Source organism: Theobroma cacao, chromosome 1 (assembly GCF_053813885.1).
Source record: "Theobroma cacao isolate CCN51 chromosome 1, ASM5381388v1, whole genome shotgun sequence".
Taxonomy (NCBI): Eukaryota; Viridiplantae; Streptophyta; class Magnoliopsida; order Malvales; family Malvaceae; genus Theobroma; species Theobroma cacao.
The window spans coordinates 2,956,778-3,026,032 of NC_142639.1; the positions used below are offsets into that span (position 1 = coordinate 2,956,778).

The following is a 69,255-nucleotide window of genomic DNA, read 5'->3' on the forward strand; positions in this document are numbered from 1 at the left end:
TTCACTGACCTACGAATAACTTTGGGTGCCTTTATCAAAAAGTGATTTTGATTTGTCCAATCTATAAATTAATTAATCCAACTTTAATATCACCAATCACTTAATGAATGAACTAACTTTTACGTTATCAACCATTTAATGCTATTTGCATAATGTTTGTACTTGATTCGAGCTAAAGTAAATATGTTAATTTTTCTGTGAGATATTTTTATTGGTTAAACCAGCAGGCAAGAAAGTCTTAAATTCCAATCGTTTCAAAATTTAGCTTCACGATATAACGTTCATGAAATGTGAAATTGACAGTAATATATAGGTATAATATTTAAAAAAAACTCATGAGTAATTCAAAAAAATTTAAATAAGTTATTATTTTGTTGTATTTAATTAATTTTTTATATTTTTATTTTGAATTAAATAAATTTTTATAACTAATAATTAATTAATTGTTATTAATGTAACTTGTTATTCTATGTCAAGTGATATATTGATTTTTCATAATTAATGATAGCGTGATATGATGACATGATCTTAAGGAAGAAGAAGAAGGTTAGTAAGGGCTCTGCCTCCCTAAAATTTCAAAAAATATATATATATATATATATATATTTGTTTTATTTTAAAATTTTATCATTACTTTTAAAAAATTTATAATTTCTTTCCCTCAAATATTAAATTTTTTATTTTTATCTCATCAAATTTATATTTTGACTCTGTCACTCATATTTTTTATTTTTCACATCAATATCGTATAAACATAAAATGATAGGCGAAATTTGACTAATATCCTTTGCTTTGGTTCTATTCTTGCTGATGCACTGAGTAAGGGAAAAATTCATTCACATGATTTAATGAATTCTCATTGATACTTTAAAAAAAAAAGTAATTAATTAATTTTTAGTTATAGAGGTATATTTAATTAAAAATATAAAATATAAAAATTTAATTAAAGGTAATAAAATATAAAAAAATGTATTTTAATTTTTTAAATATTATGTTTAATATATATATATAATTATTTACACAATTGATACCGGATAATTAGGGAAAAAGAGTGAGAGAAGAAAGGAAAACCTAAAAGAAAAACAAAAATTCTCGGTACCACAGAAAAGTACGGAAATATATATATAAATCTTTCACGTTCTCAAAAAGAAAAGCGAAGTGGGAGGGGAAGAAAAAGTAGAAGCAAAGAAAAGAATAAGAACTGGAGGAAGCGTGGTAGCACTCTCTATGAAAGAGATTGGGTCTAACACTGACAAAAAAATTGCTAAAGCCAACCCAACCATAGGATAGATATAATAGATTGATAGATAGATTCGTAGATTTAAGAGATATCATCATGCTTGACATCACCGGCATTATAAACCCAATTTTTTAAAATCAGAAAAAAATTATTAAATTAGATAATATAAAAATAAGTAGTTTTTTAAAAATAAAATTTAATATATATAATAAAGAGAAAGCTGAGAAGGAAGTGTGTCAGAAAGAAACAGACATCGTCTTTGAGAGCGGGACCGACGCAGGTTAGGGTAAAAATGGGGATAGCCACGTCAGAAGGCACCTAGACAAAGTTTTCCAACAATAGAACCGAAATGTTTAAAAAAGAAAAAAGAAAAGAAAATGTTGTTGTCTAATGCCCCTCTCTCATCATTCATGGTATCCATCTATCTACCTATCCCTTCCATTCCATTCCATTCCATCCCATCCCATCCCAATTCCCATCTAATCCTTGCTCTTGTTTGTGAGTGGGTGAATGAATGGCATTCCAGAAGCAAAACCTTCCAATAATGGAAGTGGGACGAGGCTTTGGTTTGAAGAGGCTGCTTTCCCCAAGTGGAAACAGTACCATCCAAAGTGGGCCTTGTCTAATTTTTTTTTCTTCCTATTTTCTTCTCTCCATAGAATTATGTAGGTTAGAGGCCCACCTTTCACACACACTCTCTCTCTCTCTCTCTGCATGTCGAGGTGTCTACCAATAGGCCCACTAGCCTTGTTATCGCTAACCCTTTTGCCTCACTTCTAAACCTAACTCTTGTTTCGCCTTTTCTTTTGGGGGTACTTTGTTTTGTGCTTATGTGCCATTGGATTTTTGGGTGTTTTCTTGTTTCTTCTCCTTTCCCATTCTAGTTGGTGCAAATTCAAGCCACAACTTTTGTTTTCTGCAAAATTGGACGGTGGATTATATAAGTGGTATGCGTTGGGCTTATGGACATGTGTAATCAATTGTAATGAAAATGATCAGTTGACCATCAATGTGCGTCGATATATAAGCCAGGTATTTTATTCTTCTTTTTCATCTTAATTTCTTCACAAAGAGGAAGAAATACTGAAAACGATACTCACCCAACAACACACAAAGGCAATGAAATTGAGCTGGAGTTTCACATGTCAATTAAGGTTTTTCTAAAAATGATAGCTTTGGTAACAACCACCAACTCAAATAAATAGGTTTTTGTGTTTGTGTGCGTGTGTGTCTTTTTTTATTTTAATAGTACTAAAAACACTAAGATAATAGATATGGGGATCAGCTTGGAAGCCTAATACTTTTCTTGTGTATATTTATATGCGAAGGACTTCGTTAAATGCTATAAGAGGAAAGGCTAAAACTCAACTTGTAAATGAATTTGGATTGTTCATGTGGGAAATGGAATAGATAGTTTCTAAACTTGACTTTTAAGCCACTCTTTACAGTTTATCTGGACAATTGATCTCTCCATTCATAATTAGGTAAAGGCAATGTTAGTAGACAACAAAAAGGGAGAAAAAAAAAATACAATTGTTTTAAACGTCTTTGGGCATCAACCTAGATTTAGTTGTGTTGTCAAGCACTTTGTCTTCAAATGGACGACCTAAAGTCCCCAATGAAAATTACATTTGAGCAGGGATTAGAATAGAGATTACCACAATCACGTGATGTGGTAGTTGTAAATGATCATTCTCTTAAAAAGTAATAATCATAATTAGATTGATGATCATTAATGATCTCGTCAAGTCTCTAAATTAAGTTTCTTCCATTAACGGAATATTTCATAACTAAGTTAACTTAATTAGGTCTAATGTTCTGTAATAAAGTCAGTTTAACTATGTAAAGGAGAGAGCACTTGCTACACCAAACCCTGTAACAGTACAAAGGACCGGTTTAATTATGCAAGTGGTTCTATTTAGGTTTTTAACTTAAAGCTACTTGAATAAAGAATTGAATCAAATTAACCCTTTACAAATAGAATAGTTAATAAGGACTAATTGTGATTAAGAGGTATACCGAACGATAATTATTTTTAATTTTATTTAATAAGATTTCATTTTTTGTTGTATTTTGTCTGTAGTTGATTTATTATTTTGATTAAAGTTATATTTAAAAAATAATAAAAACAACAATCATAGTACAGAATAAATGAAATCCACTTACATTTCTAAATATAGAAAATATAAGCATGTGGGCAAAAGGGGCCAAAATAAAGTTAATGATGAACAGGCTTCCACGTCGCACAACATTTCACCTTTGAAAAAAGTTAACACATGAAAAACAGCAAAAATTAGAACACCTTGCACCCAAACTGCAGCAACAGATGTTTCCCCTGTGATTCACATCAGCAAAATAAAAATCAATATTTAATTAAGCAAAGTTTATGTGATAGGCTCTTCATGTCTACTTGCTATAAATGGGAAACAATCGAATCCCAATATCATATGACTAATAATATATTTTATTTTATTATTTTGTTGGAATTATAAGTGTTTAAAAGACTGTGCGGGTTCCCGAGGAATCCAATGAGATTTCAGAGAGATATATATAAATATATTTAGAGATGATTATTAGAAAAAATGGGTTTTCGTAGGATTTTATTAACTTTTCATTCAGGACAAGTTGTTTCAAGATCTGCCCAAGATCCCCATCAATCCATCAGTCAATTTCCAGAACAGAGGGGCTCTGGGTTCGATCATTGAGCCGGTCGATTACTTAGCTTAACATATATTAATTTTTTTAAATATTAATAATATGATATCAGATATCAAAAAATCTAAAAAGATAACATATCGTAAGAAATATGGCGGTTATTATTTAAAAAAATAAAATGTGTTGATTTGATTAGTTGATTGATGAGAATGAAAAATCCTGCTCAAAGTGCTTTATTTTATTTTATTGATAGTGGGGGCAAGCAACCTTTCGTTTTCATCATAACAAGATTGAACAACTTTCCTTTTTGCGATTGAAGTGATATGTTGTTTGAGACATGGCAACTGAAAGCTAATAGTGTTCTCCATTCATCACAAGTCTAAAGGATTTCATTTCAATCTTTTCAATTAGGTATCGAATCATTCCATTGTTCAACCATGGTGATCCTTTTAAACCCCTTCTCAGATTTTTTTATACATAAAACTTATTTCTTGCATCAGAATCAATGGACTCTATACGAAACACTTCCTTGGTCTGGATATAAGAAAAGTTATCCAAATATTACAAGACATGGAATGGAATCTACACAACTTTGATTGCATGCCTTCCAGATTGTGCAGATTCCCAGGATCATATTTCCCTGTGGCATAGCTGGAACATGTATTTGTTGAGATATTTATGTATTCATATAACAGCGATGAAACATCGGACGGTGTCCGTAGTATCTTCTCCCAACCTTTCTGGGCAAATCTACACTGTTGACTCTGAGCGAGCCCCCCCCACGAAGATAAGGTTTCTGAGTATATCACTTAATCAAGAGAAGAATACACAACGTGACGCATGTGAGTATATCTAATTATTATACTTTTTTTGTCTGTATTAAAATTGTTGGTCCAACTATATCTATAATTTTACTCTTAAAAACAAAGGATGTGAGTTAATGTATACAAGTACGAGTCAGAGATTAACATATACAGAGAAGAGGGAATTTAATTTTTGGTTTTTTTTTTGTCTAGTATTAAAGATTTTAATAAGGTAACCTAATTCACTGTTGGATTAAACGTACAGGTCGACTGGTGGGGTAGAAAGATATGATGTTTTGAGCCCCACATTGTCCCATGAACATATGTTGTTTCACACCAATAATTAAATATACTACTACTATTATGCTGCTATAATTTTTTGGCAATTGGAAGGAGGATTCCTGGTCTGCTGGCAAAAAGATTTTTTTTTTCTTTTTGTTTGAAAAGATGATGGGGTGGTGCACAGTACTAGATCATTTTAGGATTATTTGTTTGATTTTTAGTGATAATATTTTGTTAATATCAAGTAAAATAATTAACGACTGAATTGATATTATTAATTTTAAAAAATACATAAATTTAATATTTATAAATTATTATATAAACATTAAATTCATTATTTTAACAAAATATAAAAATTAATCGTATAATTTGATCTTTACCTTCAACAGAAAGAATATTGTTTTGTATCAGAGACAAGAGTGTGGTTTTGTCTTGTCGGTTGTAAAAGTTTGAGTAAAGGGTGGAGAGAAAGAAGAGAACTTGTGACACATGTTGGACAGGGAACTAGGAGTATAAGCGTCCCCCCTCCTGCCCCCCTCTTCTCCCTCTTTCTTTTTGTTCTTTCTCGCTCCCTCTCTTTCTCTAATTTAATTATTAACAAAGCCTTGGCAAATAATAAATTAAAACAAGTATCAAAGAGTTAAATCTAAGTAGTATTCACCAAACTTTTATTTACAAAAAATATGAACTTTAAGAACAAGAATAAGAAATAATAAAAGATTAATTACTTGTCATTGTAGGAAAATTTTCTGTTATAAAATTGATGTTAGGAGTTTATACAAACTCTGTGGAGGAGAGAAACTGAAACTTGGGGAATGGATACTCATTAAATAAATCACAAGCATGATACTGATGGTGAAAAGTTAGTTGATAAATACATAAAGAGATAAAGCTCTTTATTGGCATAGTTTTTATCCCTTGTGGTAGAGAATTAATGTCTTCCAGTGAATAACTTTTGTCCAACCTGATTATTTTTGGCTGAGAACTTGAGCTAAAAAGTCGTAAAGCCTGCACCAACTTGGAGAGGAATATAGTCTATAGTATTTCAACGCAACAAAAAACACAAGAGTACGTTTTACAACTACGATATTCGTACATCCCAGCAGTCTAACTTGTAGGTTTTAATTTGCTAGCATTGCAGGAACAAAAGTTCAATTTAACACGTTGTTTGAACCTTAACAAACTGTATGACACTTCAAATCCTTTGCATTCTGTCCAAAAAATATGTGGTCCTACAACTCCTAAATTCACCCCTAGGTGGCCCCCAAAACCCCCTAAATTCATCACTACGATGGTCCCAAAAACCCCTTAAATTCATCACCATATGGTCCCAAAATCCTAGAAAAATGACGATCCAGTTCTCCGATTTTCTAACCTTACTACTATAACTCTCGATATTTTCCGGGAAAAATAAAATAAAAAAAAATAACGTTTGAAATCAATTAATGGGTTCAGATTGTCCTAGAAAAAAAGAAGGTAATTATTTGGTTGCATTAAGTCACTAACCCTCTCTCCTCTCAATTTGGTAAAACTAGAAAAATAAATCAGAGGTTGCTTGTTATATTATTTATGGGATTATTGTCTTATACCTCATTAGTGAAGTTTTTAAACTCCAAACTAGGTTAAAGAAGTGTCATGTATCTCATTAAAATGTATTTAAAATTAATTAATAAATTAATACGATAAAAAAAAAGATATCTGACAATGACAATATTCTTCCAGCTTGTGGAATAAAAAACTCTACCGATAATATATAGAAAAATAGTCCATTATTTAGATGTCATATGTTGCAAACAACAACTTACTATTGTGTTGTCAACACGGCAAAAAAGTGATGAGAGGCAAGGAAAATAGGGGGGACCAGATGGGCAAGGCAAAGGCATCAAACCCTACCCAAATGCCTTTTGTGGTGGAAAACGCAGCAGAAATGGAGGTAGCAACAAGTTCATGCACATGGACATGCATAGCATATTTCAGTTAAAGGCCTAGATGCTGCTCTTTTTTGTGTTTTTGTATATTATAACTTACACTTGCTATCTTTCATGATTGGACCTCCCCTTACTCCTACTTGATCCATACGAGGAAATCTCTTGTATTCTTAAAGCAAAGATCAGCCACAAAGATGAGCAGAATATATATATATATATATATGGGGTCCGTTCTTCGTCCTGGCTTAGCAGCAATTATTTTTCCCGTCTGTACTTGTCATTTGCAACCACCGTTTGATACCCAAACCGTTCCTTTTATGGGAAACAATGTCAAAGTTTCAAATATCTTTACTTAGATTGAGAAGCTGAATGAATTTAGATAGTAATTAGTTCCACTTTCCAAATTGCATAATTAGGGATTGAGATTAAATTCTATAGCTATACTTCAATTTTATTGCATTTTTAACATTGCACTTTCTGTTTCGTTGATTTTTAGATAAAATAAATAAAATTAAATATTTCATGAAATATTCCGTTAATGCAAGTAGAAAAATTTCATTAATTTTTTTATTTTTATTTAAAAAATAAAAAAAAAGTAATAAATTTGATTGTGATATCAAATAATTACGAATTCTAGTCAACATCTTGAAAAAAAAAAAGAAATAAATTTTCTTTTAATCAAAGACATGTGAGATCACCCGTCTGACATTATATATGATACTACTATTTAAAGGTACACACACATTATTGTTTAACGTGGGTTCAATCGGTTCACATTGATCTCTTGTTCAAATGATAAAAGTATATAATCAGAAAGGTGGTGGGTGCTCAAATTATTGGGCTCGTTTTGGAAACTTTCCTAAAATGGCAATTCGTGATAGTACCTAAATAATAATATTAAAAAAAAAAACCTTAGTAGGGCAAGTGTCTGGATCACGGTCCGTCACTTTGTCGAGAAGAAGAAAAAGAGAGTGTATGTGAGCCATACACTGCATCCAGACGAACACCATTCAACACGACGGATGTGGACCTTTCAGTTGATATCCCCTCTCCACGGAAACGAAAAGGTCGAAAATTTGGCTATACAAACCTCATTTTCTTAAGTTTTGGCCTTTACATTACATTTACAGATTTTTTTTCCCTCTTTTTACAAGTTATTCATGAATGAATATTGGTTAATCTTTTTAAAAAATCTCTAATTTATTTTTAAAAATTTAAATATATTTTTATTTTTTATTACATTTAATCAAATCTTTAACGTGACATGCTGACATGTTATAGTGAGACATTTTCATTATCTACTTCAACGTTACGTCAATAACACTCGACATAAAAATAATAAATGATATTTTAATTAATAGCAAATAATCAACTGTTAATGATAAAAATTTATCTGCTTTAAAAAAATATATAAAAATATTATTAAATAATAAAAAAATTTAAAATTTTTAAAAATAATTTTAAAAAATTCAATTGAATGACGTCGAAAAAGCATTTGTTTACAAATTGCAAACTCCTAACATTACTGAAAAATTAAGATAACAAATAATAAATGATTCGATATACACAACGAAATTGAATACTATGTTCATGAAAAATACATTTATTTAACACCTAGTGTGTGTATATATAGAGCTTTTACTAATAAACACATATATATTAATTATTATTAAATTTTGTTATCACATTTATTTGCTGGTAAGGGTAATTAAGTAGTACTACTAATTAGATTTGACAATTTAGGCATTTGTGTCTTAATCATATTGTGTAAACATAAGCTATTAATAATTATATGAATAAATATGAATATGACATGATTAATTAATCGTGTCAAAATTTTAAACATATATATAGATATATTTAATAAATGTGTAACATGACATGACACGACATGTTTATTTAATATATCGGATATATGACACGAAACAATTAATACGATTAAAATTTATATTATTTATTATTAATGTATACGATTGATACGATTAATACATAATTTATATGATTAACATAATTTTTTTTTTAAAACATAATATAGTTGACACCAAAGATCAGATCTATGGTTTAGTAGTAAGGAGCACACTGAAATCGGATTTAAGAATTGTTTCCCATATGAAGAACACAAATATGATTGTCAGCAAAAGTTGGACAAATATGAAAGTCGGAGTCAACTAAAATTTCCCTTGGGAGAGACACGAAAATCACAAAAAAACATTGAAAGACTTCTAACTTTAAGCTCAACCACCTACATTAAATTCATTAGTTAGACTACAAAGCCAGGATCCAACCAAGCACAAAAAATATGCCATGTCTTGACGGCATCATGGATTTGGTAATGCTAGGTATGAATTCTGTTGCTTTCAGCATTTCTAATTGGATAGAAGTAAGGATGAGTCCTTGTCTATAATTAACACAATTAAAATGATTAAATTAAAATATGTATAAGTAAAATTTTGTTATTTAAATTTATAATAAAAAATTATAAATATCTTAATATATATCAAATATAATAAAATTCAATAGCAATAAATTTTAATTATCATAAAACTATTAGTATTTATATAAATTAATAAATGATCTTAATTGTGCATTAAATATATCTATAGGACACGCTAATAAGATTAAATAAATGACTAATAAACAGGTTACAAGTCATACGAATATATGATAACATGATTAATTGATTGTAAGTGGGTTCGATACGATCAATACATAAAATACAATTAATCTAAATTCAAACTCATTTAAATCCGTATCGTATTTATATTATAATTCTATATTACGTACAAAATTACCAGATCTACTACTATCAATCTATTAATAAATAGTGTTAAAAATTGCTAAATCAAACAAATATTCTATACATCTTAGGAATTTTTATTTGTGTAATTCCTTAAAAATTATATTGAACACATGAATCTTTATTTTATTGGAAAGTCGTAAAGAGAATTGTCATCAAACTTTTTTGCATTGTCTAGTTGCTAGGTCTGTATTTAATCATTTTATTTAAGAAAGAGAGGAAGTTGCCTATCAACTCTTTAACAGTACAAAATAAAAATTTGTCACTTGCAAGAGATGAGAAGATGACAAATTAAAATTCAACCACTGAAAAATAGAAAAGAAAAAGAAAATCATGTCGGCAGAATGTTTTAAAGGCAAATTGTGGAGTCGAAAAGATGTTAGGTTCACAGCCGGCCTGCGCCCTACCTAAGCAGTTGTCTAAACAATTTTAGGGGACGCAAAGATTGAACTACTCTAAAAGATTGGGTTCAGAACTTGGAAGCCATAATTTAGGGAACATAGTTTTTAGGTTTAACTTGCCAGAAGAAGTTAGCACTTGGCACCAAGTCAGTTAGAAATTAAGCAGGAGTTAAGCACCCTAAATTTCTTTGATTGAGAGGATAAGAGTTTTTCTAGTTGGTGAGTTGGCTTTAAACCCGTAGCTAGGTTGGTCCAGGTCAAACTCAGGTAGCCATCCGAATGGTACAATTTGGGGCTCATTTTCTTCCTAGGCTAGTCTATAAAATTGGAAGGATGCAGCCTAGCTACGCCCTATTTGAGCCTAAGTCTTAATTGAGAATTATTGTTCATGCTGTACCTTTGGTTACTGGCTAGACCACTAGGGTATAGGGCTGCGAACATGTTACGTGGGGTTGAGTACAACTTGTTCTGTACAAACTTTTAGATGGGCTCGGCTCGTTTTGCGGGCTTACAAATACATTGCAAGCTAAACCTTATCATAAGACTTCACTGGCTGTGGCTGTGGAACTAGAATCTAAGAGGAGATATTTGTCCTGAAGCTTGTCTGTCCCATCATTCCTTTGGTTGAGCTGGCCTGAGAACAACAAAGAGTCCCAATCTCTCATCAAACCAGGAATGATATGATCAGGGTTATCGGTTAAAATGTCATTAGCCAACAGTTGATAAGGGGTATGTGGCCTGGCACTGGTAGTGATGCCATCATTATTACTATGTGTTTCCACTTCTCCATTAACTGAGTCAGACATTAGGGTCCTGCTTCATATAATGAATCATCTACAGCAGAAGATGATATGCCGTTTTATTTTGCATTATATCAAATGATTAAATCAGAAAAACTGATAGATTTTTCTGAATTTCTGACGCCTCATCCCTATTTGCATATATTAACCCAGCTATTTCGGCTCCCAGGCTTTAAACAAATGCAACCATTGGAAGGCAATGGGCTTGAAGAATTTTGGGCGGTGTTTAAACCTGGAATTCAACAGAGGCTCGCTCCATAGTCAGCAATGTTCAAGCTGGAAAACCAAGTTCAATTTGAACTGGATTCAAGTTTTAAGCTTGCACTAACATGCAGAACCGAGGATTTCTATTCTCATGCTTCTCATGAAGAGAGGGATGAGGATGCTAACAACGCAAAGAAACTAATAATGTAACGCGACGATCACTAACCAATGATACTAAAATGTCAATTCACATAAGGGCTTTAGACAAAGTGAAGTTGGCTTCTCTCCTCGTCAGAAAGCATTGCCTAGCACACAGTATAGACCGCCAGAGAAAATTAAGAACCACCCAAACTGATTTAAACTAGATCTCTTGCAAACTGAAATATGTCTAGATATAAAAGCAAAAAAACACAACTTAAAAATCCAAGTTCAATAAAATCCAGCTGACTCCAATTTATTGAGCAAATCCCTAACACAAAACAAAGCCACACTTAAAAACTTATTTGATGGATCAAATAGTTAAATGTATGCAACACCAGAGCCATTAGACAAGGTTGTCATTTAGAGACAATGAGGCCATCCGATCAGTTGTGCTATTGGCTTTCTGCTGTGGTGGACCAACATTCCTTAGAACTTCCATAGCCTCTGCAACTTTGGCTTTCAGAGCTTCTGGTGACTCAAGCAGGTGTAGAACCTCAGTCTGGTCCATCTCTAGAAGCATGCCTGTCACTTTTGCTGCATTCTCATGCTCCAGCTGGTCTACAAGTGGGTATAGATTTTCTCCCAGCAACTGCACCAAAAAAATTGTCAAAAGACAGCTAGACAAGTATGAATACACAGTACAATTATCTGTCCATAAATGTGATAAAAGACAGACACTTACTGTCCTCTGCTGTTCAGGTGTTGCATTTGCAAGAGCAGTAGCCAGAGCCCCAGTTGTCATGGGCTGTGAAAATGCAGCATCTCTGAATGGCATTCCACCCACCTCATAAGGAACAGGAAGCATACCTCCAGGAACACCAGATATTGGAACATCAGGCATGTTGCGACCTGGGGGATAACGGTAGACACGCCCCTTAGGAAGCATCTGCAATCAGCATCAAGACAAATAAATCTTGGTAAGAATCTAATACAGGCCAAAAAAGGAAGGGTATGTTGAAACAGAGAAGTGAAAAAGAGAAACAATCAAGAATATCAAGATGCTAGATTTTCACCAACCTGTGGCTGCATGAAGGGAAGTGGCTGCTGTGTTTGTTGCATGGGGCCAGCTCCAGATCGCCTGCCTCCTGGGCGCTGATTCTGCTGTCCTGGCTGAACCATTGGCATGAAAAAGTTTGGCCTCATGCCAGGAACTAGTTGCTGCTGATACCCAAAACCAGGCTGATATAAATTACAGAAAAGTGATCAACTAATAGCATCCAAAAAAAACCCATAATGGACAACAGAATGGACAGTGACAAGTCTTGCAATAATATGAAGTAACAAAGAGTGGTCACAGCTCCCATAATAAAAGGACAGCAGAAGTTAAGAATTAGTGCCAGCAAAATCACAGATGAAATATGAATTGTCAACCAAAATTGCTTAAGAAACAAACTCAAACAGAAGTTAAGCTTGAAACCTCTCAAATTAAAAGAATTCCAATAAACTAATTAGTGAGTACATATTATACCAAACGTAAACCAAAGAATTTACTGATAGCAGTTCCTAAGGTTATAACTTAAGATCCTCCTAGTACCTCAGAATAAATAAACAGCACTTAAACAAACATATATATGTGAACAAACTTCAACCTTAGAGAAGCAGAGAAAAATATTGAGATGCACCATAAAACTGAATAATCAACAGATATTGAGGGATGTAAACAACCAATAAGCAAGTTGTATTACTTGGGGAGTAATTATAGCAGGAGGGCCTTGACCATAGAATAGTTGTTGTCCAAGACCTGCAGCACCAGGAGGATACATGGGCATCCGAGGGCCAACACCAGGTGCCATTGCACCAGGACGCATTTGAGAAAACTGTGCCTGTACAGAGAGCAAAAGAATATATATAAATACCATCCGTACCTTAAACCATACATAGCTTATGCTGATTTTAACTCAACATCCATCAACAAAACATAAAAACCTAGTCTCTTAAGTAAGCATCAATACCCAACAAAGACAAATCAGCTCAATGAGCTCATCAGATATTTGCACAATTATTTTATATGTCCGTGAGACCCAACAGTATGAGAAAGAAACTACTAATTTGAATACCTGCAACCTAGCTCTCCTTTCTTCTTTCCTTTGTGCAAGGGCAACATAAAGTGGTTTACTAACTACCATTTTGCCATTCATCCCCACAAGCTACAACAGAGAACAAAAGTCAGGACATAAGAAAAAGGAAAAAGATATACTATTCAAAAACTTTTACTTGGGAAAATGAAAATAACAAAATATCTTACAGCTCGAGATGCTTCTTCAGAAGTTGAAAAGGCAATAAAGCCTGAGCCTCTACTTATACCATTAGGGTCACGCATAACCTGTTAAGCCCCAAAGAGAGGGGATAAAGAGAGAAAAGGAAGGGAAAATGAAGTAAAATATGGATAAGTTTTATGCTGCAAACTGAAAATGGAATTTACTAAGACGGAACCATGTTGTAAACCTTGCATGAAGTGATTGTACCAAATTCTGAGAACAGTTCCCTAAGCTTATCATCATCAATGCTATCATCTAGGTTTTTAACATACAAATTCAGTCCTTCAAATTTGTCTGCAGTTTCCTTTAAACTCTGCTCATACCGCCCCTTCAATTCCATCTCTCTTTCAGATTTCTTCTGAGCCTTCCCAACATACCATTCTTTATCATCAAACTTCTTTCCATTGAGAGAATCAACAGCTCGAGCAGCATCATCAGGATTTTCAAAGTTGACAAATCCAAAACATTTTGACTTACCATCTGCATCTCTCATGATCACAGCACTAGTTATAGGTCCATATTCACCAAATACATTCTTTAAATCCTCGTCAGTTGTTGATTCTGACAGATTCTTTACATAAACATTGTTAAACTTTGTCTTGTCTGCAGCAGACTCTCTTTCCTGTTTACGAAGGAAGGGTCCAACAAAAACTTGTTTGTCATTAAGTAGCATACCATTCAGCTTATCAATTGCATTTTTGGCAGACTCCTCAGTATCAAATTGCACAAACCCATATCCTTTAGACTGGCCAGAATGATCAGTAGCTATCTTGCAAGATAGAATATTCCCAAATGTAGAAAATGTGTCATGTAAAGCTTTGTTGTCAATTGTCTTGTCCAAATTCTATCAAGAAAAGGAGATAAAGAATTAAAATCAGAATCAATCAGAAGGGGTTCAACAAAAAGTATATGATATAAGAGGGTTCGAGAGAATATTATCAGAGGCATTGGAGAAGACAGGTACCTTGATAAATATATTTCCTGATCCACTTTTACGGACAGTAGGATCCCTGTTAGAATACATAATCCTAATTGGCTTGCCATTGATAGGAGTAAAATTCAGTACATCCAACGCCCGTGCCGCTGTTACGAAGAATGCACAGAAAGGTATCAGCAAATATGGATGCTCTGATAGTGAATTAAAAAATATAAATTTTTAGTACGAGATCAAAAGCAGCAAAGACAGTCATGTTGCCAATAATAGCTACAGTTGTTCATGCATTCATGCAGGTGCTCTCACCCAATGCAAGTGAAAAGGAATAGAAGGTCTAAAACTTCATTATTCAACTTACAGGATTGACAGAAAGAAATGCAAAAAATTGCTGTTTGGCAGTAAGCAAAGATTAGTGATGACGCCACAGATGCAATCAGGCAGAAACAATTTGACAACCAATACATATTAGAATTCTCCTCCCACAACCCCCTATCCAAAAAATAAAAAGACATAACAATGCTAACCCAATCTTCCTGCAATTATCCAACTAATCATTAGCTACTAACACATTTACATTGATGAGTATGGCAATGTAGTAACCAACTGAATGACTTAAGCTCAAATCACTTCTAACAGCTAGTTCAGTTTATGAACGATAAAAGACAAATCTATTGGTAAATCTCAGTATTAAGCAAAATGCTTGCTTTTATGATGTCAGAAATGAAATTTTGCCAATCCTACATACTCTATATTAACATCATTCTAACTTAGTTGGACCAAGACAGCACAACAACTTCAGCAAAATATTTTTCAGGGACAAATGGACCTACTATTCCTTTCAATTTATCTTTTAGTTCCTACTGTTTCTTAAGTCTATCAAACACAATAAAAACTAAACTCAAAGAGATAATAGTCACTAGTAGCTATAACTGACCAATATCTTCTCAATGCAATGCAGCAACAGAAGATTATCCACATATAAACTCAAAACTAAAACAGAACATTCTACACGACATTGCACCATAAGTTCATAACTCTAAACCCATGTTAAACTAATAAAAAGACAACCTTTAGTTGTTACTTTTACTTCTTTTACCCCTTTTTTTTTGCTTTTGGAAGCAACTAGCAAAACCACTAGTTTGGATAAAATAAAATAACATCCATTTAAAAACCAAATCCATACATCTTAGTGATTCGTTCATTTTTAGTTAACTATCGTAATCTTGCTTCTTATACTTAAAAATGTTAAAAAAAAAATTACAAAGATGAAAAACAAATTATCCAAACAGGACAAAATAAGACCAATAGTCAAAAAGTGAAATAAAAGGGAAAGGCGAAGGTAACCTTCATGGGTGTTGCTGTAATTAACATAACCATAACCAAGAGAACGGCGGCTACTCAAGTCTTTGCAAACCCTAACCGAAACTACCGTTCCCACATGGCTAAAAAAATCATAAAGCTGAGATTCCGTTACACTCAGATCAAGATCCCCAACATACAACGACGTCGTCAAATTCACACCATTACCCGCCACCCCATTCACCACCTGCTGCTGCTGCTGTGCTGGCGGCGGCGGCGACGTCACCGCCACAGGAACCGCCTGACCCTGCACTTGTAACTGCGACATTACCTCCTTGCCTTTTTTTTTGTTTTTTCCTCTTTTTTCTTCGAAAATGGGAATGATAAACCAAAAAAAAACTGATAGTATTCTGGGTTTTTTTTTTAATTTTTTCGAGATAAAAATAAAAGGAGAAAGAAAGGGGAATTTTAATTTTTGGGCAGCACGGGCGGCACCGCACCGGAATTGTAAGAGAATGGGAGGTTATATAGTAGGGAAAGTTGGTCAAGGCGACAACTGTCTAACCCTAATTTTTTTTTTTTTGATTGATGAGATTTCTGCCGTTGATTCTTTCTCCCTTTGTTGGGTCCCATTCTGATTTAATTTTCACGTGAGGTGCTTGACGTTTTCCGACCTTTTTGGGTAAAAGAGGGGAGATTGTCTACTATATAAATAAATTATAATATATACTATTGTCAGAGTCTTTTTCAATAATAAATACTACTAAATAAATAAATCTCAACCATGCAATTTAAATATTTTCTTTTAGCCAGAAATAAATTATCAACTTTTTTGCAAATATGTTGAAATTGATAGATATTATTGTGCAAGATTTGATCAAATTAGGAAAAATTGAAGAATAAAAGATTTCATATAAAAAAAGTGTTGCATATTCATTGAATTCTTTGTATTTATACATTTTATACTAACTCGGAGTGACTTATTACTAAAAATAGATAGGGATCAAGGGCTGTTATGTGATTAAAGCTAATTTTCTTTTTCAAATGTATGTATCTTTCGTTCAAAGAATAAAGCTTGAGTTCTCTTTTTAAAAGAAATTAGATTTCTTCTTTGTAAAACAAGATAAGGTTAATCTTCTAGTGATTCATTTCTTTCTAATTTAATTTTGGAAATAATTAATATCATTAATTATTAATTCCTTAAAAATACTTAAATAAAATATATAACTATTTTTTCTCAAATCTGAAGAGTTTCTATTTAAAAACAATATACTTATGGTAATTCATTTTACCGCGTTTTACTGAAAAATGAAAAGCAGTTAAGGAAAAAAATGATAAATACATATTTTTTTTATTCAACTAATTAAGTTTGATTTTTTTTAGAAAATAAAATGAAAAGCAGTTAAGAAAAAAAAATTAATGATAAAAACATTTTTTTATTCAACAAAGTAAGTTTTATTTTTTTTAGAAAATAGACTTAATTTTTAAGAAACAAGATAAGAAAAACATCTTTCGGGTGATTTATTTATTTTCCAATTTAATTTTGTAAATAATTAGGTTTTCTTTTGTCCCATCCTCGCAATTAACTTTTATTTTCTTACAAATAATTAAATAATATATATATAATAACTTTCTAAAGATGGAAAAGTTCCTCTTAAAAAACAATTTATTGATGGTAATTCATTTTATTGGAAAAAATTAAAATAAAAAAGGAAATAAATTTTCAAGAAAATATAAAAAAGGAAAACCAAAAAAAACGGAAATGAAATATTAGTGGAATAAAATCTCCATTCTCTTATATCACAGCAATTCTATATAAATTAAATAAGAAAGATCAAAAGTCACGACAAATTTCATTCAATAGTAACTAAAAGAATATGAAAAGTTTTTCAAATCAAAATGATTTATATTTTTTTTTCTTTTTAACAATTTGTTTTCAAATCATTAATTAAATGGAATACAAAAATATTAAAATTGTTATAATAATGATTTGTGTCTTTCTTCTCCCTAGAGTTTTAACTAAATGCCTAAACCCAATGTTTAGTATAATATGAAACTAATTTATAATGTAATAACATTTTATAACTTTTTCTCTCATTGTCATTTATGAACACGCCAGAAGAATGAGTTATTTAACCAAAAAAAAACCTTTTTATATAAAATTAAATGTTAAATTATTTCATTCAAAAAATAATAAATTTTATATTTACACTTATTGTGTAAAAACCTAACTTTACACACATACATGTCTCTCTATATTTATATGTATAAATAAGTGATATATATGTATGGTTTTTCTTTCATATTTCATGTGATTGAGCTTCGTACATGAGTTTATTTATCTCTTATGCAATTAAGAGGAGACATGGAAGAAAAATATTTAGATTAAGAACATAACACGTAACAATAACTTATAATCTATTAGCTTAAGTGTTCAAATTTAAATAGTGTTTAACATGTGAGCGTATTTTTTCGTGTATTTTTATAAAATTCAAATTTTAACTCATATATGTTTTATATTTTACGATATTAAATTTAAAATTTTATTATATGAATTAGGTTAAACATTATTTATTTTATCTTTCCGTGGCTTCGATTTTTTTACATGACATTTTATAACTTATTTTTTTTCAACTTTCATTCTTTTAAAGAGATAGGCTTTTGATTTAATTTAATAAAAATACGAAAAAACCTTTAAGTGTGAACAAATAGTTTAATTTATAATTACATACTTAAGATTCATCCAATTTTTTACTGATTTGAGATTTATGATATTCTAGCATATTGAGAAACTCTTACATTGGTCCGAATCTATATTAATCTTTGTATATTTCATGAGGTGCTACATCAATGAAAATTCGAGTTTATTTTAATATCAATTGTTATCGGTTTATATTTTTAACTAAAAAATATACTTGATAAATAGTAAAAAGTTTATATTTATATATTTAAAATTAATCCCATCTCTTATTGACATGAGATCTATGTCATTATCTCAAAAAAATACAAAATATTTTATTTCTCTAAAACTCTTTATGTTATTTTTTTTCTTTGCTCCAATTATTTTATAAATTTTAAAGTTTACTTAAATTATATTTTTAAAATTTAAAATTACATAAGGTTGTGCTTAAATTTTGACACATGACATTGGTGTTCGTCGTTTGGAATATGTATAGTCATCTTAATTTTTGATAAGTAAAGTTAACATTTTAACTTTAAATAGAAGTTATTTATATGATTCTAATCGAGACAAAAGAAACCACAGTGTTTTAGGAAAGCAAAACTTACAACCACGATCATTTTCAGGAAAGTTTTTCTATAAATGGTCTAAATATTAAATTAAATAATTATCAAAAATAGTAATTATGCACTTTTTTTTTATTTTATTTGGATGGAAATTGAATTATTAATTTACGCAAAAATTTTAACCGTTCCAGCAGCCGCTTCAAAATTTTCACCTTTGCCAAAAATCGAAAGTCGAAATCAGCGTAAGTCGGTTACTTTGGCTTCGCTAATCACTATATCTCCACCTCAAAACAAATCCGTCACTCTTCTTTTCGCCCTCTTCGAATTCCCCAACTTTCCTCTCCAAAAGGCAAAAATATCCAAACACTGACGAGGCCACCGTCACTGAAGGGAAAAAGCGGATAGAAAAAAATGGACTCAATTCTCCACACAGAATCCCTTTCTCTCACGCGCCTACGCGCCGCTTCCACTTCCACCTCCACCGCTACCATTCACCACATGCCTTGCCAACTCATCTTTCGTCCGGTCCACCGTCTCCTCCTTCCCATATCCACCGTCACCGCCGGCTCTGGCTCTCGTAGGGCATCCACTTCCGTTGTCGCTGCTAACGGCACTCTCACCGCCAACTCCGTTTCGGTTTGTTACCTTATCTATTCGCTTTCAAATTTATCGCTTTTCTTTACTCTGCTTTTTGTTACATGAGAAATCTTTAGTTAATTTTACTTATAAGAATTAGCAAGCAATTTATTATTATTGTTTATTATTTATATATTTCTTGTTAATGTTTGGATGTCCATTTTTTGTCAATTTAGCTTAAATTAATACTGATTTTAGAACTGCTTTGAAGCCAAACAGCTCAGGCCTCAGGGAGAGTTTTTCAATTTATATGCATGGAATTTATGTGTCTGAGATTCATCTCAAATAGTGTAGTGTTAAATTCTAATGCTTCACGCAAATACATTAGATTGAATTTTTTCTATTGTTCCTGTATATTTTTATACACAACCGTTTGAATCATAAAATACTTTGATTCGATAGGGTTTAGCATTGGCCACAAGGGAAGATGGTTTGTATGGTCTTCAAACTTTATTCTCTATCTGTATATTAATTTCTTTTCTTTCTTTGTTGGTAATGCAGCCAACAGGTGGAGTATATACGGTAGGGGATTTTATGACGAGGAAAGAGAATTTGCATGTGGTGAAGCCAACAACAACTGTTGATGAAGGTATTTGTTATGCTTAGTTTATATCTTATAATATGTTGTATTTTTGAAAATCTTTTTAAAAGTTCTAATGCATGGATCTTGTGCTTGTGCCAACACCAACAGCATTGGAAACTCTTGTTGAACACAGAATCACTGGTTTTCCTGTCATTGATGATGATTGGAAATTGGTATGTTATCTCACCCCTAATCTTGGTCATGAGTTCCTAATTGTATATTTTTTTGCTAATTATTAATTCTAAACTTTAAACTCTATACTATCATGATATCCTGACATTTCCTGATAAGTGGAATCCTAGTATTTGCATTGTCCCACTAGGCCCATGGCCCAAATGTGAATGTTGGCTTGGACCTTTGAACTTGTCAATGAAGGGTAGAATGCTACTCTTCAAGTCTGGAATTATAGTCATACACTCATACTTGAATCATTAGGTTTAAGCAAACACTAGAATGAAAAGATAGCAAATATTGACTGTAGTTATGCACATATATGTTCCTCCCTTTCTCCATCATTAAGACTTTAAGGTGAGTATATGATGGGTGAAGGAAAGATGGTCCTGCCTATATGATGACTTTCTTTGCCTAATCACATTATCTTTCTAAAACAACAACATTATTGCTTCCACATTCCGATGTCATAATGTCTCAAGTGTCAACATTTAGATGCCTTCTTTTTCCAATATACCATCATCCTTACTTTTGTGGTCAATTTCCGTTTTGCTTGTTTGGTCTGTAAATCTGCCTTATCTTGTTGACCTAGTATATTAAGTATTACTTTTGGAATAATTAGATGTTCTCTGATGCTGCAGGTTGGACTTGTTTCCGATTATGACTTGTTAGCATTGGACTCCATATCTGGTAAATAAAATTATCTAATGAATTTCACTGTGTCATTCATCTTTCTTTTAGTTGTTACTTATTATCTACTATCTATCTGTCTACTCAATATAATTCTGTACGGTTCTATTAGAAGTAAGCAACAATTTTTTACCTTGGTATGATCGAAAACTGCGGTTTTAATTGAGCATTGAATTTTTATTACTTCCCCTTCTTGTGGTTTTTAGGATTTTTATTTGTTAATAGTATAACATGGGCCAGTTTGTATTCGCTGAGATGCAAGTTTTCCTATGGCAATTCCATGCTAAGAATGCCATCACTTCTTTGTTCTTGCTAATGGCTGATAGAAAGTAGAGTAGGCATTGATTGTTATGAAACCAACTTATTTAATATGATTGCAATTTCTTACATCTTTTGACTCATTCTTCAACTAGGGCGACGGACTGAAAATGACATGTTTCCTGAAGTTGACAGCACTTGGAAAGTATGTGAAAACTGCTCTCTACTTGAAATAGATGCATCATTTTAGTGGAACAATGACCATTCTACAGAGTTTTATATTATTCTTTTCCAAAGCTTTTATTCTTAACTGCCTCATCACTAACAGAGGTTTTTTTCAAAAAAGAAAAAAGAAAATTAAAGGGAATGGGGAAATAGCAACTATTTCAAGGTTTGAAAAGTATAATGCCATAATATTTCTCAACCAAAAAAAAAAAAAGGAAAAGAGAAAGTGTATATTGCCGTAATAAGATGTATTCTTATTGTCTAGATCACTGAGAGAGTTGAGGTTGTTGCAATTGCTGTACCCTCCAATTCCTGTAAGATTCAGTAAAACTAAATTATCGGTGACAATGTCACCCAAAATATGGTGTCCATGGCCTTATCTTCATGGCTTCCTGAATTTTCATCAAACAATTTCCCCGCTGCTGCATATGTTGTTTATACGGCAGAAAGCTAAACCATCTTCGACATCTTTTCTTTGAGTAGTTCATGTTTTTTAATCCTCCAGATCATCATTCAGCTTTCATGCATGTAATTATCCTTTAAAATATTCAACTTTAGCCACTTGTATTGTATCTCATCTCATATCAAGCACAGAGAAGTTCACTTGCTAGACATGGGCATTTCTTTTGCATGAAGCTGCACCATACAAGTGTGAAATCTAGTGCTTGTTTTATATAATTGTTTTCTAATGCAAGTGGTACTTCGAGAATAAATCAAGAAGACGGGAAACTTTTTTGCAAATGAGAATATTTTCAATGAATTTTATTATATATTAACATGAAAAAATGTGCCCTTGTATTGAAAGATAAGTTCAAACTTAGTTCTCTGTGCTTATAGTGGTGCATAGCAATGTGGTGGATCAAAACAGATCTTTTCCATTTTGATGATATTTACTTTGAAGGTTGCATAACTTGGTTGTGTCTATTTCAGTCTGCTGCAACTGGCTCCAGAACTCATTTGTGTTTGTTGTTTAACTTTTACATTTCCAACTGAGGGGTCCTCGATTTTGCAGACTTTCCACGAGCTACAAAAGTTACTCAGTAAAACCAATGGCCAGCTGGTTGGTGATTTAATGACACCAGCTCCAGTAGTTGTACGAGAAACAACTAACCTCGAGGATGCTGCTAGGTCTATTAGACTTCTTCTGTCTTTTCTTTGGCTCATTGATTAACTCTCTAATATCGGCTTCTGTTTTTCATTTTTTGGTACAATAGGAAAGCATTGAGATTCAAATCTAAGATCTTCATCCAAATCCATATAATCCTACCACTTGCTCCAAGCCCAACACATCTTCACTGTATACATTGTAACGTAACTTCTAATTGGTTTATCAAATTTCAGATTATTGCTCGAGACAAAATATCGTCGACTTCCAGTTGTTGATGTTGAGGGTAAGCTGGTAAGTGAAAGAAAATTATAAACGATTGTTCCTCGGGTTTAAACTCTTTTTGTTTGCTATGTTTTCTTCTGGTGTTTGCTAAGCTCAATTCCTTCTCCGAAGGTCGGTATCATCACAAGAGGAAATGTTGTGAGAGCTGCCCTTCAAATAAAGCGTGCTATTGAAGGCGAAGCATAACTCGAGAAACATCATTCAAGGAATTTTGAGGCATTCGATAGGGCAATGCAGGAATGAAATTTTCTCTGCTAGCCTTTCTCCATTTATCAAAGAAAAAGATTGGAAGGAAGGAGCTTACGTGCTTAATATATTCAATTTTGTCCTGCCTTCGTATAATATATATATCATTTACATTATTAACATTTATAATTTTATAACTGTTAATGTTAGTATCTGCTTTTAGAACATTGCATATAGATTTGGACATGAAATGATGTTGATAGAGTCGCAGGTTGTAGTTCACCTGTATGCTGTTGCAATTATAATAGAATCCGCTGCAGTTGGTTGTTGAACCGAATTTGCCAGCTGATGCTCAACTCGTTTTATCGTGGTTGTAACAACCCAGCGAACAACGGTTCTTATTTCCTACCAGTATTCTTGGTTTGGCAAATTGGCTATTCGAATTTTATAATGTAAAAAAATAAAAGAAAAATCAGCATTTCATCGGAGATTAATAGGAAGGAAGCAAAGTGTGAATACGTGGAAAAGCGATATGGGTTTTGGATTTTTGAATAATAGACGGCTATAAGGGCGTAAAGTGCTGTGGGCACTAAATATTCTGAATGACTGCAAGCAAACAATATTGCTTCCGCTGATTGTGGGGACTGAATAGAGTTTGTCCTGTCCTGTAGTACAAAGGTGTGGGCATGCAAGTTGTTAACTGAACACGAAGAAGAAAACAAGTCAAAAAACCTTTCATCAGATTGGTGTTTTCTTTAAAGCTGTTAAAAATGGTTGCTCGCATTGTTACGGAGGAGCGGCGATTTGACAACATGTTTTCAAAGTCTTCCCAAAGTTACTCCAGAAACAAAAACCAAAAAAAGAAAAGAAAAGAAGCATCCCCACAATCAAAAGTTGGACCCAACATCATGATGCACTAGCAGGACGGCAATCCCTTACTTTAGTCCCACATCCACAGTGGAGAACCAGAAAATACCTAACTCAAAAATCTTATCACTTTAGTAGTTATAACTTTAGTGGTTAGCACGGCCATTTGCACCAACTGCTGGGATGGGTAGGCCACTGCCTGTTCCCTCCCCCCTTCCCTCTTCCCTCTTCCCTCTTCCCCACTCCCATCTCTTGTTTCAGTGAGAGAATTTTGAAAGCAAAATCCCTCCAACTTGCCCCCCCCTGTTCCATCCACTCCCCACTAAAACATTAAAGACTTGGGAGAAACTTAAAACCCAAACTTTTTTTCATTTGTAAAACAAAATTTCCAACTTTTCTAAGATCATGTCCCATCGCTAAATCAAATTTTAGAATGCAAAAACCCTTAATTATAAGTCAAACCTTAAAACCCCAATTAAGAAAACAAACAATTAAAAAGCCACACGCACATAAAAAAAAAACAACCCAAGAAAAGAAGTCAAGTAGTTAAGGATGAGAATTAGTAGAGCAAATATACAATTACCCTTTTTTTTTTTTTACACTGGCCAAAACTTTTACCATCAAATCCCAAATATAAGAGAAAAATAAGGATAACAAAGGGGGTGCCTACATAGAAAAACAAAAGGTTTTTCATTACACTAATAATTAATACAAAGGCTTCATCATTTCTTCAGCCGTCGCTTGGACTTACCTCCTCCCACACTATGGCGCACGTTAGCTAACGCCCACGGTGCATGTTAGCAACCGCCCTCCCTTCCCTTCCTTTCTCTAGCACAGCCGCCAAAAGAGAGAGAACCAAAAATTACAACTTTGTAATCATGGTCTTGATTAACAATCATAATAATTGGAGGGGCATGATTAAATCAACTTCTCTTTTTCATTTTTTTTCTACTTCCTTTCCCATTCACCATCCGAATCCTCCGGGTCGGGCATCTTGTTCAAGTCAACCCGCTGTAATAACCAGCCACTTGGCTTCAACTCATCGGCATAACTACGATTATAATTCTGATTAAGATTGTAATTATGACCATGATGAAGGTGGTGGTGGTGATGCTGAGCTGCCTCAAGAGCATCAACTCTAGCACCAACTTCAATAGCTTTTTTCCTTATAGAAGCCGCCGACAGATCGCCACCAAGTGAGCCGCCGCCAACTTTCTCTCCAGCCCAAAGGTCGGGAAAATTCAACCTAGCCGACGGTCCGCGTAGGTAAAAAACCGCCGTGTCATAAGCTCGCGCCGCCGCCACAGGGGTGGAGTAAGACCCTAACCAAATCCTCGACCGTTTATTCGGTTCCCTTATCTCAGCCACCCATTTCCCCCACTTTCTCATCCTTATCCCCTTGTACGGCCTTTCCGTAGATTTCCTCGCACTCTCTCTCGTAGCAACCACTCCTCCTCCTGTTCCATTTTCCATGGCTTTTTTATCGCAAAAATTCTATGTTTCTCAGCTATGGCTTGTGTGTCTTTTGCTTCAAAGGCTTTTGTTAGGACAAGGGAGGATTCGGAGGAGCTAGGAAAGGGAAGGGTTGAGTTTTTGAGATGGCATGTTAGTTCGGTTGTGTCAAGTGTTTAAGGGTACACGTTGAAATGTTTTTCCGAGACACAACAAAGGTATATGTGAGAAAGAAAGAGAGAGAAAGAGAAGGAAAACCAAAAAAAAAAAAACTCAAAAAGAGAAAATCCAAATTCACCGACACAAATCTGTGAGAAGGGAGGGATGTGTTTTTTTATTTTTATTTTCTTTTCCTTTTAAATGTTATATAGGGAAAAAAAAAACAGGGCTTTGACGTAGATGCTTTAATCTTGGCTTGGGGGCGTTGTTTGGGCCTTCTTTAGGAAATTATAATAATTACTTCTAATTAAATATTTTTTATAAATAGGCAAAACTTACGTATTCAGAATTCAAGATTTATTTATATAAATAAATAAGCAACTTACTTTTATTCCAAAACCTGACAAATTAAAATTTTAATTTTTTTCAATATATATATATATATATATGTAGTTTTATTATTTTATTATATAATTGGTTATAGTTATCAGGGTTTTCCTTGCAAATGATGATTGAAAAATATATTATATATTTTAAATACTAAGACTGAACAGGTGTCAATAGGGTGTTTGTCTAACTAGATTCATACTTTAATAGTTTAATCATAATTAAAGTGGAAAATAATTTAATTAGGGAAATAATTATGTATTTGGCAGGCGGTGATGGCCAGTCGTCGTTTTGTGGGCAAGTGAAGGCGGAATTCAAAGGTTAAAGAAAACATAAATAAATTGTCTTTTTGTTTTTCTCAAGCTTTTTAATTTCATAGATATTTAATTTAATTTAATTTGTGAGGAGGCAGCAAGAGCAAAGGGGTAGGTCGGTGGTCGGTGGATAGATACCGTTAGGAATTGACTTTCCTTCCACGCAATAACGATATGTCCTGGATGGGCACTTTTGTCCTTGCGGTATTTTGGTTTGTTACTATAAATTTGAGGATATTATTGGAAACTTTTTGATATTGTTGTGGCCCACCAACTGACAAAGAATGGGGCCATCGCCCTCGTTTGTCATATTAATGGACGGCTTAATTTAATAATGTACGGTTAACCATATAGAAAATACCAAATCATGTTGATAAATAAATACATGATGTGAATTACAGCAACTCATGTGGAATAGTACACAATTTTTCTAGGTCTTATCTCTTATGTATAGGGCGTGAAAAAAAAAATTAAGGATTTAAATATTGAACCTCTGATGCCAACCATGATATGAAATTGATTATTTTAAAATTAAAATTATAAATTAATAAAAATGATTTTATTTATCATTTACAAATTCTCTCCACATATTGACTTCAAATTAGCATGCATGATATGACAAAAGCTAAATGCATGGTTAATCTTCTTGTGCATGACAATTTTATCACAAACACCTTCGTTAGACTTGGAAAATTTAACCAATGACACAAACAAGTGTCTACTTGAAGTGAAGGATTTCATCAATAGGTGAGGAAGGAAATGGAAATTTTTTTATATATTTTAATGGAAATAATTAACACAAACCATGCTTATGTAAAAAGAAAAAAAAAAGGAAGAAAGAAAAAGAAAACCCGAATATTTTGATGGGTTAGATAGTACTCTAAGCATGTGCAATGTCGATTAGGAATTAAATGGATGTAAAGAAGCAATTAGGGATGAGCAAGATCGAGAAAAAAAAAAAAAGGAGCAGTAGGTTGAAAATAAACATAATTTAACATAGCTAAGGAACATCCTATCTCTAATTTTCTACTATAGACTATGACTTTAAATCGAATAAAACAAAGAAAAAGAAGTGTTAGGTCTTCGTAGTTTTACCATTCCAAGTAGCTAGGATTAATAGTTGGAAAGAAACTCTTTTCTATTTTTTTGTTCTTCCATTCAAAAACATGACTTGCTGGTACTGATGCAAATTTGCCATTCCAAATTCTTGATTATCTAGTTGTAGTGATTTTAATATCAGTTAAAAAACCCCAATAATTCCAACTTTTTGCCATCTTGGGAACCCAAGTAGCCAACATTAAAAACTTGGGTGTTTTTCTTTTTTTATTTTTTGGCCATTGGCGGGGTGATTCGAGACAAAGATTATTATGCTTCTCAAGGAAGAGGGCAAACGAAAACGGCTAAGGCTGTCCTCGATGGGATTTGAGCCCACATGAGACCCCATCTCCAAATTTTACAGTTGCCGATGCCAGATTGCTAAGGGCACTAAGTAATAGCCAGCTTTGAGGGGGGCCTCGTAGTACTTGAATGTATAAATATATGCTCCCACTTGTTTTAAAATGGGGGAGCTGTCTTTGTTTTCAAGGTACATCGCTCTGTAAGACCCAATTAGATGTTTGCAATAAGTTTTGGTTGGGTTCATCTCTTTGCATTATTTATTTGTTTCCTAAATCCCCTAAAACCCCCATTTAACCTATTTGACAATATTGTCAGTACTGCTTCCTTTTTGCTGTTTATGATTGCAAAATTCATGGAAAGGAAGCTCCAAGTTTTCTTGTTTTCATAATTATTTAGCAATGAGATAAGACGAGAGGTTGTAACGAAGAGAATTGTTTATAAATATTAAGAGGGATTATTATTTTTTTTAATTTCCTCCCCAAATCCCCATTTGTCCGATATTATGGTAATCGAGCTTTGCCATGACGTGCTAACCTAGACGTCTCTTAGGGTTCTAATTAAAACAGACAAAGCCTAAATATTCTCTTGTAGATTTTTGTTTTCTGGTGGATGTTAGCTGTGAAGTGGGTGGCACATGTGTATTAGTAATATCCTATACCATCTTTTCAAGTTAGTAATTACTTTGAATAATGAATCCCAGCACTTGTATCAAAACAGATCGATTCAATTTTATGTCACGATATCAAATTGTTATTGACAAAATATTTGAATAAATTATATATTTGATTCTATTCCATGCAATAATCTCTCACAGTAGAGATTAACCTGTACTGTTTGAAGAAAAAGATTAATGAGCATAACGTAGGCATGATGGCAGATTGGCGACCATGAAAAGTATTTGACAAATTCATGCATCGCTTGGCCGACCAAAGGGTTTTGTCTTTACCTGACCGATGGCCTTTGGCTGTCATTTTAAAGATGAATTTTACGTGATTGTTATCTTCTTTGTTGCAAGGAGGTGCCTTTCACTATTTTAAGAGCATATCCAATCCAAAGTAACATGTATACATTCATATAAAAATTTGCCTCATCAATGAGTATATGTGACGAAGCCTACTAATTCTATATGCATCGTTTGGCAAATATAATTTGATGCTGACCAAGAAATATATATAAAACAAAACACAGAAAGGGGAGTCTCTAAGAGAGACGTGGGAAAGAAGCAAGCACACGGTGGCTCTATATCCAGCATGCATGTAATTTTCTTTTTCTTTGCTTATGATCCTACTTACTTCAAAAATCCTCTTCCTTCAGTAAAGGATGTTCAAACTATAATTTTATTCAATCTTTGCTCTTTGGGTAGGAACGAAATGGAGATTCAATTTGCAAAGTCTGGTGAAGGCTAGACCCATACGAGAAAAGGACTAAGAATTATAAATGTTGCTTTAATAAGGTCGGTTGGGTGGTTCCATTTATATCTTTGCTGCTCTATCAAAACAAAACAAAAAAAAAAAAAAAACATAAAAGGACATAAAATGCAAGCTTGAGATTTGAGAGCAAGAACAGTTATATATTAAGCATTTAATATTTGATAAATCACTCTTAATTTAAGTAACAAAAATAGACATGATGATTAGAATTTGGAATAAGTCATTTGACAATGGAATGACTAAGATTATATATATGTATGCAAATTAATGATGTTATAGCCTGCAATAAATAACCTGAGAAAAATGAGCGAAGGCAGATGGATCAGCCAACCCCTAAGACTTTTGAGAGGCAAACTGACTTTGAAATTTCCCAAAGAAAAATCCTCCTAAAGTGCCAAAGTCATCAGCTAACAGTAGTGCACCTGACGAGTATGGGAAGACATTAGAAAAGTTTAGCTGGGATTAAGAGTATCTGGTCATGTGACCGGAAAAACAAGTCAACAGAAGCAAGTGAAAATGAAATCCCTCCCCCACTTTAAGTTTGAGAGGAACAAGTTATATTTCAATACATCTATATATGGCCCTCCAATTATTGAACTACAAAGTCAAAATTTAGGTGAAGGAACGTAATTGGAAAATTACTTAGGCTTTCAACTGGTTGACAACAAAGGCTATACTGTTCATTAAATTTGTATATTCTTTGTTTCCAACTCTGGGAAAGTTCATAGTTCATCTCTTGTCACTACCTTTTCACATTTTCTTACCCTTTGTCTTAAAATGGAAAATATTACGGTCATTGGCCAACTACTTTATTCTGCACTAGAAGAAAAGTGTACAGAGGAAAAGTATACAAAGAAAAAAGACAGATGCATTCATTCATCTACGAAATTTAACAATGGGTGCTGAAAATTTGGATTATATCCCCTTGATGGAATGTGAACAATAGACATATCTGAGGAAATAATGGCCGCTGAATGGAAGAAATCTGCAACTTTGCATGTCTCCACGAAAGCCAGCCTAGGGCTATCTTATCACCGAAGAAGAATGAAAAAGCAAGATGACAAGTTTACTTGATAGATTATTAATTAATGAAATTACATTTGATACATTATTAGTGCATACATTTTATACATTATTAATGAATAAAATATAATTAATTCATTAATAAATAAATTTAAAAGTGAAATAAATGTTTAAAAATAAATATGACACTCTATTGATTAGTATGTAAGTATTTCACGTCGACAAGTATCTTTTAGTTTTTCGCTAAGAAAGGAGATGATACGTAAAATCTAAAGTTTAAGATAAAAAAGGCGTATAAAATATAAAGTCTTCATCTTCACTTGTTTTTGTTCTAATAAAATTTTGAGAAGGCAGTTTCACCAAAAAAGAAAGGATTTTAAATTAGAGAAGTAAGCAACAGTGTAAAACTAATTGAATGTCAGTAGTGGCAAAACTAAAACTGTTGTTGAACTTGTAATAGTTACATCATCCTTCCAAAAGGTTGTTAAGATTTCAGGGACGGCAGCTGCCTCCATTGTAAATACATTTATGCTTCCGTGTGATCACTTTCTTTTCCTTCGCATTCCCATCCGAGATTTTGCATATCTGGATCGTGCTCATTAAGTGAAATCTCAAAAGACAATAGAATAAATGCAACGAAAAGTATACAGGTGGAATCAAAGGATACTCCAATCGCATGCCGTCCCCAGCTGGTGATGAGTATAGAATTGTCCCTTGCAGAGAGTTCATTGCACCAGTTGAACAGGCAGTATCCTGCACACACCATTACATATTAAGGTTGTAAGCATTGGAAGACCGGAGACCTAGCAGCCATGCTTTGCTTTTCTACCATTGAAAGAATAAAGAAACAAAAAAAATTTAAACACCCACATCTCCCACTTGCAATTCAAAGAGAAGTGAAGATAACTTGTGCAAACAAATTATGTCAATCCCCAAAATAAGTATTTTTATGCATTCAAGTGCTGTAAAGAGACAAAAGATATGGTAGCATTATAGACCAAAGAGAGTCAAAAACTGGAATATAATTCTGGCTTCAATCACATAAATTATCAAGAATTTAGATTGAAAGCAGTTTTACTTCTTTACAACAGCCAAAAAAACATAGCCTTTTTCCACTTGCTAAATGGATTATATTCCTATATTATGCTCCACGTAAGACCATATCCTCAAGGATGTCTCTTCTTTAAGCTATAGTATTTCTTACTGTCATTAATATAACTGATGTACCTGCCAAAGCTTATCACCTTTGCTTAAGGAAGTTTGAGGTTCTAGATTTGAATCTTAGCACGAAGGTGGAATGAGTAAAACCCGAAAGTTACAAAAGAGAACCACCTTCATTATTAACTCAGTTGATGGATTAAGAAAAAAAAAAATGGACTAACCTAGGCACATGACATTAAATGAATAAATTTCAATTTCTATGCTCACTCCCTAATTTAACTCAAAGAGAAAGAATCTACATGCATAACTGAATGCATTTGCAGCTTTTTCCTTCTCTTTTCGCGCCTTCTGCAGTTCTTGCAACAGACCTGTATGACTAGACACCGATTTGGTCACTATTGACCAACATTTGTGCACCTTGCACATTAAGCTAGAAAGAAAGTGTTGCTGCTCCTTTCTCAAAATAAAAACCTCTAGTTCATTATTAAGGATATTAGACACAAAGCTAGAGAGATGAAAGGGGAAAAGAAAGAAACAGTACAGAAAACAGCATAAAGCAAGAAAAAAAATTAGGTACCTGGAAATCAACAAATGCAACTGGAGCTCCATACGTGCTCTGCATCTTCAACTTCAGAAACCCAGGGCATCTGACAGAAGCAATGAAGTATAGCAAATCACTCACTGAGCAAATTTTACATGGCAAAACAATCTCTTTTTACCTTGAAAATACTTGAATTAGTTCTTCCTCTGTACAACTTGCCCCTAGATTAGCCACAAAAAGTGTCGGACATGGGCTAGCACTCTGCAAATATGCGAGGCTGAAGGTTATTATGCAAATTTATATGAAAACCCACTCTAACAATATAATTTGAAGGCTATCTAGTCATTGTTTCAAAAAACATAGAGTTATTGGTAAAACAATACTAATATCACTAAACAAATTTCAATACATGAAAGAAAAAGGGCAACATTTTCTAAACACTTCTTCTAGATTTAATATTGGCATTAACAAAATAAAAAATTTGTTTGCAGCTATCTTATATTAGTTTGGGTTTATCCTTTTACCATAGGGATTCTTTCAGAAGCCATACAGGCTGACGATCTGCCAACAAGAAGAAAATGGGGTGATGACAAAGTATTTTGACGATTCTATGAATAGTGTCAACAACCTAAATGGAAAAGATCTATATTTCCTTGGTAGTAGGAAGCTTAATGTCAAACAAAATTAAAAGATGTAGAACATGTTTCTTATAACACCCAAAACAAAAGGGAAACGATACATGGCAACTCACTGAATCATAATTAAAAACAAATTTAATAAAAATGAAGAAGAAGAAAAAGCATTTGTACCGATTTCATAGCTGTTGACTCAGAATTGGCATCAGCATTTCCAGAACTGCACAATTGTTAAACAAAATATCTACATTACATGAGGTTCCAGAAAATCACAGAAGCCAAAATCTCTAAGGAAAATAGTTTATTTCAACTTTGGGAAAGAGGGCATGTCGTAACTATTGCTATGAAGCCCTTGACCTTTCATTCAAACATAAACACTTGAAATAAACTAGTACTAAATGCTAGTTCATCTAGACGTAATCACTTCCAAGTAATAAAAATGTGCTCAAGTAGTGCAGATGACCTTTGTGCAGGTGGATAACCAATCATGTTGTGAGCAGAATTACCCATTCCAGGCATGTGAACGCTGCCAAAACCTGCTAGTGTCCAAGCGTGCAAAACATGTGCAATGTGAGCTTTAGAAGAATGTGTCCTCCATGTGAGTAACTAATTTGCATTCCAAGTGTAACATCATTTGAGCAACAGACAACAAGGATCTAGTAGCTTAAGCATATCAAGAAGCAATGGACATGAAGCTCGAAAAATGATGGGCAAACAAGGAGGTCCAAGTAGAATCCTAGGTGACTGTCTTACCAGAATCAGTTGTAGGCCTTGAAAATGATCCCCTAGATTTCTTATCAGAGCCAGTCCACTCATCATCTATTTGTCATAACCAACCAAGGAGACATTATTCAGGTTCAAATTACTTTAAACATAAAGAAGACTGAATTGCTGAAAACTAAAATTTAGAAACAGAACAACCATTAACCTGTTCTTGGGCGCTTTGATCGGGAATTAGATTTTGCAAAATCAATGAACAAAGTTGAACCTTTCTCGAGATCAAACACCATTCCCTGTAAAACAAGTTACCGAAACAAAAGGGCTTTCAACTGATGTTATACAGGCCTAATCTTTTTTGGAAAAACAAATTCCAATGCTAATTTCATACTCCTTAATCAATTTAATAAGTCGAGAACAAATTAGTATAACAACTCAGCTTAAATAAGGTGGTTGCTTTTGAATACAATTCCCAAATATCATATCAAAGTTCTTACATTTAGCGCCTGCATCGCGGCGATTGCAGACTGTTGGTCGGAGAAAACAGCGAAGGCGAACGGCTGTTACAACGCCAACCAAACAATGTCAACAATTAAAAAAATCACTAAAAAATCATAAAAAGTGTTAACATTTAAAATTTAAAATTTAAGAGAAGAGTACCTGAGAATTTTGGGCGGAGTTGGGGTTTCGGAGATGAGATGACTCATAACCGGGAAATTCTCGGAAAAGATTATAAATCTCACGGGGCTTAATGTCTTCGGGTAGCCCGGCGATGAAGAGGGTCCGAACCGAGTCATGGGAAGAACAGGCAGAGACGTACGGAACGGAATAGCAGGGGAAAAGGGGTGGTGGTTGTTGTTGGGGGATGTAGGAGTGGGGGTGAGGCAGGGGCCCAGTAGCACCAGGTGGAGGAGGTGGAGGTGGCGCTAGTGCAGGAGGAGGAGGAGGAGGAGGCGGAGGAGGGTTTTGGTAGTAGGGGTAGTGAGGAGGGAGAAGGCCTGACGGTGGAGGGTAGTAGGCAGCCATGTCGTCCATAGCGAGAGAATAGTTTCTGGAGCTTTTTGGTAACTGCAAACCTCTGGATTTTATGAAACTCTTGTCCTAATCTAAATCTAATCGAATCAAAGTAGTACATTAATCGTTACATCATCGTCGTCTGTTGTTTGTCATCCTATCTTTCTGTATAAAGTTATCTTTCATAAATATATAGAATCAATAGTCTTTAGCTAAATTGAATGGGACCTAAAACTATATACAAAGGGTCATTAACAAACCTCATTCTTTGATCAAAATTTAATCTTTAAAACTTGACTTGAAATCTCGAATTCTGTTCTTTCTTTTTAAACTTCATCCACAAATTATATGATTTCTGCCTCTTCAATAACATCCGATACACATTTGCTGTAGTATCCATTTCCAGCCCATTTCTAAGGAACGATTGACTAAATTCAGTACAAAAATTATTGTTTATTGACGCTTTAATACCAACACTCTATTTGCGAGAGGCATTTCCCTCTTACAGACCGTCTAGTCTCTACACTTGAGTTGCAACTTCTTGCAATCTCATTATAAATCAATCATTCTAATGCCTTTTTTAATTCTAGATCTTTCCATTGGCCTCTCTCTTTTTTTTTTTGTTTGCAAAATTGACACAATATGCAATTCGAATCCAAACCATAAAGCAAGTTGTAAATTACTGTCATAGGTCTTTGGTGCATAGTGCACACCATAAACAACACAGAGTTCTCTGTATGGAAGGCGGCTTTCACAGTTTTCCACTTGCAAGTTACAAGTCTAAATAGTATATAAACCGCCATTATCCAAATCTGATGAGCGCAAAAGCTGGTTTCATACAGTTTACACAGTCAGGTAACTGACAATTACCAAATACCAAAGGCTTTCTCTAGGAGAAGCGAGTCTAGCATTATACAGGAGGCAGCCAGCCGGCATTTTACCAGAAATGTCAAGGACAATCTAGTATTTTAATAACACTAGACCAGAGGTGGGTACTGCTTGGCTTGCTGGCGAACCCTTCTCTTATATTCATTAGCATCCTGCACAAGGAAAAGAGATTATATGTTATTAACTGATAATGATTACTTTAATCCAGCACTCCATTGAGGGGATACCCAGTCCCACGCCTGCAAACTTTACTGCCTTTGCCAACCATCTTAAACAGATCAAAATCAAATGAACTAAATATATTTAGCCCCATATCATGAATGGCTAATAAATCAGTTTGTATTTAATACAGAGTTTATTAGAGTCCGTCAATTAACCAGGCTCTAAAAAGAAGAAAAACTTAAGAAACATACCTGGATGAAGAGGTGGTAGCCTTCAGTTTGTGCAGGATCAGCAGGATTTGGAGCATCCAGCAAATCCTGGATACCCACAAGAATCTGCTTCACGGTTATGGCTGGTCTCCAACCCTATGTACACAACACAAGAATGGGCAAACAGTAGATGAATAGATGGGACCACATCAAACCAAACATGTAAATCATTCATCAAGATCAGAGGAATATACTTACACTATCCTCATTTAGGATTGAGAGGCAAACAGTACCAGATGGGTAAACATTTGGGTGAAAAAAACCTTGTGGAAATTTACACTTTGGAGGCTTGCTAGGATAATCTTCACTGAAGTGGAGTGTAAGTGGGAAATAACCGCCCTCCCAATCAGTCTGTAACATAGATGATGCAAGGAGTTAAGCCTATCCAACTTTAAAAGAAACACAGCTACAATGGATTCAAGCATGCACACTTTCATTCAACATTCTTTCTCTTTGCACTATATTGAGACAATACTCATGAGACTTTTTAATCAATTTCCTAAAAAAATTAAGAATCATTTTGATGTCATTGATATATGCTTTACAAAAAATTGCAAGCATACTGACTCACACCTTCAAATTGTCAATGTATTTACAGAACTAGAAGCCACTAGGAAACATTAATGCCCATAGATAAAATGAATTATGCAAAAATAAGATCACAAGAATACATAGAAGGTGCCAGATATGCCATTCTAGAACATTGATCTACTATGGTGAAGAAGTGAATGCAACAACAGAAAATCAATGTCAGAGGAACAACATTTTTACAAGATCAAAATCAATACCACAGAGCTGTCACTCTTCAAGTAACATAACAACCACCAGAATGCTGCAAAGCAAACCTAAAACTTGCAGCCCAAACTTGTTAGCCCTCAATCTGCAACATATAGGAATAAATAGCCAAATAACCTCAAGACTTGGAATTCTAAAAGAGGCTGTTTATCGTGCCATGCTATAATGACAATTTAAAATTGCCTTAAGAAGCAGGCAGGGAGCTACTCAATTCCAAATTCCTTCTATTAGTTGTATCTAGAGCTATACATTCTTTAGATAGTGATTCATTTCACAAAGTTAAAAGACAATAAAAATATTTTTTAGTAATTGATAGGGTATGAAAAGTTTCAAGCAAATGAACCATTATCACCATAATCCTTGTCCATAATGCAAATAAATCAACATTAACATGGAATAAGTAATGATGAATTGAGACCTAATTTAACCAACAGCCCACCCCAGGTTAATTACTGAATAAATTAACAAAGGACAAAGGCTTTAAACAATATTGGTTAACTTGCAAATAAGAACAGCCCAATACATTAGACAAAATGGACTATCATGACAGTTATTCATGTTAAAACAAATCTGTGTTGATGTACACTAATGTAATTAAGATATAGAGAGAGAGAGATAGAGCTTCAGCAACCAACTGAAATCCTGAAACAGAAAGGAAGCAGAATTGTAAGAATTGCAGAGTTGCTCATAACTGCTTTTGAGGATGGGGAAGATGCAGAGAAACTGAAAATGTATGCAATCTATTATTCTTGATATAAATGGTTGTTTAGATACAACAAAAACGTGCTTTCATTAAAGCATAAAATCTATTATTCTTTCCTCTTTTCATGAACAAAAAGACTATCAGTTTTCACTTTTCACTTTTCACCATTGGCACGCACACCATCTTTCAGATCAATAACCAGTTTCTGAAAAATTCTCCAACAGAATAGAAGAGAAACACAGTGGATTCAATACGTTGTGCCAGAAAAACAAGACCAAATTGCACTACAGACACAGATGTGCATCCTCCCAATATTTAAAAAGCTTATTTTAGCTAATTTTCGGCATTCCAAAGGCAAGCTACACATAGGAACCAAAGGCTTCATCATAGAAAACAAAACTCCTATATGGAAAATAAACCCATCACTCAATTAAGCGAATCATGAATATCTTCGAAGCCCATGTTTTACCCAATTCAAGCACATAACTTTGGATTAAATTACATCAATTCAACTCTATCTCTAAGAATTTTCTCAATCAATGCCAAGTTTTCATCAAAATGAAACAACCCAAACCAAAATCTTAACCGCAAAATAACAAAGCAAAATACACGTGCCAAACAAGTAAAACTAAAAATTAAACTGAATCCATAGTACTTACAAGGCACAATCAACAGAAACAACAACAAAAAACAAAGCGGTGAAAAAGATTTCGCAGGAACTAAAGAGAATCTTTGACTTACCCCTGCTTTGCCAGGGATGGTGCAATGCCACACCATCAAATTCACCGTTCCATCCTGCAACGTCTCTGGCTTCGCAACAAAACCCTAAAATTACAACAACAAAAAGAATAATCACACATGTAATAGTAATAACATTAAAATTTTAAACCATAAAACCAGAAAAAGAAAAACAAACTGTACGGACATGAGGATGATTCTTCCTCCATGCCTTCCGTTCCTCGGCGAGTCGTCCACGCGCTATTCCTCCCGACATCTCTATATCTCTCTTTCTCTCTCTAAAACCCTCTCACTTGCAATCGTTCCCTCTTTCTCACTCTTAAAAGATAAAAAATTTATAAATAAAGATTAAAGAAAGACAAAAGAGTGGAAAATTGGAAAGTAGAATGGAATTGGAATTGCCTTTATCGTTTTTTCTTCATCGTCTAAAAATTAAAAGAAAAAAGAAAAAGAAAAAGAATTATTATATATTCTTTTATTCCGGTTATGCCCTTGAGAAGGTGAAGCGTTGTTTCGTTTCGCAGAGTTGACAAAGGGGAGCGTACGGTCGAGATTTGATCAGGAGGGAGGCGGAATAAATAAGATGGGTCCCAATCCCAAGGGTACGTTGTCTTTTTCATGTCTATCGGTTTATAATAAAATATTAAAGTTTTGCCCTTACAAAGTCAATGAATTTGCGGTTTTATATCCTAGCGTGAAATCCACGCCACTATGCTCTTCACGTGACCCACGTTCCCCACCTCCTCACCGTCACATGCCTCATTTTATTGGGCTCCGCTGAGCTCCGGCCCACTTTAGGGCCATTAAAGCCTTTTTTAAATGAAACTGATAGACGAAGCCAGCCCAACACTGTTTTTGATCTTGAGTCCAACTTCAAACTTGCTACGTTCTTCCAAAATAATAGAAAAAAAAAAAAAGATCTGTCCTTTATTATTGCTTTAAGCAAGTCAATATTGCAGCTGAGACCCACTAATCCAAAGATAAAGTTGAGTTAAGGGGCCTAATTGGCTTAAAACCTTTTAAATCAATGATTCTTGTGACGAATAATAATACAGTCAAGGTGCCTAAGACCCACCATTTTTAAGGATAATCTTTCTTCACTGTAATGATGTGATGGCCATGTCCGAATACATTTTTAGGTGCTTTTGTTTTCTTTCTTCCCAACGGATTAGCTGAGACACTTGAAGATTTGATTCTGAAAATCCTTTCGCTTAAAGTAAGAAAGGGTCATGGCTTCATGCCCCTCCATTGCTAACCTTCCCAACAACATTGCAAATGTTTAGGTCCCTACCACATTTTGATTTAGATTGTTGGGATTTTAACAGATAATCTTTAATCAAACTCAAAAGACCGACCACATGTTCCCCAACCCTCCACTGTTTCTTTATTGACTTTAATTTTGCATTAAAATCTTATATAAAGTTGATCTAAACTATGTGACTTTATGAAACCATAACTTAAATTAAATACTTCCATGTTCAACCCCTAAGGTAAAGGTAAAGTTTTCATGTAATCAAAATCAATATTGGTAATCTTTCTCTTTTCTAAGACTTGGTTTTTTGATCTATCAGTTTTTGTTTTGTTTGATATCGTATTTACGATTAAATTTGATGATTGTAGACAAAATTTCAATCAAAATGTCAAATGAGTTCTTTTTCCTATTCTTATCTCTTTTCCCATCCTCCAGTTCATAAAACAAGGCTCCTTATGGTATCAATACCAATTTTAAGGATGACAATTTGGTTATGTAATCTCCATAGAGACTGATCCTTATTTCAAACTTTAATAAAGGAAATGAGAAAGAAATAAAGATTTGAGTTGAGCTGGTGGAACTAGCTTTTTCCCTTGCCTACTTTCAGTTTCTTCTTTCAAGTATTTCTCTCTGTAGATGCCTCAATGCACCTTTTCTTTTGTTTTTCCTTTTTCCAGTTACTTCTACAATGAAAGAACTAGCTGGTGCAACTTTCTTTTAGGATACCACATCTAAGCAAGCAAATTGGTATCTTTGAACAGTGACACGACGAAATTGAACCCCATGATCACTTTAGCCACTAGGAAGATTAAATATACCCGAAAAATGCAGCATCAAGTGTTCCGAGGCATATACCATGATGGGATTTACTTGCAAGGGTGCTGGCACATGTTTCTGCCTGTCAAATATTCAAAGATCGAGCTGGAAAGAACACAAAAAAGGGAAAGATTGAAGCTTTGAGCCTTGTAAAGTTTAGTTGCCAATGCAGTTAATGTCCAAACAAAAGCATGTTGCATAGCAAAAGGACGAGAAATAGTAACAAGACTGATTGTTTGAAGATGTTTCAAGTAATTGGGAGGACCACCAGCAGCCATGATTGTCCTCTTGGAATTATTTCTTTCTTTTTACAGCCCAGTCCCATTTTCCTCTTGTGCTTGATTAACCTGGATTTTGTTCATTGATAAATCCAAAATGCAGACCATAGTTTCAGAGATATGATGATGGTGGTGATGATGAATGCATTCATTTCTCTGATTGGGTTGGGAAGAGCTTGAGGTAGACTTCATAAAAATGGCATTGGTACCAGATAAAGCCTAGTTTTTTGTGGAGGACAATCAAACGAGAAGAGACAGAAGAAATGGTTGATCGGATCAAAAGGGCAAGCATGTGAAAGAAAAGGCCCACAAATGGCAGAAAGCAGAAATGAAATCGAAAGGAACCAATAGAATCAGAAGGAAAGAAAGGTGGGGAATAATAACAAAGTTGTCTTCCCCACAACTCTAAACTCTATCAATAGACCATGAAAGGAAAACTTAGGCGAATTTTAATCAGAACTAATCAACACCCTTTTTTTGTTTTTCTTTTCAAGTAATTCCAAGAATTTCAAATCAATCTAACACTAGTAAAATTTGGTATAACTTGTAGAGGTTGCTTAAGACTTCAGTCTTACATTTTAACTTTGAAAACTTTCAACCTAATAAAACAAAAACAGTAGCAATTTATTTACCCCGCTTTATGCAAAGCCATGTCTTATTAGATTGACCAATTATTCAAGTAAAACCCATCTTCTAAATCATTGCAAGTCTAATCAAATTGGAACATACTTCTCTTTCTTATTTATGGGTCTATTTAGCATAAACAGACAAATTCTATTTGATTTGCTACTTTTCCTTCCAAAATGTTGCCAAGCTAAATCAAAATCTAAATTTTTGTTTCTTTTATCAGGCTGGTAATTTGCATTGGATCCTTATGGTCTTGGATCTTGAGATTTGAGAGAGTGGCACATGGAAATAGTGTTTCCCTCATCATTATTTCCACTTTCCATTCTAACTCCAAGAACTTTGCTGTCTATCTCTATGACAGGAATCTTTACTCCCGGCGGGGGGAGAGATTACGCATTTTGTTTCCTAAGTCAAAACAAAAATAAATGAAAAAATCCCAATAATTTCTTCCTTTTGACAAAATCTCATCTAAAAGCCTTAAAAAGTCACTCTTGGACGCCAGTATCGTGAGTCATATGGCCATTGATTCCACTGGTTTGAACTTACCCTTTTTCGGCGTTAAATTAATTTTCCTACCAAGGCCCCAGCCTTTGATGTTTGTGTTCCACCTAATGTTAAAATTTCTAGTGGACATTCTTTGTTGCCGACTGTTCTACACTCGTCATTGGGCTAATGACTTCTCACCTTTCATGAAAATCCAGGGATGGCAGCGGAGGGGATCATGATTTGCCGACTAATGTTAATCATGATTTATGGACAACCCACTTAGGTATATAAACACAATGTTTTAACTAGATTATGTCAATGTTAACCTCAAATCAAATCAGTAAAACTAACAAATGTGAATGGAAAAACTGGTTTTGTAGCATCCAAGCTAACGGTTGAAGTTGATGTGTATGGGGCAAAATCCAATGAATAGAGGGTTAGGTGTAGGAAAAGGAAACTTTGAGGTTGAGATTGTTATCCTTCCATTTTCTTCCTTTTTACTTTCTTTTCTTTTTTTCCCTTCATTTCTTCCGGCCAAAGAGATTAGACTCAGGAGTTTGTTCTAATCAAGTCATTTTTTTGTGCTTGAAGGGTCAAAATTAAGCAACGCAAGAAAAGGGGGAATTTGGACATTAAAACTTAATCCTCTTAATTAGCAAGGGTAAATATCATTCAACCAAAACTTAGGTTCTTGTTTTGTTCAAGCAAATATTTTTCTCTTTTTACTAATTTATTTTCTATAAATAACTTCATACGAAGGGAGAAGGTAAGTTGGTGAACTATTGCATGTATGTAACGTGTAATTTATTTCCTTTTTTGGAAACTTACCCAACTCCTTAAAAGACCATAAAACAATATTGGTCATTAATTTATTATTAATTAAATACAAAAAGAAAAGGAGAGACAGAAAGAAAAGACGTGTCTCTTTACCAAATAAAAATAAAAAGACTGGAGATGAAAGTCGAACAACAAGGTCATATTTTGGGGGACCATCTGGAAATAGAAAGAGCCATGTGATTGAGGGCCCAAAGGGCCAAAAGCTGCTCGTTGCTTAATGCTGCCCTTTTTTGTTTTTTTTTTTAAGTTTTTCAGCTATCGCTTTCTCTCCTCTTGTTTTTTTTCTACTACTTCCCGCCAACTTCTTCACCGTCCACGCTGCTTCGGCCTTTTCTTTCTTTCCTTTTTGTTTATTCTTTTGGTAATGTACTTACCCCCTTTAGCCCTCTCCTACCTGGCATCTTCGTAATTATACAGCTCACAAAATCCAACTCAGATTATTAAAAAAAAAGGACATAAGTTAAAAAATAATAAGATGCAAAACTCTTAATTAATTTTAAATATTAAAAAACAAAACAAATGAGAAGAAATAGAAGATTAAAATGGTTAGATAATCGAAAATTTATTTAGCATATTAAGTAGAAATATTTTACAAGTAACTTTGGCATGGAAATTAGAAGTACTAGTAGCATCTAGCAATAATTGGAATTAGAGTACCCTATTTTCTCCTTAAAATACATCACATGACATCATTTGGTCTAGCAACCCACTTAAATGATGTATTATTATTTATTATCTTAAAACTACATCAACTAATTATTTGATCTCATCCAACTTTTATTTAATGTTCTTATTATCTTCTTTTTTTTTTTCACTTTTTGAATCAACTTTAGCTTTAGTATTGTATAGGCTTCAATTTTGATCCAAATAATGGAGCCTTGCTATTGTCACACATTCACGAATCTAAGCAATCCATTATCCATGTGGTCACGGTTTAATCTTTCTCAAGACTTTTCAATGCGATTTCATTAAATTTTTCACAAAAAAATAAAACTAAATTTGTAATCTAAACACAATTCACATGCAATTTTATGAATTAAATTTAATTAGTTATTAAATAATCTAGAACTTCATATTTTCTCCACAAAATAAGTATAGCAACCAACTTAAATGATCTAACATTTATTATACAACAACTAAAAATCGATGATGTCATCCTTTCTCTTCACTTTTTGAATCAACCTTGTAGCTTTAGTATCCTATAATCTTCAATTCGTATCCAAATAATTCAGCCTTGCTAATGTCACAAACTCACGAAACTAAGCAATCCCATAATCCCTGTGGTCAGCCTTAATCCTTCCCGCCAACGATTGATCCAGCCTCATTAATTCCTCCAAAATTCGTGATCAGAAACAACTCACACGTAATTTTTGATGCATTAAATACAGTTAGTTAGTAATACCGCTGATTTTTGCCTTCCAATTTTAATTTAATAAATTAAAAAAAAGTGTAGTCCGGTATTTCGCTTTTTCCAGGTATAAAAGGGAGGCGGACCATGATGGGGTCGAAGGGCAAACTGGGTAAAAAAGAAAAAGAAAAGGATTTTTGTTAATTAAACCAAACAGACGCTTACCGGTGGAAGTTAGGAATAGGAGCAGTGAAGAAGAAGAAAAAATCGATTAGCGGTTGTTGCTGTCTTTGTCTTCACATTCTCTTCCTTTCCGTTACTCTTTCTTGTATTTTTATTTTTCGAAACCAATCCGTTAGCCCCCGCCTCTACTCCAACCACCGCCTCCGCCATTTCTTTTTTTTTTTTTTGTAAAATCGTAATCCGAGCTTATTAAGCAATGAGATTGAGATCAATCTGTTTTTCAGAGAAATTAAACTAAAAAAGTTGAGGCTCTGGTTTCGTTTTCTGCATCTGCATTTTGCTTTGGATTCTTTTGTTGTTCGAAATGGAAGCAGCAGAGAATTGCTCGGTGAAAGTCGCAGTTCATATTAGGCCGTTAATCGGCGACGAACGAACTCAAGGTTGTAAAGAATCTGTTACTGTTACTAGTGGAAAGCCTCAGGTACTCACTACTCTGTTTAGCTTCAGTTTCTTCGTTTTTTTTTTCTTCACATTCATGCATTTTTTAGAAATGTTTCTTTTATTCAACTTTCTTTGTTATCATACGATTTTCTTCATCTTAGCTTTTTATTATATTTTTGGTTTTAAAACTTTTCTGGAGTGTAAATAATCCATGCAGAGCTCGAAAAAATTTTGTCTGTAAAACCGTTTCTTTTAATAGACAAAGAGAAGATTGGAAGGTCAAATTTGTCAGAAATCGTGCATCCCATGCACTGAATTTACTTAAAGTTATGCTAAATTTGCAGTTATTTAAGTGGAAAAGGCTCTGGTGAAGTACAAGTTTATTTTGAGTAGTATATTTAAGTACAGTGGCTCGACCGTATTTAATAAAGGCGCAGCTAAAAATTACGGCATAACTCAAAAGCGTTAACTTGAATTATTATTGTTTCTTTTATTTTATTACCTTCCAAGTGAGTTTTTCCGTTTTTTTGATAACCGTAGATTTGAGGAAACATAATTGATTGATTTGAGCTTGGGGGACGATTACTTTAGCAATATAGTATTTGTTTTTTGGCTTTGGGTGCAGGTGCAAATTGGGACACATTCATTTACGTTTGATCATGTTTACGGAAATGGTGGTTCTCCTTCATCTTCCATGTTCGAAGAATGCGTTGCTCCTCTTGTTGATGGTTTATTCCAAGGATACAATGCTACTGTACTTGCTTATGGTCAGGTAATGTTGATTGATATACGAGAGCTGCTCTTAAGTTAAAGAAGTTTTTTTTTTTTTTCTTCTTTTTGTTTTTATGTTTTGGTATTTATGTTCACGGTTGACATGTGCAACTACTGCAGACAGGATCTGGGAAGACATATACCATGGGGACAGCCATGAAAGATGGTTGCCAAACAGGATTGATTCCTCAAGTTATGAATGCATTGTTCAAGAAAATTGAAACGTTGAAGCACCAAACAGAGTTTCAGCTGCATGTTTCCTTCATAGAGGTAGATTACTTGTTACCTGCTTGTGATAATGATATGGAACTTCTCTAGAGTTACTGTAAAATTTTTTTTAATTAATTGAGAATAAAGTCACACAATTTGCTTCTTTTGAATGAATACCAAATCATTTTTGAGGGTTAACCTAATTTGATGGTTTGAATTTGAAGATCCTGAAGGAAGAAGTGAGGGATTTACTGGATTCTGAACCTGTAAGCAAATCCGTTACTCCTAATGGAAATGCTGTGAAAGTTACAGTTCCAGGAAGGCCACCAATACAAATTCGTGAATCATCAAATGGAGTTATAACACTAGCTGGATCAACCGAAGTTGCAGTCACCACACTGCAAGAAATGGCTACTTGCCTGGAGCAAGGATCAACAAGTAGGGCAACTGGGAGCACAAATATGAATAACCAGTCAAGGTAAAACCTCCACATATGTTGTTTTTCCCTTCTCTCTCAAAAGAAATATTTTATACTAATTGTAGAGGTTATTATATATCTGAACTTGAAGCATTTTGGTTTTCCACCCATTGAGCCATTATAGAGATGGCTTGAGAGAATGTTATTAAATATTCTAAGACTTAATGTCAATGGCAAGGGCAAAAAAACTATGACTAGCACTGGTGATGGCAACTTTTCTTTTTACAATTAGTGCATACACAATAGTATATATTTCTACTGTTTCCAAATTTCTAAAGCAGTTCTAATACAAAAAACAAGATTGGAAGTACAGGCATGGTCAAATAGGCTAAACAATTTATGGTTAAAATACCTAGGAATTTGTAAAGGGAAGTAGCACTATCCTTATGATTCGGACATACACAGAGTGGACTTAAGGTTGATAATTTTGAGTGCTGAATAATTATGTGTTTACCTTTTGCTTGCAATATCACATTTTAGTTGCAAATAAATTGTGGTTCTTTTCCCAAAATTTTTAAGACAAACGTGGTTTTGACTCATATACATAGTCGCTGGGATTGAATTATTTCAATTTGTAACCTATATGTGAATCGCGTAATTTAATAACATGTGGTTCCTTTCTGCATGATTTCAATAGTCGATCCCATGCCATCTTCACGATCACATTAGAACAAATGTGCAAAATCCAATCAGTTTCTTCTGGTAATGACACTCTGGACAATGATATGGGTGAAGAGTATTTATGTGCAAAGCTCCATTTGGTGGATCTTGCTGGATCTGAACGAGCAAAAAGAACAGGTTCTGATGGTCTTCGGTTAAAAGAAGGTTCGTAAATATGCTTATAAACTTATCATACATGCTTCCTGTGGCTGATGGCAATGTTAAATATCCATTATATTTTCATGAACAGGTATTTATATTAATAGAGGGCTTCTTGCACTTGGCAATGTCATCAGCGCCCTTGGGGATGAGAAAAAGCGTAAAGAAGGCGTGCATGTTCCTTACCGAGATAGTAAACTGACTCGACTTTTACAGGTCAGATTTATTTTCTGTTGATTCATGTGTAAGTAAGTTGAACTGATGACATTGAGATGACCAAGAAATGACCTGATTTCAAAGCATATGTAAGTTTATAGTAATCTCAAGCTTTCTCAATTATCTCATATACACAAATATGAAGACCCTTAAACTAAGGAAATCAGAAGAGTTTCCACCCAAGATTTTGTGATCGCTGTGCCTTATTGAATTCATTATATATCAGATGTTTTTATAAACTCTTAAGACATATTGGTCATTGGTGTATAGTGTACATCATATTGTAACATTGTGTTGTAAAGCTATAAGAACAATGCCATCTAATCATTTATTTTCTTTTTGCAACTATAGATATCAAGTTGAGGCTGTACACTTCTTTGTTGTGATACAGCAGTGTCTAGGTTTTTGGTACATGATCTTAAAAGTCTATGTTATTAGACTCAATCTTACATTAGTTAACAGTTAAATGCCCAGATTATTTGTGTTATTAACAAGGGTTGTAGTTTAGGAACGTTGAAGTAACTACAAAAGTTTTATTTCCTGCTTAATTTCTTCCTTATTCTTGTCTTATTGTTCTGATCTGGTGTGATTTGTGTTTTGTCAGGATTCACTTGGTGGAAACAGCAAAACTGTTATGATAGGTAAATCTCCAAATGGCTGAATTATAATGGTTACATCAACTGTGTTTTTGGACAATCTATAAAGACCTTTTTATTTTCTTCACCAGAAAAATGATATCGGCACACATGAAATCTATGCACCCGTTAATTACTTTTTTAAGCAAGATGTCTTTATTCTCAAGTCTCTTTGATGACAACTAAGTTTTGATCCATAGGATCTTATCCCCAATCGTACTATATAACCTGTGTTTTTCAGAAGATATTCTGTGTGTTTGAAACTAAGGTGGCAATAAAAGAAAAACAAAAAAGTGGAGGCTGTATAATTTTACATACCTGAAGTCCTCAACTCATCAGGATCCAGCTATTTCTTACTTTGGCTTATGCCTTTTCTGCTTGTTTGTTTGGCCAATTATAATTGTTTGCTATTATAAATCTAACTTCTGTTCACAAAATCTAAAATGTGATGGTTGGATTCAGATCTTTTCTGGGGCTATGAATTTCCCAGGCTTGGTGCACATTGTAGACACATATGTTGCTTATGCATATATTCTGCTTCCTAATTCTTTAATCATGTTTTTAATTCTTGATCTCTCTAATTTTTATCTTGTGTTAGGTAACACATTAGGATTGTTCGTCAAAATCTTGATTTTGTTTGCTTAAATTTTTTAATACTCCTATTATGTACCATTATAAAATGTCAATTTCATTTCCAGCTTGTATCAGTCCAGCAGACATCAATGCAGAGGAAAGTCTTAACACTCTGAAATATGCTAATCGTGCTCGCAATATCCAGAATAAGCCTGTTGTAAGTTTTTTAGGCTATTTCCTTATGACTAGTTCTGTTGTAATTCTATCCTACACTATTTACCATGAACTACTTCAAAACTTTTTCGGGTTTTGAGGTCTTTATATCTTGATGTGAAATAAATACTGCCCCCTGCAACCCCTTCCTTTTCTTTAAAACTTTTGGATCCTCACATCGGTTTTATTGGATAATATGAAATCAGCTAAGGTGACCTGTTAGGTTTTTGTTTATTCTACAGGTGAATAGAGATTTAATATCCAATGAGATGCAAAAAATGCGTCAGCAGCTACAGTACTTACAAGCACAACTTTGTGCTCGTGGAGGACCTACTTCAGATATGCAGGTAATTTCCTGATTTCTGTCAACATAGTGGTTTCTGAATCATTTTTTTATGGAGATATGACAACAATGGTGCATAAAATGACTTAACAGATTCTCAAAGAAAGAATTTCTTGGCTGGAGGCTACTAATGAGGATCTTCGTCGAGAACTTCATGAATACCGCAGCAGACGTGCTGTTGTAGAGTGTTGTGAAAGTGATGCTCAAGTATGTTGATGAATTATCTAGTTGCTTTTTACCTTTTTCCCTGGTTTTTCTTAGTCTTTGCAAATTGATGATAGTACTCTTATATGCTTTGAACTGGATCATTTTCTTTGATACTAATTGATTATGTTGATTCATATTAAAGGAACCTACTTAAAAGAAAGTTGCGAGCTTGGAAGTTATATTTCCCTTTTCTTGTTCCATATGTCAGGAAGGCCACTCATGTTTTATGAAAAGTGATGGACATAAGAGGGGCTTTCAGAGTATGGACTCATCTGATTATCAAATGGATGAAGCCGTGTCAGGTAGACCACTTATTTAGCTGCATAGCATCATGTTGAGACTAAAATTAAATGTCCTTTAATATGAAAATCCATTTCCAATCCCATCTTGTGTTGGTGGTTGTACAATAGATAACATTTATGTTACTCTGTAACATAAAAAATTCCTTTTGATCCTCTTCTCTTCTTCAAGAATACAAAAGTGCAATTTTCTTAATGTGATATTGCTGATTTTTGCAGACGAAAGTCCTGAAGAAATTGATGAAGTCGCAAAAGAGTTGGAGCATGCACTTCGGAGGAATACCATGGATAGAGAGTTGATTGAGTTAAACAAGCGCTTGGAGCAGAAAGAGGTTACCTTAAGCACTTTGTTTTTATGTGCACAGACATATAAATTACTAATAACTGATTATAGATAAAAAGAGAGTGTTTATTACTCCAAAGATACATGTTTGGTAGGAAAATAAATATTGATTTTTCCCTATGTAGTATCTTATTTTATGATCCATAAGGGTTTTGTGCAAGAGCTTCAAAAAGAGATGACAATGTGGGGTTTTTTGAATCTGTTTTTCATCATATTCAATGCTTACAAATAGTTTTTCACGAAGCATTTTTCTTCTTCAAAAGCTATGGAAAGGCATTAAATGTGCATCTGTAACCAACTCTTTCCCATCTTCTAAAATAAGTTTATTGTTTTCTGGTAGATGGCAGGAACTAAGTTGGTGATGGGCTAATTCAGGTTTTTATTTTTTGTGCAGTCTGAGATGAAACTTGTTGGAGGAGCTGACGCTGAAGCACTAAAACAGCACTTTCGGAAGAAAATCATGGAACTTGAGGATGAAAAAAGAATTGTGCAGGTAATGTAACCTTCTTCAGTTTCTGTTGTTTAATATGCCTTTGTGTCAATGTCTAATTTTATATGACACAATCACAGATAGAGAGAGATCATTTGTTAGTTGCAGTTGAGAACCGTGCTGCTCATTCTGATGGACAAGTGCAAAAAACTCAAGAGATGAATGTGCAGAAACTTAAAGCCCTTGAGGCACAGGTAACGTTATGAATATCCAATCATTATACTTTTTAAAACCAATATTCTTTTTGATTGCTGAATCTTATTCTTCTTTTCTTTTCTTTTCTCTTTCCAATGTCAGATTTCTGATCTCAAGAAGAAACAGGAAAACCAGGTTGAGCTCTTAAAGCAAAAGCAAAGAAGTGATGAAGCAGCAAAACGGTTGCAAGCAGAAATACAGTACATTAAGGCACAAAAAGTTAGTTTTTGCTGGAGAGGTATTTCCATGTTTACGACTGAACATTGCGGCATAAATATCTCACTATTTTTGGAAATGTGCCTTCCCTGTTTGCAGGTTCAATTGCAGCACAAAATAAAACAAGAGGCAGAACAATTTCGACAATGGAAGGCCTCTCGTGAGAAGGAATTGCTGCAGGTGCTTCACTTTTCATGAACAACTTAATCTAGTTCCTGCTTCCTTTCAAGTGTCTTTTCACATATCTTAAACACAGAAGGGTTTACACGTCAAAAACAGATTTGCTTCAGTTTTGAACTATGATGAATCACGAGCTGGAGTTAAAAGCAACTGAGCATGCCTTAACTACTTGGCAACTATTTTTAAGATCTTGTTGAAGTTATAATGAGCGGGGTGCAGTAGTATATAATGTGCTTCCATCCAACATAATGTCGCACCACTGCATCAAAGTTTCTATCCACAATTTATCCAAAAGAAAAAAAGTACTATTCACCACTTCAAAGCATTATGTTTCTCAAAGAACTTCTTTATCTTCTGGACCTTCTATATGGACATTTCATTAGGATCTATTTGCTCCCCTAATATTTCCTGTTGACCTAATCTTGCCTTCTAATAGACACTTGAACTATTTTTGCTAGTGAACTTCGCCTTCCATTGCTCTAAAGAAAGTAACTTCTGCTAGTCATGCTTGTCTTTTGTATCCTTTGTTGTATTTATTCTTTAATGCTTTTAACTTTAATATTGATCTTTTATTTTTCTTGAGCAGCTTAGAAAAGAGGGAAGGAGGAATGAATATGAAAGGCATAAACTTGAAGCATTGAATCAACGCCAAAAAATGGTAAGGGTCATGACAGGCACAATTAGTTTTTGATGTTTTGTGCTGTCATTGGTTTTGAAGTGTTAGACTATGGGCCTTCCTTTTATTCCCATTTTAGAGTGCTAAGTTGGTTTGCCACACATAGCATTTATTCATTCCCTGCCTGATCTGGTCATATAAGCAATTCCTTGAAGGGCAACACAGAGAACTCTGACAATTGATGCAGTCAAGTTTCTAAGGGATTTTGCCCTATACGTAAATCTTTGGGACATGCCTTTTGGCATGCTTCTTTGGCTACTCCATATCTAACAGTTGTTAAGGTTTTATCAGTTCTTTGACCAACAATCGAACTTTTTCCTGCAGGTTCTTCAAAGGAAAACAGAAGAAGCAGCAATGGCGACCAAAAGGCTGAAAGAGTTGTTAGAAGCACGAAAATCTTCCACACGTGACAATTCAGGTAAACGTTTCTTTGTGAATTAAACTTATGTTGATTCTTTCTTTGATATACTAATTGTTTGTTAATCTTTTCAGTTAATCACAATGGACATGCACCAAATGGACAGGTAAATGATTTGTAATTAAGCATTTACCCATAGTTTGTTACTCTGGGTCAGCAAATATCTGCTCAATCTAGTAGCATGTTCATAGGTTGGTGTAATTCAGGGTAGCCTTCTAATCCTGATCAAAGTGACAGCAGTGCAAACTATGGTCTTAAAATATTTTGGTTCCAAAGCAAATGCGTGATATACTCAGGTGGGAAATATGGAGTAAATTAATCATAATGGGTGGTTGAGTATGCAATTTTTTATTTCACATGATCACAAAAAGGAATGGGCAACTCTTAAGTCCAACATTGAGCTAGTTGTTGATTGTGTGCTATTTAAGTTTCATAGCTGATGTTGGCCATTTTTCAATTTGATTTTGCATCTTTAGAGCAATGAAAAATCTGTGCGAAGGTGGCTTGATCAAGAGCTAGAGGTAATGGTGAATGTGCGTGAAGTTCGTTTTGAATATGAGAAACAGACCCAAGTGTAAGTATCCAACATTTTGTTTCCCTTACACTAGTATCTGTTATAAGCTTTCTAGAAGTCTGATATTTAAATCATTGTGTAGGCAAACTGCTCTGACAGAGGAGTTAACTTTATTGAAACAAGTCGATGAGTTGTCTTCAAACGGTGACATTCCCCACATAGTAAACAATGGACAGTCTAGGTATATATGATTATGTTATCTACTTATTTTTTATATTTTCTGAAGATATGGTGGAATGCTGGGATTGTATCTTAATAGTGAATCTTATGAAAACAATGGAAGTGCTTCAGATAACTATGTTGAATTAGTTATGATTTCCTTATAATTTGTCATTAGATTGTTATCTATGTCACCAAATGCGAGAATGGAAAGAATAGCTTCCCTTGAGCACATGCTTAGCATGTCTTCAAATGTGCTCAAGGCAATGGCTTCACAATTGTCAGAGGCAGAAGAAAGGGAGCGTGGTTTGGTTGGTCGTGGGCGGTGGAATCAAGTGCGCTCAATAAATGATGCAAAGAACTTGCTTCAACACTTGTTTAATGCTACTGCAGAAGCAAGGTGCTTACACAAACTAGAATCTGAATAATTTCATTTTAACTTGCTCTTTCTGTTGCTGGATTTTGTTATCTGATGTAAGGTGCCCATATTTGAATTTTATTAAGATAAGTTATATTTAGGTGGTTAAATGCAACTGTAAATGTGTTCCTAGCTAAGATATTAAAAATACCTAGGCTCTCATTGTCATGCACTCTTATGAGAAGCTAGTATATTTTGACACTATCTTATACAAACTCAAATATGGATGTCAGGGGCAGATTACTTGTTTTGCACATTCAGGCTATACAATGACTACACATACATCTCTTTCTACTTATTTTACCCCAATGTCACAAAGATTTGTAATTTTAGTTTGAATGTTAATTTCGATGGTAACTGTATGAACAGATGCCAGTTGCAGGAGAAAGATTTGGAGATTAAGGACCTCAAACAGCAACTGAAGGATCTCACAGCCCTATTATGGCAAAGTGAGGCGCAGAAAAAAGAGCTTGTGAAGGAGCAAAAGATGAGGGAGCAAGCTGTTGCTATTGCTCTTGCTACATCAGCTTCGGTGAGATTATCATCTCTGCAGTTCACTTTTTTTGTTAGGTTTAAAGTCTAATACACTATAATGTTCTCATTTGAATTTTAAGGCAGCACATCCTATTGGTGCATGAAGATTTCCATAAGTGATCATGATTACTAAATATCCTTCTGAATTTTGTGTCTTTGTCCGTTAGTAATGTTGGAACTATCAGCCTTGGGTGATCTTTTGAAACTTGTGATGCTAGAAATAGTTTTGTTATCATCAAACTCAAATGTTAGGGATCCAATAATATTCAACTTTATAACGTGCCTCTAAGTACCTGTTCTCATACTTAATAAATGGAATTCAGCAGGGGAACTCTCGCAGTTCATCAAAACACTTTGCGGATGATTTGAGCGGTCCCCTTTCACCAATGTCACTCCCAGCCCCCAAGCAACTGAAATTTACACCTGGGGTTGTTAATGGGTCTGTTAGAGACTCAGCAGCATTTCTAGATCAGTCACGAAAGGTAAATTATCTGCTCCATACCGTCTTTTGGATTGCTGTCTTTCTGCTTGATCAAGAAAGTAGAGATCTTGTGTTTGCAGATGGTACCAGTTGGACATTTGTCAATGAAGAAATTGACAACCATGGGACAAACCGGAAAACTCTGGAGGTGGAAGAGAAGTCATCACCAGTGGTTGCTTCAATTCAGATGGAAATGGCAGAAGCCATGGAAACTCTCAGAATGGATCAAACACAGTGATGAGACAATCATGAGATCAAGGCCTCGTGCACAGGCTCTGATTGAACTGATATAAGGAGCTTATATTCAGCAGCGTTCTTTAGCCTGTATATACATCTTGACTGGCATAAAGAATCTGCATGGCTTACAGAAAAAATAAATGCAGGTAATCTCCATTTTTTTTATTTAATTGTTTGTTGACACAATGAAAAACATTGAAGTTTTACTTATGCCCTGGTATGGTTGATACAGTTTCCTTGTTTCTGTGACCTTGAACCTTAGTTATGCTCTGATAGAGTTGATTCATTTTCGTGCTTTGTGACCATGAAGTGTAGACAGCTGAGCCATGCCTGACATGCTATACAGCCAGCCCATTCTCCTGGACGATTACACATTTTGCTGCTTGAACTGATTCCACATAATTAACTCTTTTTTGTGGCTCCTGCACTGCTAGAAACTATTTCCAAGTGACATTACAAAATACTTGATGAACCTTTTCTGTCCTGCTTTGGTGCCCTTCAGTTGTAGTGAACGGTGAAGTCTGTGCTCAATGAAAATTCACATTTCTTAATATAATTCTTCTTCTTCGATCAATGCAGGCGTGTTGTAAATAGGGAAGAAGAGCATGGTGCTTGCCATAGTCTTAGCCGAGATGTCTAAACACGAAGTTTGTGCAACTTACTTAGCTAATGTTTGGGTTTCAATACTTTTGGGGGCTGAATCATCACATCGAAGCATGTGGGTATGGTGTAGGTGGTTGGAAAGTGGATGGTAGCTGACTAAGCATGGTTACATATGTGGGTGTTGCAGTTCATGAAGAGCTTCACTATTTGTAGTCTTCTTTTCTATTGTTTAATTCTTTATCATGAAAATGAAATTTCCTTTACCAAAGTTTTTGTATGATTGACCTTGCCAATTGTTATTTTTTTTTGTATATATAATTACGTCATCTTTTGATATTGGCTAAACTTGTTCTAGAGATACAACGCTTGATTCTATTTTTCTTTTCTTTAGGATGAGTGCCTTTTCTATATTTCCATTATTTAATTAAATTTTAAACGAAGGTAATTCGAACTTCAAACCAACTAAATACTCGGCTACTTGCCTAAAATCGGCCATTATCGGTTGATGGAATTGCCATGATGTCAATGCTAAATACACAGTAGGTTGGGTTCCCATATCTGGTCTGTTTTTGAAGAACCAGAAAGAAGTCAATTGCGTGGAAGTAATCCATAGCCAGGGCCCAAAGCAGGTTCTTAGGGCAGAGGCCAGCCAGAATTACGAGTCTGGTTCCGGTGTCTCACCAGTCCAGATTGTGGATTGCGTCGGCCACAGTCCAACACGTACCATTTAGATTTAAGAGCTTAATTTATGGGTTTCCTGGCCTAACAAGTCTTGATTCGTACGTGATCCTCGTTGCATTTCAGAATGAATGCTTGAGTTGAAAGAAAGCTTCTGTAAAAATTTGCTAACAAAAGCCTTTGGTAACATCATATAAACTATCTCAGGTGTAATAGATGACATCGGATCGTCATATACAAAGAAGTTGAATAAATTTCGCAGCTGAGCTTGAGCACTCCACACATAAAAATTCCCATGGTTGATTTCATACCGAAACTCATTGGATGAACTCCAACATGAATTTGCATCAAGACATGTTGACGCATCCTATTGTATTGAATACCCAAATGATGCGCTATCCTCCATCATTGCACTCTCCTTGATCTCCTGTATCATCTTCAACACTTGCCACATTGCCGGCCTCTGCTCCGGCGACGTCAAGCTGCAAACGCTAGCAACTTCAGTGAGCATTCCAAGTCGGTTATATTCCCCGCCATCATCTTCCCTCATTGTTCTGACCCATTCAAGCATGTCATGGGGCACGAGCACCGGATGTTGCGATGGATGTTTACCCGTCAAAAGCTCCAGCAGGAATACACCGAAAGCATAAACATCAGTCTTGGGGGTGAGTCTGCGGCTGGATTTTCGAATCTCAGGAGCTTTATAGGCTGCAGAATCAGGATCTTCTGTGGAAGAAGAGTCTGCAAGGACAGCAAGGCAGTAGTCTGTGAGACAGGCCTCGAACTCAGTCCCAAGGAGCACGTTGGAGGATTTCAAGTTGCCGTGGACGAGCCTTGATGCTTGGTGGATGTAAGCCAGGCCCTGGGCTACATCTTCTGCTATCTTCAAACATGATGTCCAATGAAGAGGTTTTGCCCTTGTTGATCTCGAACCTGTTCATAATCTTAGCATCAGTTATCAGCGATGGATTGACCTAAACTTCAATGAACCTGTTCATACTATCCCAGAATTTAACTCATGCTGGCAATAATTCAATCTAGTAAAAGTAACAGAAACTGAAATATACTTACTGAAAGCTACTGTGGTCAAATTCCAGAGTTTTGACTTAAAAAAGACATCACCGTAATTGTCGGTTTCAGGACACTTATCTTCTAAAAGCTACAGCAATTTTTTCTCATTACTTTCACTACTTTTCGCCATAACTTTAGCAAGCCTAACTCATCCAGAAACCAATGGTTGATTGGCCCAGAACATTACCCCACGCCTCCCACCAATAATCAAACATCACCTTCATAAACGTTGGCCCCACTTTGGTTCTCTTTTACCCATTTTTAACCCTACAGCCGCAACTGTAACCAAAGGCCATAAACTCGGCCATAAAACTCACTGAGTAAACTCAGAACCAAAAATAAAAAAGAAAAATTAAAACTAAAATCATACCATGAACGAGGTTGAAAACGCTTCCATTGGGTTGATAATCATAGATTACAAGCCTTTCTCCTTTGGCTTGGAAATATGCTCTGATCGGCACCAAATTGGGATGTCTAAGCCCTCCAACAGCATCCATATGCCGCTCAAAAACTTCACCGCTGGTTACCGCCGTTTTGCCAGCATCCAATCTCTTCACGGTCAAAATCAACTTCCCGTCGAGCACCGCCTTATACGTGGTCCCCATTGTACCCCTCCCTAATAACTCAGCTGAAGCTCTCATTAATTGTTCCAAACTGTAACCTTCAACTTCTCCAGCAACAAACACTAAATTCCCACTCTTTTTCAGCTTTTGAATTTCGGGTATCACTATTTTTCTATCCGAAACTTCTTCAACTACTTGGGTTTTTGAGTTTCCTAGGTTTGAGTTCGTTACTTCTAATGAAGCTGTTGTTGGCTTTGTTTCTTTTGACTCTACTCTCTTTTTACCGCTTTGTTTTCTGACCAAAGCTAAAGCTAATAAAACTGAAAATATTATCAAAGCAATGCCGATAGTAAACCCCAAGACCACCCCAGTTCTCTGGTGCTTCTTAGGTGAAGACGGAGGAGGTAGAACTACAATCCCTCCGGTGGCGCCGCCGCCGCCGCCCCGAGCCTCCGCGCTTTGCCCTAGCGGACCCGACGCTGAAGAAGAACCGAAAAAAGGAGCACGTGAAGTGCAGGCTTTGTTGATGATCTCCCCACATAAATTAGGGTTCAACGAGAAAGCCGTCGTATTAAACTTGGATAAAGTCGGCGTGACCGGTATTTTTCCGGTAAGATTGTTGCCTGAAACGTTGAAAATAAGTAGAAATGATTGATTTAAAGGAGGAAGCGTTCCGTTAAACCGGTTCCATTGGAGCCGAAGGATGTTTAACCGGTCCAAGGCGGTTAAGTTAGCCGGAATCGGACCGGTTAAATCATTGTAAGAAAGATCGAGGGAAGTTATTCTATGAAGAAGTAAGATCGAAGGAGGGAAAGCTCCAGAAAAATTGTTACGGTCTAAAAACAGGGATTTAAGGTTGTAAAGAGAGGACAAGTCGGGGATCGGACCAGACAGCGAGTTGTTGTGCAGACTGAGGACACGGAGCTGGTCGAGGCGCGTGAGGGAGTTAGCGGAAAATATGCCACGTAAGCCGGAATTCTGGAGGATGTAGCGGACGACACGGCCTTGAGCACATTTGACGCCTCGCCATTGGCAGTAGTCGAAGCGCTCGTTGAGCGCGTAAAGGAGTTTGTTGTCGAGGTCGGCCTTTGATTTAAAGGAGAGGATCGAAATGGCGTCGGATGGGAGGAGTAAGTTGGTTTGCCGAGGGTAAGTAATAGGCTTAGAAAAGCAGGTCCAAAAGAACAAGAAGAAGAAGAAGAGAGGAAGGAAAGCTTGGGAGTTGGCTTTGGGCATTGTTGCTGTGTTTGGATTTGCTTTGTTTTAGTTGTAGGTTTGTTTTCTCATATCCCCTTTTGTTTATTGCCTTGGGAAGGAAAGGAAGTAGAATTAGTAGCAGCAGCAGCAGCTGTATTTGGGTACTGGGAAGTCAGAGAGAGTCACGTGAAGGTGGGGAATGGAGGAATTTTGATGTTGGCAGATTATTGTTCTACTTCTACCCTTCTCTACCCCAATCACCAGCGCGTGTTCTCCCTTCAAACTTTCAAATTATTTTTTTGGGTATATACCAGAATAGGAAGTAATGGGTGGGAAGTAGGGACCCAGATGCATACATTATATTTTTCTGTTGGTACTAAAATAAATAGTGGAAGTTGTTGGGTGGTATATGATATCCAAGCCCATTAATTGACACATTCAAAAGAAAACAAGAAGAGAGACATTTAAGCGATTCTGTTCTTTATTTGGTAGTGACTTAAATGTTTAATTTTTTTTTAATTGCTCCCTGTCAAAGAAGCATATCAAAATTTAGCTAAAGAAACAACAACATTGAATACTATATTTTATATTTGACAAAATTCATTTTTATTAAGTTTTAGAGTCTTTAATGTTGCATAATACTCTCTTTGTTTCTTTTTTTTTGGTCTATCCTTCTTTTTTGGAATGTCTTTGAGTGACCTCATATTTTATTTTTTTTAGACATTTAATATTCTTACTTTTTCTACATTATAAATTTTTTTAATGATTTTTTTACATTTTCGTATTAAAAAGTATTGAACATCTATATTATGTTTCTTTCAAATTTTAATATAAAATATATCAAAAGTTAAATTCTTTTCTTAATCTCTATGAAAATAATAAAGACATTAAAAAAGAGATGGAATGAGTATTATAATGTACTTTTAATATCTTAGCTCTAAATAACTAAAATTTTCCAAAAAAATATGTGAAAAATATTAAAATTTGGGATGTACTACTATTTTTAGAAAGTAAAAAAGTTTTTTTGTTTTTTGAATACTCAAAATAAATGAAACTACAACAGTCAGATTCCGTACAATAACAGTATAATTAATGTATACTCCGGTCCACAAAATAAATCAGAGTAGAAAAATAGTCAGCCGAAATTAATAAGAGGGTTACATCACGCGCCGTTCGGAGAGCGTAGGCACTTGTTGATTGCATGGAAACCCACTGTGCTAAACCAGGACAAGCATTCGAGTCTTTTGAGTCGGGATGAAGTCAAACGATAGTCAAACAAAACAAGGAGCTTTCAAATTGGTTGGCCCGTGAGTCCAACGAGCGGAGCCACCCTAGGGGCTAAGGGGCTAAGGCCCTGAGCCTGACGTTGCAACGGTTAGGCAACGTGAAAAGAGCCAGCTAATTTAGCTATGGTTTCATGATTGAGAAAAAGTGGCTTGTATTATTATTATTATTATTATTGTTATTATTATTGCATTTACCCCCATGCAATAATGAGACATTATTTATTGTTAGCTTTAAGCAAAATTTTAAGACAAAGTTCTTTTTCATTTTCTTATTTTTGGTGTGCTACTCATTACTTGGATTTACATCATCAATTCAACCCTGCAAATATATGTAACTAGTGGTTATCAATCTATTATTATTATGTTTTTATATACACTAATTAATTATTTCATACTTACATCATAACATCTTTGATACTTTCAATTCATTGTTGATCAATTTCTCTATCATAACATCTTTTTGTGGTGCAACAAAAAGAATTAGTATTTAATTAAAGAATGGATATAAAGTTAAGCTCTTTAGTCTTGTTTGTTTGAAGTAGTGCCATGAATTATTGTAAGCTGTTTGGCCTATTGAAATGTTGTTAGAAGGAAAAGGTTGCTTTGAAGAGTTTAATTTGCTGCATTTGGTTTATATATATGTTGAATGGTCCAGTTCCCCATGCATGCATGTAAAATATATTGCAGTTTTAAGTTATATTATTTGTAGCTCTATATATATATATTGAATGGTCAGTGAACCCTTTGAAAGAGCATAAAAAGTGATATTGCTTTGGAATTCTTTTTTTTTTTCTTCTTTTATAATTTAGAGTGCTTTTAAAGTTTTTACCTCCAAATGTTAACCAAATAAACAAGGTAAAAAACACTTTGAAATGGGTTTTAAAGTAACCCACTTCTTAAAAAGGGTGAAAACTTGCTTTGCAGGCGTAAAAATGTAAAAAAAAAAATTCCAAGTCTTCAATCATCTTTGATGATGCCATGGTGCCCACAATAGATCAATATAAACTTGTGAAATAAAGTAATACTAATAATTTGATTGTTGATGAATGATGATACTAAAGTAATCAAATCCCCCACTGATTATTTCCTCCAAACTCAGCCATGCTTGTTGACAGGAAACCTTTCTGAATTATAAAAAAAAAAATTCATGCTTCCGCAGCCTCCATGTTGTCTCCACTAGCAGTAAGTTGGGTGAATCGCAATGGGTTGTTTTTTTTTCTTTTGGGTTAAATTAACAATATATTGCATTAATATTCATCATTCAAAGGATATCTTCCCCTTACCTTTTTGAAAATCCCATCCCATCTGCCCCATCTTTCTAAGCTAATGCACTTGAAACAGGTGCCTTTCTTATCACAATCAAGACCCCTATGCTGTTTCCTCTTTTGCTTGTTCTCTTTTTAATCTTTCACTCTATTTTTTTTTCTCTTTTCTCCATCTCAGTAAGGAAAGATTGATGCTTTCTTGACCAAAGAGTGAACGTTACCGATCCACAAAGGTCATGTCAGTGTTGTTTTTTCATGCGAATTATAGTGGTAATTGGGCCATAGCTCAAAGCCTCCCCTTTTTCCCACTCAACTTGAAATTTTCTTGCGCTTTAGCCAAAAAGCATAGGGGATTGTCTTTGTTGTGTTTAGCATCTCTTCATTTTTTCACTTGAAAAGCCAAGCTATATGTTCGTGTTGCTACTGTCATGAGCAGGACACGAGACTGAACAGTAAAAGAAAAGAGCCAGATTTTCTGACGGTGAGACCCAGGAAAACACCTGGGTAGGTAACTAGAGGGGGCTCAGTCAATGGACCACGCCCAAACTGATTTGATCAGGGCTTCATATTCTTGTCTTTGCAATCCAAAAGAAAAAACACAAGTTCATAAACATAAAGCCAATGGCCGGCTTTACCTGTCTCATTTTTGGGCCATTCTAAGGATTGACAGCCCCTCCTTGTAACGTCGTTTGAAAGGAAAATTTCAGACAATGCTCTATTATTTTTCAAGTTATTTGATAATCTGGCCTGTTAACTAGTCAAGCTGTTGACCATTGTGGCATAATTCCAATGCACCTCTGCAATACTGCATGTACAAAATGATATGGAATAAGAAATAGGAACCAAAACCTGGTGGGTGGTATTGGGGTTTCAAGCTTGACGGATTGGGTTGGTGGGGTGTCCAAAAATAGGTCTACTCCAAAATCAGGCTCACATTGTTCTTGATATTATCCCGTGAACTTTTCTACAAATCCAATTTAACTGAATTACTCCCATATCCAGATCAGCTGAATTTGGCATGGAAAAATATGGGCTATAAATAATACTTTGTTCATATAACTTTAAGCCAGACATTAGTCAATCTGAAGGCATATATAAAACCAGCATGCTAGTTTGTTGACGGCAGAATCAATACAAAAAAAGCCCACTTAATCTTGTTTATAATGATGCGAATTTGGCATAACCCTAACTCCCAAGGCCATGTTTCTGCCAATGGGAATCTGCAGCAGGTGAATGGTCGCCTTCGATGGTAACTAATTATTTAAGAAATCGTATATTTTTAAAAAGGTTACGTGAGAACTAAACCTGAAATTGTGAAGCAAAAGCGACTTTTGGCTTGTAATTAGTTATGGGGTCGCTACAAGAGTTCCGTCTACCTTCCCCCCCACCGGCCCCTGGACCAACCACTCTGCTCTCAAGACCACAACAAATTTGGGATCAGGTTTTCACCATTCGTCAACAAAAATAATCATCACTACCCAATAAGATTTGCATGGAATCAAAACCAACCAATTTAAAAAATATAACTAAATTATTTTCCCTGAGGTTTAATTTGGTTTCTAGAATATTATTAGGTTGTCTGTAGTGTCACTTCATGTTGGCTAATCCTTTATTGCTTCAACCTTCTGTGTATCCTTCTTTAAATCAAACCCCATTTATCTCTGTTCTCTCAGGAGTCAAAATCTTCTCTTACGTTTGCAAGAGAGGAGGAAGAAACGGTCCTAAAAGAATTCTTGCTTTTCTCTAGAGAAAGAAAAAGAAAGAGAAAGAAATGAAGAACAGTAACGGCAACACCAAGCTAATCCTCCTCCATCCCTATATCCAAAAACAAGGAAGCTCTAATAGATTATGGCTCCTTGCCTTCATTTCCTTCTTTACCATTGCTTTCCTTCTCACCCTTATATACACCAGAGAGTCAATTTCCGGTAAAACCACAGCCACAAGCACAACCGTGACAGGCCCCAGCTCTGCTGTCTCTGCCTTTGGCGGTGCACCGTTGCCAACAAATGTCATCAACACCCTTCTCCATTATGCTTCGAAATCCAATGACAGTTTCCACATGACATACTCCGAGCTCAAGCCAATCTCTGACGTCCTGCGCAAATGCTCCTCTCCTTGCAATTTCCTTGTCTTTGGCCTAACACAAGAAACCCTTCTCTGGAAGGCATTGAACCACAATGGCCGCACAGTTTTCATCGATGAAAACCGCTACTACGCTGCTTATTTCGAAGAGATACACCCTGAAATCGACGCCTTCGATGTCCAATACACGACCAAGATAAGTGAAACGAGAGAGCTTATAGCATCTGCCAAGGAACAGATTCGCAACGAATGTAGGCCTGTCCAAAACCTGTTGTTCTCAGAATGCAAGCTTGGGATTAATGATTTGCCTAACCATGTTTATGAAGTTGATTGGGATGTGATATTGATTGATGGGCCAAGAGGAGATGGACCCGAAGGCCCTGGAAGGATGCAGCCAATCTTCACCTCCGGAGTGCTAGCAAGAAGCAAAAAAGGGGGCAACACCAAGACTCACATATTCGTTCATGATTATTACAGAGATGTGGAGCAGATGTCTGGGGATGAGTTTTTGTGCAAGGAAAACTTGGTGGAACACAATGATACGCTTGCACATTTCGTGGTGGAAAGAATGGAAGAGAACAGCTTCCAGTATTGTCGCAGCAAGAATAATACATCAACAAAAGCTTCATCCTCCTAGTTATTACTTATCAAAGTTCATAAAGATCATCATATACAGTCCCAAGGGGTCAACAAATGGTATAAAGAGGTGAATATGGATTATTTATCATCATTTCAAATTTGTCTAGATCGACCTTTGTTCATGGGGGTGGGGTGTGTGTGTAAAAAATAATTTTTTTTTTTTGGCAATGCAAAATGTAAGTTCATTGAATCAGAAGTTCCAGCACTTCAAATTCTCATTATTTTAAATTCTTCCCCTTGTTCATTTTTGGGTTAACGTCAGAGCAGATGAGCTCTCACAATCAAATTGTGAACAGTTTTATACTTATCAGTCTATTAAATTCCACATTGGTTGAATTTATAGAGTTTTTAATAACGTAAAGAGAAAGCAAAGTAGGGCCCTGGTGACCCATTTAAATGAAGGACGGCAAGCCCGAGAAATAGGGTTTCAATGAAGAAACACCAACTCCCAGAAGGTGACTGATGGAATTGAGACTCAGATTGACTGTAGGCAGAAGATAATTTAGCACATTTCAGCAGTCTCTCACCCTCCACGATGACGTGTTGAAATGCTAATCCAATTTGAAAGGTTACTGGAAAAACAAAGGCAAAATCTCCTAGCATTATGCTGTTTCCACTTCAAAACTTTGTTCAGGTCAATTCACTCTTGTAATTGACTGTCTAATGTCCATCATGCACCTAAGAGCTACTGGTGAAAATTATTGTATATCTTTTTTAGCTTGTACATTGATACGTTTTTGAAGTGAGCTTATCATCCTACAAGGAAAAAAAAATCAATAACTCCAAAGACAAAAAGCTATAAAATTTTGTACTATTTGCATTCAGAACACATTGACATTGGTAAAGACCAGAAATGCAAGTAGTTGAGCTTGACTGGTTAGTGCCTAACGTTGGGATTTTCTTCTGGCTCATAGTTAAGTACTCTTTTATGAGATTCTCTCATTCTCGAGTCTTAGATCAAAATCTTACACACACACACATATGTATATATATATATATATATATATATATTAAATACATACAACATTTTCTATATAGTTATATGTACATGCCTTAGTTTATTAGTGAGACCTATATTTTTTAGTGTGCGTACATTGACCTAATTAATTACACATGTTAATGCTTTAATTTATTTGTGAGATGTTTATTTAATTGTGATTTTGGTAAATTGCCATACTTTTTTTCTTTTATAAAAATGTCAACTCCAAAAATGTTTGAAAGTGATTGACCTAAATACCCCTATTTATATCAATCAATTTATATTAATTAAATTAACTAATCTAAAAGTAGTTTTTTTTTCTTAAATTAACAAATCTAAAAATAGTTGACCTAAAATATTCTAATTAAATTAATTACAAATTTACCGCTATTTTTATTTTTAAATTTTTTTTGTTAATGATAGTGGTAGTAAAATGTGAGGTAAAACCCAAAAAGTCACTTAAAATACTTTAAAAGGATATTTTGATATTTTTTATTGCAAAATGATATTTTTAGTCCCGATTGTTAACATCGTTAGTCAACAATTAAAAAAAATAATACTTAAAACTAAATAAATATTTTAAGATACAAATGTCTTATTAAAAGAAATCTACTTATATTCTTTTCCAAAACTTAATAAAATTTATTGTAATATTTAATAAAATTAAATATTTAACGGAGAAGAAAAAAAAACTTTATCTCGTGGGCTGGACGTTTACTCTTCCATCTATATATTTGGTCAGATTTCGTCCCATAAGGCCGCAAATTGCAGCTGCAGCATCAATAATTTCTGTCTATACTCCTACACCATGGCAACCAACTTCAAATCCATCCCCGTAATTGGTAATAATTGAGTCCCTAAAAAATTCCCCTTCTGCTTCAATTTATTCATGTTTCCGTTTATATCATCTTGCTCTTTGTTTCATTTTAGACATTATCGTCTACATTAGTCCCTGAAAATGTTTCTGTTTTTTACTTTTCTTTGTGTCAAGTTTTAAGGTTTGATATGTATTGTCTGCATGGATTTTTGCTAAACTAATAGTTCTTCTTCAAAGTTTGATTTATATCTTAATGTCTTGATATATTAGCTCGTAAAGTGAGAAAATAGGATGAGAATTACTTGTTATAGTAAAATTAACGTTGGTCAAACTGATGATGACTGAATCATCTGCATTTTTTTTTCTGGCAATAATGCAGATATTGCTCCCCTGTTGGCCAAGTGGGATGATCCAGGAATGGCTCAAGATCTCGCTGTAGGTGAAGTTGTCAAGCAACTCGATCAGGCTTGCAGGGAGACCGGCTTCTTCTACGTGGTAATTATTGCAAGCCACCGGCTTTGGTTTTTTTTTTTGTTTTTATGAATACTTTACCTTTCCTTGACTCATTAAATTTTCGCAATGTGTTTGCTTCATCATTGACCAGAAAGGTCATGGTGTCCCTGAGTCACTCATGGAAGAGGTCAGAAGCATGACTCACCAATTTTTCAATCTTCCCTATGAAGAAAAACTCAAAATCAAAATGACTCCAGCTGGTGGATACAGGTTATATACGCTATTTGGTATTTATGATAATAGTTTTGGGCCTAATTCATTAGCAGCAAATAAAACCTGTTATATTAATTATATGTGGAAATTAACTCTACTCATTGCAGTGTTGAACCTAACGATTTGGATGCAGGGGATACGAAAAGCTTAAAGAAAATATAACCAAAGGCGTGCCTGACTTGCTGGAAGCTGTCGATGTAGGTGAATAGTACACTTTGTATGTCATTTTAAATCTACCGCTCATTAACATTTTGTGTCATTTTTTTTTTTTGGATCACAGTTCTATAAAGAAGTAAAAAAGGGGACGTATGGAACTTATGGAGAGATTATGGCAGGATGTAATCAATGGTAAGTGGAAATCAGTGTCTTACAATGATATACTAGGATCAATAAATTTTTTTGTTCTAGTTATATTATATCTTATGATCCATTTATTTTTATAGGCCACAAGATCCTCCAAACTTCAAAACGAGGATGGAGGTGTATTTCAGCCTTTGCACAGGCATGATTTTGCCCGGGAAATATCGATTTTCTTTTCTTTCCAATGTATAAGCTAGCTAGTTGATCAGGGCAGACTAAATTTAATTACGGTTTCCTTTTCAATTAGATCTTTCAAGAAAAATTATGCGAGGGATAGCTTTGGCACTAGGAGCATCACCGGACGAATTCGAAGGTGAAAGGGGTGGAGATGCATTTTGGATGGTTCGTCTGAATGGTTACCCTGGAATTTCCCTTGTAGATGGTCAAGACGTGCAAGAAAATGAGATTGGATGGTATGTGTCTAGATCTACTTTAATCTTTATCTCTTTGGAGTTTTATTACTTGGGCTCTTATGACTTAAACTTATTTGCTTACTTCTTTTTGTGTTTTTCTGTCTGCCTCAGTGGGATTCACACAGACTATGGTAAACTTTCTCAAGTTTAGCTGGTTAATAAGTAGCTCAATAATGTGAGTATCATACTAGTATTTAATACATTATCTTTCACAGGTTTGCTATCTTTGATTAATCAAGATAATGATATCACTGCACTTGAGGTACCCTCATTATAACCCTATTATTATATTATATCATATCTATCTATAAACTCTTTTGAATTTTGGGATTTTATTTATTTGGTACAACATAGTTAAAATTCAAAACTAAAAAGAAAGACTAAAAATTGAAGTGAAATTCTCTACCTAAATCGCTCATCTGTTTGTATGATTAAAAAATTTTCTTTGCCAGGTGAAAAACCTTTCCGGTGAGTGGATACCGGCTACTCCAAGTCCTGGAACATTTGTTTGCAACATCGGTGACATGTTAAAGGTAGGTGGAATCTATATATTTCTGTTAGACATCTATATATTGGATGAACATTATTCTTACAAATCCTGGAGAGAGGTGTTGCAGATTTGGTCCAATGGCTTATACGAGGCAACTCTGCATCGAGTAATCAACAATTCTCTAAAATATCGAGTCTCCGTGGGTTACTTTTACGAGGTTACAGCTTAGACCTTGCAATCAATTTCTTTTTTTTTTTCTTTTTCTCAATGGTTCACTTAATTAAATGATAAATAATCTTGTACAAACAGGGGAATCTGGATGCAGTGGTGGAGCCTTTGGGAGTGTGTGTGAAGAAATGTGGTGGAAGTCGGATGAATGCAAGAGCTGTTTATGGAGAGCATCTGATAAACAAAGTCAAGACAAACTATGTTATGTAGGAGCTTTCCTACCCTTCCAAGCTTGTTAATTTATTACCCTTTGGCTCTTAAGCTTTTCTTGATCCAAAGCAATGAGGCTTGGGATAAGAGTAAATGTTATTTGAAGCTTAAATATGTCTGGAAGTATGAGCAACCTAAATTGATAAATTAAAAAAATAAAATAAAGCACATGTCCGTATTAATTGTTAGTTATCTAAATATTGTTTTCTTTGGATACAGTTGTCTAAGCATTAATTGCAGTGTTGTCTCTGGGGTTTCAACTGACTGGAGTCATGCAAATATACAGTCACTTCAAGATTAAAATAAGCCTTTTTCTTTCTTTAGAAAGCATGTGGTACCTTTTCAAGATTATTATGGTGATCTAATCATAATCATAAAGTGATTTAAGATCATCGTACTTGACATAATTTACTTAATAATCATGTGATAAGATTATTATAGTGATCTAATCATAGTCATACAGTGATTTAAGATCATCATATTTGACATGGTTTTACTTAATAATCATTAATCAGTAAAAATTAAAGATCATATTTGGTATCATACAAAAATCAAATATCATTTTAAATAAAATACCAAAATAACCTGTTTAAAAGTTAATAAAATAATAATTTTAATAGTCTGTTAACATTTTAAGTTTTAAATATGTTATAATTAATCAAATCAATAAATAAATATAAAAATTATATTTATCTTTTATAAACTAATTTTTCAACCTTTTAAATTTAACAATTAATCTTTGAATAGGAAGATTAAATTAATTATAAAAATAATAATGAATTTGCTACCATAACAAAGATTATATACATAACAAAAGAACATATATTTGGAATAAATACGTAATACATATCTTTTGAGTTGGTCAAAGAATATTTGATTGAGTAAAACCTTACTATGTAAAAATTATTTTTATTTTAGAAGGAAGTAAGGTAAAATTTTCCTAATTAGTTTACAAATTAGTCTAATAAAAAATGTTTTTTCTCCCTTTTTATATGGGAATGCAATCATCTAATCACTCTCAATAGAGATCACTATCACGTAAGATTATCAAATTCTTACCAAACATGAATGATCTAATCATTGAATACAAATCACTATAAATTTTGAGATGATCATCTCATAAATTCCACCTTAACGTAATCCGACACGTGTGCTTGATAGTTATCCGTTCAATCTCTTTCTTCATTTATCTCAAACTTTGGAAAATCAAATCAAATCCAATGGCAAATGCAAATTTACCAGGCTAAAGAGTCGAAGACCAAATCACATTTTCATTGTTTTCCTGTTATGATACAACATTAATGTTAATAAATCTTGTAATTTTAAAAAAGTAGGCTGTAGTTTCATCGGATTATAAAACACCCAATGATAAAATAATTGAAATAATGCAATAAAGGATGGGAAAAAAAATTCAGCAGACTTGGTCCAATACTAACTCTTTTAGCCGCCTCTACCCTCTTTCAGACTTTCCAGCAACTTGACCAAAATTTTCTTATCCAAATCATTCAGGGGACCTTACTCTATCTGAAACGTCAGCCTGTGATATAACTATGGACTCCAAGGGACTAAGCATCGTCGACTTGGTGTTAGTTACACCAGTCTTTCAAGCAAAAGGAGGTCTACTGAGTGTTGGTCACCCCAAACCTTACTCATGCATACAATATTATCAACATTTCAATATAAATACAAAGATATGTGTCAAAATCGTAGAAAAAAAGAATTCATCAGGAAAACAAAATAAAAATCCAAGACAACAATTCAGATGCATGCACCAATATTGTTTGGTACATGCATGCATCAATTTTTATTAGACCACTAAGGAAGCGAAAATTTATTGTGCAACTGTAGAGAACAG

At 34.5% G+C, this 69,255-nt stretch overlaps 9 protein-coding genes across 15 annotated transcripts; 4 read left to right on the forward strand and 5 right to left on the reverse strand.

The window, feature by feature from the left end:
• Positions 1–11,478: 11,478 nt before the first annotated feature.
• PAB4 (poly(A) binding protein 4) lies at positions 11,479–16,319 on the reverse strand. The gene is made up of 9 exons (XM_007047279.3): positions 15,848–16,319; positions 14,534–14,652; positions 13,757–14,413; positions 13,557–13,634; positions 13,369–13,458; positions 12,997–13,134; positions 12,329–12,490; positions 11,994–12,197; positions 11,479–11,900 (listed from the first exon to the last, which is right to left on the reverse strand). Exons 1-9 carry the CDS (start codon positions 16,128–16,130, stop codon positions 11,655–11,657), a joined length of 1,977 nt encoding a protein of 658 aa, XP_007047341.3. The 5' UTR covers positions 16,131–16,319; the 3' UTR covers positions 11,479–11,654.
• A 3,020-nt stretch (positions 16,320–19,339) lies between these two features.
• Positions 19,340–23,519, forward strand: LEJ2 (Cystathionine beta-synthase (CBS) family protein). The gene is made up of 8 exons (XM_007047280.3): positions 19,340–19,684; positions 20,186–20,273; positions 20,376–20,440; positions 21,080–21,128; positions 21,542–21,591; positions 22,624–22,739; positions 22,953–23,010; positions 23,113–23,519. The coding sequence occupies exons 1-8, from the start codon at positions 19,460–19,462 to the stop codon at positions 23,185–23,187; spliced, it is 726 nt and encodes a 241-aa protein (XP_007047342.3). The 5' UTR covers positions 19,340–19,459; the 3' UTR covers positions 23,188–23,519.
• A 1,081-nt stretch (positions 23,520–24,600) lies between these two features.
• Positions 24,601–25,813, reverse strand: DEAR2 (DREB and EAR motif protein 2). Its single transcript, XM_007047284.3, has one exon. The coding sequence runs from the start codon at positions 25,525–25,527 to the stop codon at positions 25,003–25,005; it is 525 nt and encodes a 174-aa protein (XP_007047346.1). The 5' UTR covers positions 25,528–25,813; the 3' UTR covers positions 24,601–25,002.
• A 4,697-nt stretch (positions 25,814–30,510) lies between these two features.
• On the reverse strand, positions 30,511–34,477 carry LOC18611176 (RNA-binding (RRM/RBD/RNP motifs) family protein). 2 transcript variants are annotated; one of them, XM_018128308.2, is made up of 10 exons: positions 33,932–34,477; positions 33,769–33,831; positions 33,483–33,567; positions 33,308–33,373; positions 33,018–33,093; positions 32,729–32,774; positions 32,098–32,180; positions 31,956–32,025; positions 30,885–30,970; positions 30,511–30,802 (listed from the first exon to the last, which is right to left on the reverse strand). In XM_018128308.2, exons 1-10 carry the CDS (start codon positions 34,304–34,306, stop codon positions 30,760–30,762), a joined length of 993 nt encoding a protein of 330 aa, XP_017983797.2. In that variant the 5' UTR covers positions 34,307–34,477; the 3' UTR covers positions 30,511–30,759. The 2 variants fall into 2 exon arrangements, with proteins under 2 accessions (XP_017983797.2, XP_007047347.3); XM_007047285.3 differs by having other exon boundaries at positions 30,572–30,802; positions 33,018–33,090; positions 33,932–34,474.
• Positions 34,478–34,933: 456 nt separating this feature from the next.
• On the reverse strand, positions 34,934–38,273 carry SCE1 (sumo conjugation enzyme 1). Of its 2 annotated transcripts, XM_018128318.2 has the most exons (6): positions 38,028–38,273; positions 37,844–37,927; positions 36,393–36,449; positions 35,803–35,955; positions 35,587–35,700; positions 34,934–35,325 (listed from the first exon to the last, which is right to left on the reverse strand). In XM_018128318.2, exons 1-6 carry the CDS (start codon positions 38,094–38,096, stop codon positions 35,263–35,265), a joined length of 540 nt encoding a protein of 179 aa, XP_017983807.1. In that variant the 5' UTR covers positions 38,097–38,273; the 3' UTR covers positions 34,934–35,262. The 2 variants fall into 2 exon arrangements, with proteins under 2 accessions (XP_017983807.1, XP_017983811.1); XM_018128322.2 differs by lacking the exon at positions 36,393–36,449 and having other exon boundaries at positions 38,028–38,268.
• A 5,375-nt stretch (positions 38,274–43,648) lies between these two features.
• LOC18611178 (kinesin-like protein KIN-4A) lies at positions 43,649–54,786 on the forward strand. 4 transcript variants are annotated; one of them, XM_088806001.1, is made up of 26 exons: positions 43,649–44,148; positions 44,734–44,880; positions 45,000–45,149; positions 45,314–45,567; positions 46,205–46,392; positions 46,478–46,602; positions 47,207–47,243; positions 47,936–48,027; positions 48,266–48,370; positions 48,460–48,573; positions 48,782–48,875; positions 49,092–49,204; positions 49,610–49,708; positions 49,786–49,899; positions 50,003–50,119; positions 50,216–50,296; positions 50,883–50,954; positions 51,297–51,390; positions 51,465–51,496; positions 51,867–51,964; positions 52,047–52,145; positions 52,302–52,523; positions 52,911–53,073; positions 53,399–53,557; positions 53,637–53,939; positions 54,104–54,786. In XM_088806001.1, exons 1-25 carry the CDS (start codon positions 44,032–44,034, stop codon positions 53,847–53,849), a joined length of 3,099 nt encoding a protein of 1,032 aa, XP_088662127.1. In that variant the 5' UTR covers positions 43,649–44,031; the 3' UTR covers positions 53,850–53,939; positions 54,104–54,786. The 4 variants fall into 4 exon arrangements, with proteins under 4 accessions (XP_088662127.1, XP_088662130.1, XP_017974966.2 ...); XM_088806004.1 differs by having other exon boundaries at positions 54,109–54,786; XM_018119477.2 differs by having other exon boundaries at positions 54,373–54,786.
• Positions 54,787–55,237: 451 nt separating this feature from the next.
• On the reverse strand, positions 55,238–58,097 carry LOC18611179 (Leucine-rich repeat protein kinase family protein). 2 transcript variants are annotated; one of them, XM_007047294.3, is made up of 3 exons: positions 57,596–58,097; positions 56,516–57,331; positions 55,238–56,007 (listed from the first exon to the last, which is right to left on the reverse strand). In XM_007047294.3, the coding sequence occupies exons 1-3, from the start codon at positions 57,942–57,944 to the stop codon at positions 55,442–55,444; spliced, it is 1,731 nt and encodes a 576-aa protein (XP_007047356.3). In that variant the 5' UTR covers positions 57,945–58,097; the 3' UTR covers positions 55,238–55,441. The 2 variants fall into 2 exon arrangements, with proteins under 2 accessions (XP_007047356.3, XP_017974981.2); XM_018119492.2 differs by having other exon boundaries at positions 56,516–58,097.
• A 3,964-nt stretch (positions 58,098–62,061) lies between these two features.
• Positions 62,062–63,405, forward strand: IRX15-L (IRREGULAR XYLEM protein (DUF579)). The gene has a single exon (XM_018119573.2). The coding sequence runs from the start codon at positions 62,228–62,230 to the stop codon at positions 63,173–63,175; it is 948 nt and encodes a 315-aa protein (XP_017975062.1). The 5' UTR covers positions 62,062–62,227; the 3' UTR covers positions 63,176–63,405.
• A 1,508-nt stretch (positions 63,406–64,913) lies between these two features.
• LOC18611181 (homoarginine-6-hydroxylase 2-ODD-C23-like) lies at positions 64,914–67,582 on the forward strand. Its single transcript, XM_018119558.2, has 12 exons — positions 64,914–64,998; positions 65,353–65,468; positions 65,578–65,696; positions 65,833–65,896; positions 65,980–66,047; positions 66,143–66,201; positions 66,307–66,472; positions 66,584–66,603; positions 66,688–66,734; positions 66,925–67,005; positions 67,090–67,179; positions 67,272–67,582. Exons 1-12 carry the CDS (start codon positions 64,965–64,967, stop codon positions 67,398–67,400), a joined length of 993 nt encoding a protein of 330 aa, XP_017975047.2. The 5' UTR covers positions 64,914–64,964; the 3' UTR covers positions 67,401–67,582.
• The last annotated feature ends 1,673 nt before the right edge of the window (positions 67,583–69,255 follow it).

Bases quoted from the DNA above. Each gene is read 5' to 3' on its own strand.
- DEAR2 (XM_007047284.3), bottom strand. From the start codon at position 25,527: ATGGAAAATGGAACAGGAGGAGGAGTGGTTGCTACGAGAGAGAGTGCG.
- SCE1 (XM_018128318.2), bottom strand. From the start codon at position 38,096: ATGTCGGGAGGAATAGCGCGTGGACGACTCGCCGAGGAACGGAAGGCA. The intron at 35,956-36,392 runs GTATTGATTTTG...TCTATGTTACAG, and splicing joins TGAAGAGTGACAGCTCTGTG to ACTGATTGGGAGGGCGGTTA. The intron at 35,701-35,802 runs GTAAGTATATTC...TTGTGTACATAG, and splicing joins CAATCCTAAATGAGGATAGT to GGTTGGAGACCAGCCATAAC.
- LOC18611176 (XM_018128308.2), bottom strand. From the start codon at position 34,306: ATGGACGACATGGCTGCCTACTACCCTCCACCGTCAGGCCTTCTCCCT. The intron at 33,374-33,482 runs GTTAATGGTTGT...TATGACAAATAG, and splicing joins ATCAAAGCGCCCAAGAACAG to ATGATGAGTGGACTGGCTCT. The intron at 32,026-32,097 runs GTAAAAAGAGAT...TGCTTCTGTCAG, and splicing joins CTAATTCAAGTATTTTCAAG to ATGCCCTGGGTTTCTGAAGT.
- IRX15-L (XM_018119573.2), top strand. From the start codon at position 62,228: ATGAAGAACAGTAACGGCAACACCAAGCTAATCCTCCTCCATCCCTAT.
- LOC18611181 (XM_018119558.2), top strand. From the start codon at position 64,965: ATGGCAACCAACTTCAAATCCATCCCCGTAATTG. The intron at 65,897-65,979 runs GTAGGTGAATAG...TTTGGATCACAG, and splicing joins ACTTGCTGGAAGCTGTCGAT to TTCTATAAAGAAGTAAAAAA. The intron at 66,202-66,306 runs GCATGATTTTGC...CTTTTCAATTAG, and splicing joins GTATTTCAGCCTTTGCACAG to ATCTTTCAAGAAAAATTATG.
- LOC18611178 (XM_088806001.1), top strand. From the start codon at position 44,032: ATGGAAGCAGCAGAGAATTGCTCGGTGAAAGTCGCAGTTCATATTAGG. The intron at 48,876-49,091 runs GTAGACCACTTA...TGATTTTTGCAG, and splicing joins AATGGATGAAGCCGTGTCAG to ACGAAAGTCCTGAAGAAATT. The intron at 50,120-50,215 runs GTTAGTTTTTGC...CCCTGTTTGCAG, and splicing joins AGTACATTAAGGCACAAAAA to GTTCAATTGCAGCACAAAAT.
- PAB4 (XM_007047279.3), bottom strand. From the start codon at position 16,130: ATGTCGCAGTTACAAGTGCAGGGTCAGGCGGTTCCTGTGGCGGTGACG. The intron at 14,653-15,847 runs GTTACCTTCGCC...TCTTCGTAACAG, and splicing joins TTACAGCAACACCCATGAAG to CGGCACGGGCGTTGGATGTA. The intron at 14,414-14,533 runs GTACCTGTCTTC...TTTTCTTGATAG, and splicing joins CAGGAAATATATTTATCAAG to AATTTGGACAAGACAATTGA.
- LEJ2 (XM_007047280.3), top strand. From the start codon at position 19,460: ATGGACTCAATTCTCCACACAGAATCCCTTTCTCTCACGCGCCTACGC. The intron at 19,685-20,185 runs GTTTGTTACCTT...TTGGTAATGCAG, and splicing joins TCACCGCCAACTCCGTTTCG to CCAACAGGTGGAGTATATAC. The intron at 20,274-20,375 runs GTATTTGTTATG...CAACACCAACAG, and splicing joins AACAACAACTGTTGATGAAG to CATTGGAAACTCTTGTTGAA.
- LOC18611179 (XM_018119492.2), bottom strand. From the start codon at position 57,944: ATGCCCAAAGCCAACTCCCAAGCTTTCCTTCCTCTCTTCTTCTTCTTC. The intron at 56,008-56,515 runs GTATGATTTTAG...GATTATGAACAG, and splicing joins CGTTTTCAACCTCGTTCATG to GTTCGAGATCAACAAGGGCA.